The 72089-nt window shown below is 41.9% G+C and overlaps 1 protein-coding gene across 1 annotated transcript; it reads left to right on the plus strand.

Moving 5' to 3' along the window:
- The first annotated feature begins 6782 nt into the window (after nucleotides 1-6782).
- Nucleotides 6783-45405, plus strand: TRHR (thyrotropin releasing hormone receptor). Its single transcript, XM_061607466.1, has 3 exons — nucleotides 6783-7574; nucleotides 42614-43000; nucleotides 45046-45405. The coding sequence occupies exons 1-3, from the start codon at nucleotides 6783-6785 to the stop codon at nucleotides 45052-45054; spliced, it is 1188 nt and encodes a 395-aa protein (XP_061463450.1). The 3' UTR covers nucleotides 45055-45405.
- The last annotated feature ends 26684 nt before the right edge of the window (nucleotides 45406-72089 follow it).

Consider the following 72089-nt stretch of genomic DNA (forward strand, 5'->3'; position numbering starts at 1 on the left):
GCATCCACCCGAGAGTTCTCAAAAGAACTCAGATGTGAAATTGCTGATCTGCTAACTAAAATATGTAACTTGTCCCTCGGGTCTTCCTCCGTGCCTGAGGACTGGAAAGTGGCAAATGTAACGCCAATCTTCAAAAAGGGATCCAGAGGGGATCCCGGAAATTACAGGCCAGTTAGCTTAACTTCTGTCCCTGGAAAACTGGTAGAAAGTATTATTAAAGCTAGATTAACCAAGCACATAGAAGAACAAGCCTTGCTGAAGCAGAGCCAGCATGGCTTCTGCAAGGGAAAGTCCTGTCTCAGTAACCTATTAGAATTCTTTGAGAGTGTCAACAAGCATATAGATAGAGGTGATCCAGTGGACATAGTGTACTTAGACTTTCAAAAAGCGTTTGACAAGGTACCTCACCAAAGGCTTCTGAGGAAGCTTAGCAGTCATGGAATAAGAGGAGAGGTCCTCTTGTGGATAAGAAATTGGTTAAGAAGCAGAAAGCAGAGAGTAGGAATAAACGGACAGTTCTCCCAATGGAGGGCTGTAGAAAGTGGAGTCCCTCAAGGATCGGTATTGGGACCTGTACTTTTCAACTTGTTCATTAATGACCTCGAATTAGGAGTGAGCAGTGAAGTGGCCAAGTTTGCTGATGACACTAAATTGTTCAGGGTTGTTAAAACAAAAAGGGATTGCGAAGAGCTCCAAAAAGACCTCTCCAAACTGAGTGAATGGGCAGAAAAATGGCAAATGCAATTCAATATCAACAAGTGTAAAATTATGCATATTGGAGCAAAAAATCTTAATTTCACATATACGCTCATGGGGTCTGAACTGGCAGTGACCGACCAGAAGAGAGACCTCGGGGTTGTAGTGGACAGCATGATGAAAATGTCGACCCAGTGTGCGGCAGCTGTGAAAAAGGCAAATTCCATGCTAGCGATAATTAGGAAAGGTATTGAAAATAAAACAGCCGATATCATAATGCCGTTGTATAAATCTATGGTGCGGCCGCATTTGGAATATTGTGTACAGTTCTGGTCGCCTCATCTCAAAAAGGATATTATGGAGTTGGAAAAGGTTCAGAAGAGGGCAACCAGAATGATCAAGGGGATGGAGCGACTCCCTTACGAGGAAAGGTTGCAGCATTTGGGGCTTTTTAGTTTAGAGAAAAGGCGGGTCAGAGGAGACATGATAGAAGTGTATAAAATTATGCATGGCATTGAGAAAGTGGATAGAGAAAAGTTCTTCTCCCTCTCTCATAATACTAGAACTCATGGACATTCAAAGAAGCTGAATGTTGGAAGATTCAGGACAGACAAAAAGAAGTACTTCTTTACTCAGCGCATAGTTAAACTATGGAATTTGCTCCCACAGGATGCAGTAATGGTCACCAGCTTGGACGGCTTTAAAAGAAGATTAGACAAATTCATGGAGGACAGGGCTATCAATGGCTACTAGCCGTGATGGCTGTGCTCTGCCACCCTAGTCAGAGGCAGCATGCTTCTGAAAACCAGTTGCCGGAAGCCTCAGGAGGGGAGAGTGTTCTTGCACTCGGGTCCTGCTTGCGGGCTTCCCCCAGGCACCTGGTTGGCCACTGTGAGAACAGGATGCTGGACTAGATGGGCCACTGGCCTGATCCAGCAGGCTCTTCTTATGTTCTTATGTTCTTAATAGCCAGATCACATAGGGTCAACTATATATATATATATACTATCATGAGCTCAATGGAGTGGTCCCATAGTGATGAATAAGACAAGGTTGAAACTACAGAATAGGACCCAAGGGAGGGTCCTAGCAACTTGCAACCAGAAAGTATTGAGACAGTAGGCTTCTGTACTTTTGAAAGGGACAGCTTCCCCCCCTTAGCTCCCGTTACAACAGAGGGAATGCTGGCTGGTCATGTTTGTCCCTTCTTCTCTGCTCCAACCTCCTCTTCTCCCAAGTTGCTGCCATCACGCACACCTCCTCTAGAGAAGGAGGGTCTTGATGATGTGCCACCTCCCCCATCACCCCAAAACTGTAGGCAACTACAGCAGCAGGCTCAGATGGCCCCCACTTCTCCAACTCAGATGAGTGCTCACATGAGCATGCATTCCTGTTCTGTGATACCTTCCTCACGCAAGTTGAAAGAGCCCACCTGAAATTACTTAAGGATTGTAAGGGTGTCTAATTGCTTCAACAATGTCTTAGCTTTGAGTAGTTATGCCTAGTTATGCTGTGCAGAAATGCAGAATCTTGTATGACCTGTAAGCTAATCCATGAAGCACTCTGCACTGGAGTTTTTCATTAAACATACTGGAGAAAGATACACCAGTGAGTCTGAGTCTGATTCCAATGGGTTGGGCCAGGACTTATACACACCATCTGTAAAAAATGAACAATATATTATACTGACATTCCACTCCATGTCTCACCTAGGGCATAAACCATCTTTTCTCTACCCCTTATAATATCCCTTCTCTTATAATTACATACATACTCAAAAATGTGATGCAAACAGTATACCATGTCATAATTCTGGGCATTCATAAAATTTTCATTCCTGCTTATAGTGGTGCCACTCTAGAGATGTATGTGCCTGGCTGTTCTCATGTAAATTCTTTTTCATTTTTACAGGAAATTGAATGAAATGGCAGAGGTTCAGTTCATCTGTATCTTGCAATTAATTAAGATGAATGAAATTCATTGAGGTAGGATCAAAATCCTAGCATTCAGGCCAAGTACCTGGTGAGTTATGAACAGCTTTAAAAAGTACTGACAGCTCATCATTAGCTTGTACATGACAAACATGATTTATGTCCTGCTGCTTTCAAATTGAGACCAAGCAAGAAAGTTGCTAATCAGCATGGAAATAGCTGAGAACAAAGAGCATGGCCCAAATATTGAAGTACACAGTTGTGGTTGGTCATGTTTCCATTGGGCTCTAGGCATGGAGAATTATTTTAAAGATAAAACAAGTGTATTTATTTTTATTTAAACCCTATTTATTTATAATGCATATTAATATTAACAATATGAACAGGCCTTTTAAGTAGAGACCTTATCCCAGTCTGCGTCTGTGTTGGATGATGGCAACAACTGGAATTCACCTGGTACCTATTATGCTATTTCAGCAGAGTTCTGGATTTCAAAAAAGAGAGATGATCATTCTCATAAGAACATAGCAACTTAGGAAGCTCTCTTATATTATGGTGGAGTCAGACCAATGATCCATCTAGCTCAGTATTGTTTATACTGACTGGCAGTGTTTCTCTGTGGTTTCAGGCAAGGAACATTCCCAGCCTGGGATTGAACTTGAGGGCTTCTGCGTGCAAAACAAATGCTCAGCCACTGGGCAACAGCCCTTTCCCAAAGCTTATGTTTTTAATTATTGTGGTACATTAGCTCACAGTAAACTAAGCATTCGGAACAGCTTGTAGTGATGCCTTCCATAAAAATTAAGGTGAATAGTCCATGGGGGAGATTTTAATTAATTTCATATACCACTTTTCTTCAAACAAGTCCATGGTGACAAACAACGAGTCAAAACAATAACTGAACATTTAATTTCCGTAACAATAATCTACCAAAGCAGCCACACCACATGAAATGATCAGAATTAAAAGATAACAAGTACAAACTGCTATCAAAACTATTTTAACCAGAGAAGTTCTAGCCTTAAAAAGAACAATTCATAGCCCCAAAGCCTTTCTTTAAAAAGGAGGTTTTTAACTATTTTACAAAAGACTATTAAAGAGGGGCTGAGACCAGCATCCCTGAGGAGGGAGTTCCAGAGCCTGGGCATCACCACTGAAAAGGCCCCGTCCTTCATCCTGGCTGATACTAAGCATGTTTCTGAAGATCTTGGGAAACACAGGAGGGCCTATGGTGGTGATCTCAGTAGCTGGGCAGATTTATATGAGAGAAGGTGATCCTTTAGATGTCTTGGTCCCAAAATTGGGAAAGGTATTAAAGGTCACCCTCCAGTACTTTGAATTGGCCCAGAAACAAATGGAAACCAGTGCAGTAGTTTCCGTGCGGGAGTCACATGTTCCCAATATGCAGCCCCACTTAACAGCCTGGCTGCAGCATTCTAAACCAGTTGTGGTTTCTGAGTATTTCATAGGCAGCCTTATGTAGAGTACATTGTAGTAATTCAGACATGATGTTCCTAAAGAATGTGTCACTGTGGCCAGGTTTACCTGGCCATAGCCAGTGTCTGGATATCCAAGGTAAAACCCATGTCCAACTTCCCAAAAAAACTATGAACCTGTGTTATCAAGGGGAATGCTACCCTGCCACTGGCACTTGTCAAATCCCTATTTCAGGCTCAGCTCTACTGACCAGGAGCATCTCTGCCTTGTCTGGCTCTGATGTGCCCATTCATTTCCATTGCATGGTGCAAATGGGGCTGCGGATTTCCACCCACATTGCTACATGTACATTATTGCACATGACTGTGGGATGGATCCAGACTAAGTCAGTTGGAAATTGGTTCCTATTGAAATCAAAGAGATTTGGCATGCTTAATACGTCTGATTGATTTCAATGGGACCTCAGTTCAGGTACCTTAGTCTGGATCCAACCCTATATCTGGATTACCATTGGCAAGGTTCTCAATGGTTATTAGCCATTATTGTTACATTCTACCTCCACTGTCGGAGGCAGTATACCGGTTGCTAGATATCACAAATGGGCAGAGACCTGTTGCACTCATCCCTGCTTGTGACCTTCCCATCAGTATCTGGTTTGTAACTGTGAGAACCAGATGCTGGACCAGATGGGTCTTTGGCCTGATCCAGCAGGGTTCTTCTTATGTACCTGCTACACATGTGCAACACTGCACTGGTGCAAGAACCCTTGCAACTGATCTTGTCCTCTTTTCACTTTACAGGGCAGACCATAGTCACTGGTTATTTGTACATACTGATGGCATCCCGATATATTTCCTAACTTTTACACTGTATGCTTCCTGCATATTTCACCCATGCTATTGCTTTTTAATTTTTAGTTAGAATAAAACAGTTCTTTTGTGCACCCCCAAAATCCCTGTTTAAAACATGCTTCCTTTAACAACAGCCTCCTCGTCCCCAACCCTGTTATGAAATGCAATTTCCCCTCCTCCAGTCATACAATTTGTTATTTCCAGGACTGTTGCAATTGAAGCCAAAAAAACAAAAGTGATGTTCTGCACATTAGAAACAAAATTGGATTTCTAAAGTGGTGCCATCTGTTGCCTTTGAATGCCCAAACTGACAAAAAAGAGCATCAAAATAATATATAAATATAAAGGTGTCTGTGGCTCTTTAACAAAGCACTACAAAAAAAAAAATTGATTTGGAGGCTAGCCCCCTCCTCTTTCCTCAGTCTCTCTGAAGTGTGGAAATTCAGTTCAAGGAGAGAGAGAGAGAGAGAGTTACCGTGTCTACACTCCAGGTGTAGATTCATACATGATCATAGCAGCACATAGCTGTTTGGGTCCTTCATTAGCAGTCCTTAAAGAACAGATGTGGACAACTTGCCTTGTCTCTGAGTGTGTCTGTCTGTCTGTCTGTGAGTCTTTCTTTCTTTCTTTCTTTCTTTCTTTCTTTCTTTCTTTCTTTCTTTCTTTCTTTCTTTCTTTCTTTCTTTCTTTCTTTCTTTCTTTCTTTCTTTCTAAAAAATACTCCTCTTGGGTCAAACCTGTGTTACCAAATGAGGTTCTCTGCTTTTCATGGGGAAAACAGAGCTGTAAATCAATGAACACTTTGTGCCTCTCTTGCTCATTAATAGGCAGTTTGTGATTTGCTAGCTTTGAGATGATCAGCCTCTTCCCCGGAGGGCTTAGAGGGTGCTGGAGCTGTGACGCTTTAGCGGGCAGCCCCTGTGAACTGCAGCATGCTTGTGGAGTGAAGTGTGACAATCTGGGCTTTCTCTGGCCGTGCAAAGTTGGAACAGAGCTGATGCCAGCAACTCGGGTTGGATATGCACAGCTCTAAAACCCCTACAAAAGTGCTGAAGGTGAGTTTCATGTATCTTATTTCATACAAGGTTGGGGGTGGCATAGGGGATCATATTATATATACTCACCCTTCTATGTTTCCACAGTGATAGAATCGCCTTCATCTGACTAGTGCTGATCAGTGTATGCCAATGGTAGTGCCTACTAGTGGGATAGCAACAAGCAGTGTTTGATACAATCCCTATCTTTGAATCCCTCAGCATGACTCTTGGGGATTGCCTCCCACGAAGAATGCCTTAAGCTGCGAGAGCTGAGTCCAACCTTTCTTTCCAATTCAATCCTGTCTTAAGCTGCAAACAAATAAGACTTTAAAAAAGAGCTGAAAGTGATAGAACCAAGAAATTCAGCACCCTTGCTGTGGACACATACTTCTTTTTTGCCCTGTTGTGGTGTCCATTCAAGCAGATTTTTGAAACAGACTATTGTACTGTCTTAAACACGGGGGGGGGGGTGAGAGAGAGAGAGAGGGAGGGAGGGAGGGAGGGAGGGAGGGAGAAGTCCCTCTTCCATAGCTAGCAGTGTCTGGGTGATCACATCCTAGCATAATTGCTTTTAAAGACAAAAACACACCCGATGGAATGAAACAGATTGAGGATAGAAATACCTGTATTGTAGTTGAATGACTCTCTGTGTGTGGTGTGTGTTGGGGTCAACAAACACTTGGGAGCAAAGGAACTGGCAGCTCTGGGATATGAAACCCATACAAGGGATCTACATCTTATCCTGAGTTCACTGTGATCAACTTTTCCTAGGGAGACAAGGAGAAAAATGTGCTGAGCAGCAGCTAATGGGCAGAAGCGGCCAAGTGAAGATGGAGAATACCACAGGCAATGGACAGAACGGAACAGGATTCTTGCCAAAGCAGGAGGTGGCCACCATTGAATACCAAGTGGTCACCATCTTTTTGGTCCTCCTCATCTGCGGGTTAGGCATCATGGGCAACTTTATGGTGGTGCTGGTGGTACTCAGGACGAAGCACATGAGGACCCCTACAAATTGTTATCTGGTGAGCCTTGCAGTGGCAGACCTCATGGTGCTTGTGGCTGCCGGGCTTCCCAACATCACAGAGAGCATCTATGGGTCCTGGGTCTATGGCTACGTTGGATGCCTCTGCATTACTTACCTCCAATATCTCGGCATCAATGCTTCTTCTTGCTCTATAACTGCCTTCACCATTGAGAGGTACATAGCTATTTGCCACCCTATCAAAGCCCAGTTTCTATGCACTTTCTCAAGAGCCAAAAAGATCATTATTTTTGCCTGGGCTTTCACGTCCATCTACTGCATGCTCTGGTTTTTCTTGTTAGATCTCAACAAAGTAGTCTACAAAGATGCTACTGTAGTGTCCTGTGGGTACAAAGTGCCCAGGAGCTACTATTCTCCAATCTATTTGATGGACTTTGGGATATTCTATGTCATGCCAATGATCTTAGCAACTGTTCTCTATGGGTTGATTGCCCGGATATTATTCTTAAATCCCATCTCAGCTGGCCCCAAAGACCCAAAAGAAAACTCAAAGATGTGGAAGAATGATTTGGCTGCCCTGGACAAGAGCAAAGCAACCAACAAGGGTATCAATAGCGCTGTGGCTTCTAGAAGGCAGGTAGGAAAAATGCCTCTCCAGTGGCTTTTTTGAAACCTGTGGTTGTAGTTGCACTAGGGTTTTCCTGCTAATTTTGGATAGAATGGAACCTCCATATTTAGGGGCGCTGAACTTCTGATTGCAAAATGCTGAGGACATGCAATGGAGATGGGGAAGCTGTCAGGTTCATGTGTTGCTTGTGAGCTTCCAAGAGGTGTTTGGCCACTGCTGGAATGCTGGATCAGATAGATCATGGTCTGATCTAATGAGAAAATAAGACCCCATCTGCACTATACATTTAAAGCAGTATGATATCACCTTAGAGAAGAATCCCCAAGAATTCTGGGAACTGTAGTTTGCTAAGCCTCCTGGGAGTTATTAGGAGACCCCTATTCCCATCAAAGAGCTACAGTTTCCAGAGTTCCCTGGGAAGAGGGACTGATTGTTAAAGCACTCTGGGAATTGTGGTAAGGTGCAGATGGAGCCTTACTTTACTATGAAAAGTTCCAGTGACTGAACTAGAACATGCAGTGAGCCCTGTATCTTTCTGTAGCTTCAGTCATGGAATGGTGTGGTAACATCAGAGCATGCAGTAGCCAGAAGCTACATCTGGGCCAGATTCTCCTCTGTCTTTTCACTCCTGTTCAAACAGGAATGATATACAAGTTAGGTATGGGCAGTCTAAACCACAGGTGGGCAACCATTTTTCTGTGGAGGGCCTCCTTACCTTAAGGGTAATCTGTTGGGGACTATATGCTGGTGGTGGGCAGGGCCAAAGCTAGCAGTGGGCATGGTCATTCCTTTTCTCTCTCTTCTTGCCACCCCTTCCCTCTACCCTCTCCGCATCTAATGGGCTGCTTAGAGAGGAACAGATCACTCTTACCATGGATCTGAACTGATTGCTTGCAAAAGGCATTCAAAATTAGGCTTCAGGTCACAGGTTGCCACCCTCAGCCCTAAGCAGTTCAGACAGCCTGGAACAACAGCTTCTGAATAATGTATTCAGTTTGTACCCTCTCCTCATACACTTCCAAAGACACAGACAGACAGACAGACTGCATTCAATTTTTTGTTTAAGGTGAGTGGAAAAGGTGTCATTTCAGTTACAAATGGTGGAGACAAATTGGTGGCTCCAATGACGGGCGGGCAGTGAATCCACTGTAGGTTTTACTCTGATTTTTCAAGGAGCTGTCCAAGGTTCTGATACCTATTCCCAGAGCGAATTTATGGGCCCACTGACATCAAAGCCACCAGTCTCTGTTGCTAAAAATAAAGTAAAAATGGTTTGGGTTACAATCCCACACAGTTAAGCTGTGTCACACCCACACCCAGCTGCCCCTTGCCTTGAATGGGATCAAAGCAACCTGACGGTGTGCAGCACTGCAGCAGGGACAGCTCTACCATGATGCATAATGAGACAGCTGCCTCAGGCAACAGATGCTGGAGGGGTGGCACTAAGGTATTGGTGATCCACATAGCCTGTCAGGGGACCCCTAAGAGAGCCTGCTGCCACCCATTCTGGTGGAGGATGCTATCCTATTGTGTGCCTAGAAGGACATTACTCTCCCATTTAACCGCAGGCCAGTTGGCTTCTGACTGTTGAAACGGTGAGGGTGGGACATCTTGTTCTTTGTCTCAGTCGGCAAAATGGTCCAGTTCTGGCCTGTGGACTTTATATCTACTTATCCAGAGGACGAGGAAAGAATTCCGTAGCTCAATATTCCTATATTTCATGATCTGAATCTCCAGAACCCTCACGTTTTCATGGGGGTATAGATCTTAATCCCCCTCCCCCCATTCCACATGGTGGTGAACCCATTGTCCTCCAGGTGCTGCTGGCCTCTACCTCCCATCATCCCTGACCATTGGCCATGCTGGCTAAAGCTGATGGGAGCTAGAGTCCAACAACATCAAGGTAAATAGTGATGGAGGATCCAGGTATATTCTCTGATGGTCTGCTGAGGATAGCACAGGCTAAGGAGCATGCACAGAGACCTGTATTACTATTGCAATGACCCACAGTAAAACATTCTCTGTAACCCTCTATTATCATGTGTATTTTAAAAAGCCAACACAGTCTGCCGTCATGCATCCTAATACTACCCAGGAGACCCATGTTAGTCAGGATGGCCAGTTTGTCTTTTGTCCTGTGTCTGCTCTTAACCTTTATGATGGGAAGCATATATTGAACAATACAGCTTCAGGTGTCTTCCACATTATCTGTAGTTCCTTACCGAGTATACATAATGTGTAAAACCTTTATCTAGCCTTGCACATGTTGGTGCCAAAGCAATCTGAGAAATCAAATCCAAAAGGAAGAAACTTCAATTCTCTTTCAGCTCAGTCTGTGGTTCTAAGATGCCTGAGGGGAGCCTACAAGATGGTGATAGACATCCCCTAAGTTTTGTTCCATGGTTTGGTAATCAGGATTATTGCTTCAGAACATAGTGGTTCTGCTTCTAGCTAGAGAGGAAAGAATCCATTAGATCTGGTTTTCTCAGCTTCTCATTTTTCCAAGCTTAATTTCAGTTCTCCACATTCCTGCAGCAATTTGAGGGTTTTTTTTCAAGTCCTCATGAAGATTCTTCATCATTTTAGTGTGAATGTCTCCTAACACACACATTTTAGGATGCTGTTTTTATGAATGTTCACATTTTTGCAAGTAGTTTCTCCCAATATAATGTATTTTTGTATGTTATTTAAACTAATATATTCTTTTTTATGCACACTTTCCACTAATATATGCATATTTGCAGTCACTGTTTGGTTGGAGAACTGTATCACAAAATTCAGAGAAGAGCAAATTTCAAAGGATGGCTATGCATCCCTTCTCATATTGTTTTGGAAAGTGTGAATTTGATAGATTTGGCTTTAAGTGAAAACTGAGTTGAATTTCTCTCTTATTTTTATTTATTTACTATTGCATTTATATCCCACTTTTTTCTGCGAGGAGCTCAAAGTGGTGTATATGGTTCTTCCCTTCCCAATTTAATCCCCACAACAACCCTGTGGGGTAGGTTAGGCTGACAGGCAGTGACTGGCCCAAGGTTACCCAGTGTGCTTCATGGCTGAATGGGGATTTGAACCCCAGTCTCCCAGGTTCTAGTCCAACACTCTAACCCCTACACCACACTGGCTCTTCTAGCTAGTATTACAGCAAATGTTGTTATTTCTGGGATTTGTAGAATAGGCACTGGCTTGAGAGGCTTCATGTCATCATTATAATTTGACAATTCTGTAGTGTCCATTATAAAAGAGACACTGTACAACGGTGAGCTCAACACATCCTTGCCAGCAGGCTCACATTTTTATTGTGATACAGTACTTAAGGAAGTGAAAAAAGCTGGAAAGGAAAACAGGTAGATTTACCAAGCCTTGTGTGACAAAAAAACTATGTAAAAGAAACATTTGGTACTTGATCTCAGCAGCATATTGTGCGACTTCCAATGATGGTTCGTATTCAACATTCAGCATAGAATTAATAAGAAAAAAAAGTTTCAATAAATTTATGGTCTAGCTTTGAAGTTGCCCGTGCTTTCTGATGTATGCACTCATGCATGCCCATCTCATAACTTAAGTGACCATGTGAACAGCAGTCACACAGGATGTCTGATAACCTGTGAAGTGGCAGAGCGTGGACTGGTCCATGACACCCTTTATTAGAGTTACTCTGGTATACACTATTCTACTCTTCTAAGAACAGAATTCATGATCATCCAATAAAGATGACTGGCTGTAGATTCAGATTGGACACTGAAAGTATTCCTCCACATGTAACCTAATTAATGTATGGAATTCGCTGCCAAACCTATGGTCTGTTCATGGTTTCTGGGCTGCATTCATTGTAATGGGTCTAGAGATGGAAGGATCAGTCAGTTTTGGTTCTCTCAGTTTTGATTTTTTCCCAATCTCAGATTCAGTTCTCTACATTTCTGCAGCAATCTGTGGTTTTTTTTTAATCCTCATGAAAATCCTTTAGCATTTTAGTATGAATTTTTCCTAACACACACATTTTTGTATGCGGTTTTGACTAATGCACATATTTTTGCAAGTAATTTCTCCTAATATAATGCACATTTGTATGTTGTTTTCACAAACATTTTCATTTCAATGCACACTGTCCCCTAATATATGCATTTTTATAAACATTCTTTGGTTGAAGAACTGCATCACAAAATTTGGGTAAGAGTGAATTTTGAAGGATGGCTGTCTTTCAGTTCTCATGTTTCAGAAAGTGCAAATTTGATAGATTCAGCTTCAAATGCGGACTGAACTGAATTTCTCCCCCATCCCTAAGTGATATAGGTCTGGAAGAGAGAGTTAAGAGTATTACAGAAGGACAAAGAGACGTGGGTTCCTATCCCTATTCAGCTATGAAACCAAGGCTGCATATAAGCTGCTATATGTACTTACCTGGGTGTAAATCCCATTGCACTCAAAAGTGGTAGTATCTATCCCTTGGAACTCTCCCCTCCCCAATATCCAGGAAGCACTAACTGTAAGAAGCTTTAGATAAGCCTTTCCCAACCTTTAAGTCCCCAGATGCTGTTGGACTACAACTCCCATCAACCCCAGCCAACACGGCCAATGGTCAGGAATGATGGGAATTGGAGTCCAGCAACATCTGGGGACCCAAAGGTTGGGAGAGGTTGTGATGCCACCTGAAAATTTGTCTGTTTGTCGGAGCATTTTCCAACTTTTAATTCTGGATCTTACTGTTAGTTATTTGATATTATGGATATTTGTGCATATATTTTGTTTTAAAATGTATGTTGAAAGTTTGATATTTTTTTTATACTGTAAACCACTTTGAGATATTTGATACTAAGCAGTCTATGAGAAATAAATATATGATTAATGCATTTACCATATTAATATAATTAATAATAACTAAATAAATAAATTTTATACTGCTTCTTGTGATAACCAATGAGGCTTACTTCCAAGCAGTTATATTTTATAGCCTTCCTTTCATAGAAATCCCAGGGCAAGTAACAACAATATTAAAACAACCAACAATAAAACAGAATAAAAGAAATTAAACATCTAATAAAACCAATAAAACAATCAATGATAGGAATAGATAACAGCAGTCAATCAAGTCATAACCATTACACACTCATCACAGCAGTGATTAAACATAAATAAATGCCCAGGAATATCAATAAAGTTGATGCCAGGTTTGCCTATTTAGAAAAGGTATTCCAAAAAGTCAAGGTGCCACCACAGAGAAGACACTGTCTCTGTTCCCACCACAGGGGATGACTGGCAGTGAAACAAGGAGACACTGAGAACATAAACAGGCTGATACACAGAGAAGCGTTCCATCAGATACATGGACCCCACATTGCTTAGGGCTTTGTAAATCAATACTGGCACATTGAATTTGACCTGGAAACAGATCAGCAAGCAGTATAGATCTTTCAGGTCCAATGCTATGTGATCCTTTGCAGTTGCATTTGTACCAATTTCTGCATCTTTTTCAAGGACAATTTCACATAAAGCACATTACAATATGTTACTAATGAGAGGTTAGCAGAGCATGGGGTCACTGTGGCTAGGCTACCTCTGACCAGAAACAGCTATAGAGTGCACAACAGCCACAACTGTGAAGGGAACTTCAAGCCACTGAGGCCACCATGGACTCCAGTGACAGAGCTGGATCACGATTACACACTCAGGATGTGTGCAGCTCTAATCCAGAACAGGTTGTATTCCCAATTCTCATCTCTGTGATCCACCCACTCACAGTACCTTCATCTTGTCAGCATTCAGTCTTAGTTTATTGGCCTTCATCCAACTGACTACTGCCAGTAGGCATGCATAGAATTGTACTGTAAATGTGTGACTTTAGGAAGTCATTTTCTTGGGCCCTAACCCAACTGCATAGGATTGTTGTAAAGATAAAGTTAGTCCCTTGGGATTAAAGGTGATAGAAAAGCAATGTGCTTGCAGCTATGAAGAGCTTCTGGGTTCAAGTCCTCTGAACAGAGGTGTAGTTGTCCAGATTCTCGGGGGGTCTCAGACCCTTTATCTTTTTGGGAGCAGAGTCCCAGCAGGGTCCCTAAGTCTTCAGCTTCTTATGAGAAAATCAGCATGAAAGAAGAGTGTGTTAGCCACTGAGAAGTGTCTTCTAACATGTATCCTTGTCCTTTCCTGCTGATTGGAGCCAACCAAAGTGAAAGGAAGTGAGTCAGCCACTGAGAAGACTCTTCTCAGCAGCTAAAACTCTCCCCTTTCATACTTATTGGCTCCTAGGGATATCTGTTGTTGTGGGAAAAGGCATTAAGAAGGATCTAATTCTCAACCCAGCAAAAAAAAAAAAGGAGAGGGGGCGTGGCTGTGACTAACATGAAGAGATCCTGTACTTCTGAACTTGCCACTATACTATTGCCTCTGGGGTGCAAGGCAGTCTTGATGTTGACTGCACTTGCAAGACCAAGCTGTGCTTTCTGTTGTTTAAACAGTTGCTTCAATCCTCCTCTGTGTGTGTGTGCATGTGAAAATTCTTTCCAGGTGTCCTCATTATTATCTGTCTCAGTGCTGGCAGAAAGAGAGATGTTAACAGGGAGCATCCTTTCACCGCAGCTTTGGAAATCAACAGCTTTAGTCTTGCTGGAAAGAAGTCTTAATTAAAGCCTCATCATTGCAGCTCTCAGTTTTCCCAACTGAAATAGATTGTGGGGTTTCAAAAATATATATAAGGAAAATAAATTGGCTGTTCTTTTAGCTGGAATCTGTATAGATGCATGCAGGTGGGTGGCTAAGCTTTATCTAAGATCAAAGCTTCAAGGCTCCTGTGTATCCATTGTCCCCAGGTCAGGAAACTTAAACCTGGGATGATCGTTGCTGCTTCAGCAATGAAGTGGCTTTGACTGGGAGCTGATAAAGGAGCTGGAGGCTCCATCCCTTCCTGGCTGTCAATCAGGCCCTGATCCAAGCAGGTATTTCCATGTGATTCCCCCTCCTTCAGAGTAGCCTCACATGAAGCTAGCCAGGCAGTTTGATGGTGGCTCTGATGTTCCCGCCTGTCTTGCCTTCTCCTTTGCTCTTGTGGCCATGGGGGAGATGTTGTTGAGCTGAGCTCAGTTGTTGAGCTGAGACATCTAGATCTGATAGCTCCTCATAGTCATTGGCAATGTGCAGATCTGCTGGAGGGTCCTGCTTCCTTGGCTCCTCATCTGCAGCAGTGTCAGGTTCAATGCCTGGGAAGGGCTGAATCCTCACATTGGGCTTCCAGCTTTATAGAAACAGACATAAAGAGATATAGACCAGCAAAGAACTGAGGCAAGGAGCCTGCAAATATTGGTGCATTGTTCAGAAAAACAAGGAATTACTGAGTGACATTCTCATGAAGGAATAAGAAATCCATATTCTAGTTCCAAATCATCATATTTACAACTTGGATCTTGCAACAAGAACTTGCATTGTGGAGAGCTGCTGTGCAGGGGCCCATTCACACAGCAACTTACTGTGAGATTGATGCTACTTGCATCCCCATTTAATTTGCATGGTTCACATGACATTGCAAGCAAAGAGAAGTTAGGATGCAGTTTTTCCCTTTAAATCTTCATTAAACCAATCTTGGGATAGTGAGAAAAGTGAAGGAAAAACTGTCTCTGCTTCGCAGTGTTATTCCATGTAGGTGCTTTGCTTCGACGTTTTTTGCTGGGCAGGTGGATCCTCACTTTCAGATACTCCCCTTTCTCTGCCCACTAAACTCTCCATGAATTTCATTTTGTTTCCGGCAGCTTAACCAGCCACTTCCGCCTCCCCCTCCTACATCGGAGTTTGCTACAGCCTTCCTTCACTCCCACTCTAATCAGTATTGTGTCAATTGCACCCCCACAGTCAGGGCTTAAGCTGGGAGAAGCAGGCAATTGACAAGAAACACTGACAAAAAAAACCCTTCCCCTTCTCCATTAGTAATAGCAATATGCCGGAGGGAGCGAACATGTAAATTTGGGGGCAGGGGCACAAAACAGCAACACCCATCCTTCCCAGAAGAACGCTGTGAACAGAAAACAGCAGATTTGAAGGTAGGAAGTGTGAACCTTGCAAATCTATCACAATGGCAAAACCTGTATCTTTACTACATCTTCTAGCTCCTATATGAACAAGCCCCAGAAATCCAGCCAATCCACTCTATCCTCCTTGATCCTCAGAGGTACCAATTAGGATTACCCCAGTGGTGGGCTGGAGCCAGAGCCAAGGGCAGGCATAGAGCCAATGATATGTGGAGCTGACCAACTCATGTTTTGTCCCCATCCTCCTCCCTGCTGCATTCTGCAAGGGCCAGCAATGAGACTAAGGAGGAAGCTGACAGGCAGAGCCATCTCCTGGACTGGTTGTAAGCAGTAGTGTAGTGGCAAATTCAGATGTGCAGGGTCCCTGCATGTGAATCACAGCCATGCCCCCTCCCCAATGTTTGCTATGGGTTTGAGAATGAGATCCTTGATAATGCCTAGGAATCAATAAGCACAAAAGAAAATGTTAGCTACTGAGAAGAGTCTTCTCAGGGTTTGGCTCACCCCCTTTCACTCTGATTGGCTCCAATCAGGTGAGGGTCTCCAATCAGGAGGTCTGTTCCATACAACATAGGAGACAGATCTTTAGTGTGGCGGCACCTACCCTGTGGAATTCCCTCCCCTTAAATATTAGACAGGCGCCATCTCTGTTATCTTTTCGGCACCTATTGAAGACCTTCCTCTTTCAACAAGGCTTCCAGTAGGTCAAGGGTTGCAAACCTCTAATCCTCCCAATGTTGCTAGACTCCAACTCCCAAGAGCCCCTGAGATCCAGCATGGCCAGTGATGATGGGAGTTGGCCTCAGGATGCTCACCCCTGCAATAGGAGATCAGCTTTGACATCTAACAAGTTTATTCTAAGTTTGCACTGCAGAAGCATAGAGAAAAGTACATTTAAAAAAAAACTGGCCTGTTTAATTAAGGTAAGATTTGGAGCTATGAATGTCGCTTTTATACATTCTAATACTTCATTCTTAGCCTCTTTTCCAAAATTCCCTCTAGGCTAAAGTGTTTGTGCTGCTCTTAACTAAGTGTCAAACTTCATTGCAATCACACAATTAATGTCCTGTCCAATTTAGCCCAGAGTGTTTTCCCAAACCATCTGAGGGGTTCTGGCTTCGTTCCACTGTGTATTACTAGTAGATTGTGCAGTTAATACATAATAGCACTTTCTTCCCCAAATTGCTCTCAGGTTTTTAAGCACTAAACACTCATCTTACCTTGCCCAGCTGTATCCCTCCAGCCCAGCTATTTATCTGCACTTTTACGATTAATTTTCTATCTCCACTGTCTTTCTCTATATTTTAGCTGTTTTAGTTTGGCTGATAGTATTTTTACTTGCTGCTGTGATAATCATTTTAGGTGAGATGGTGTGCTTTAGATTAGGCACTTACTATTTTATGGTTTGTAATGTGGCTTTAAAGTATGTTTTAACATACTGACAGTTGCCTTGGGAGGGCCTAAATATTATAATTATTATGGTTGTTCCCCTGTTATTGTTTTTCCCTATTATTAGGCTTTCCATTCAGGCTACCATCTCTTCCTTCTTCCTCCACTCCTTTGATCAGGATTTTCAACATTCATATATATTTTTGGTCTTATTATACACATAATCTGCCTGCTCACCCATCTTCACAGCCAGACGGGGGTTAGTAGCTGATGGGGATTTATTTTATATACAAACAATAAGCAAAATATATTCTTTTATAAAGCTATAAAGGTTTATAATGTTTTAATAGTTTAGTAGCCAGCCAGAACCTTTTTCTTTTCAGAGCTGTCTTCCTTGTCCGTGCTGATATGGTAGAGCTTGTACTCTATAAGATAACACCAGACAGACACTGAACATCCTTGTACTCTCCAAAGACATAGGAAGGATTGCATTAACTGAAATGCTTAGCTTATAGCAAAAATGTACTGGTATGTGAAGTGCTGAACACTGCCAAATTGACTAGAACATAATGCAATGCCAATGCAATGTCTATGCAATGCCTATGCAATGTCTATGTAATGCCTATGTAATACTGATGTGATTCATTAATGTCCTGGAACGTATAAAAACCCAGGCAAGTGCCATGTTGCAGCTCTCCACCAACAACATGGGAGACTAACCATGCACACGTAACCAATAAAGGGCTAACTTTGCTGCAAGCCTGTGTCTTCAATTTCATATAGGACCCCTGGTCCAATGAATCCCAATCTCTAGGGTGGGAAAGGAAGCTTAGTCACATCCCTTGCTCAGGCAGAGGAGCCAGGCTTTATATGGCGTGGTTGATGGGGATGGACCCCTGGACTCAGCTGACACAGTGCTCAGACAGGCTGGTGCTGCAGCTTAGGAGGCAACTTCAAAGCACAGAACTGAGTCTGCCAGGCTTATCGTAAAAACAGGGCAGTGGTAGCACAGATGGTAAGGTCCTGGGAAGCACAGTCCTCTGACCTGCTTACACTGGATGAAAATGAAATGAAATGGACTGCTTTCAAGTCAATCCTGACTTACGGTGACCAGGGTTTTCATGGTAAGCGGTATACAGAGGTGGTTTACCATTGCCTTCCTCTGAGGCTGAGAGGCAGTGACTAGCCCAAGGTCACCCAGTGAGCTTCATGGCTGTGTGGGGATTCAAACCCTGGACTCCCAGGTTGTAGTCCAACACTCTAACCACTACACCACGCCAGTTGCAATATGTAACTGGTTCTGGTCTAGATGTGCAGTAGTTTTGTTTTTCCTTGGTTCATGACTTCGTCTTTTTGTATGTTTCATTGAGGGACCTCCTCTTTTGGTTTATCAACCAGTTCTGGCCTGGCATCTCAAGTAGAGATGTGAAGGCCCAGAAAAAAATGAGAGGGGGTGAATGAAATTATTTTTTCCAATTTCCCTAGTTCTTTTTTTAGTTTTTTAGGAAAAAATGGGAAGGGGGGCTTTTTTCCTGAATTTTTCCATTTTTCCCCCTGAGCCTTCACATCTCCAATCTCAAGATAGGCCACATCTGCACTATATATTTAAACAGCATCATGTCACTTTAAACAGTCATGGCTTCCGCCAAAGAATCCTGGAAACTGTAGTTTGTTATGCATGCTGAGGAGATTCCTATTCCCCTCTCAGAGCTACAATTCCCAGACTTGTTAACCACTCATAGAAAGCCAGCAAAGGGAGGGGGGCTATCCAATTATTTGTACAGAATGTCACATATACCTGCTGGTGTGTGTGCTTGGTGGTGCAATGAACTCCTGGCCCTAAAGGAACAAGTTTGTTCCTCTGATGAGGCCGAGGTAGCTGACCTGGAGAAACAGAGAGTAAGAGCACTTAGTGGATGAAGGCTTCAGGAAGGTGCATACTCTGAGGAAGACAGCTTCTCCACTGTTGCAGAGAGTGAGGATTCTGAAGAGAGTGGCACACTGAGGAAGAGGAAAATGATCCCTTAGGAGAGACACATTCCTTGAGGGCTGAACAGCTATCCTTTTGCAGAAAATATACTCCTCTGGGGGAGCACTTGATAATGGGCGATTCACATGTCATCTAGATAGCCTGACAGAGAGTGCTGGGGAGGAGCCAGTGATTCTGGTGCATAGTGGCACCAATGGCATGCCCTTCTGTTTTGACTTTTAAACACCTGCTAAAAACTTTTCTATGCCATCAAGCTTAAGCAGGCATTGACAAAATATCTTTCTGCAATAGTTAATGATTTCTGATTTCAAATTTTTACATGGTTTTATTGTCTGTTTAGTTGTGCTCATTGTAAACTGCTTTGATTTTTTTTATAGTGGTATATAAATATATTTATTAAATAAATAAATAATGTAGTCATGCAAAATTGAGGTTGTTGGGTAGGAGGTTAAAAGTCAGTATCCGCAAGGCAGTTTTCTGTGAAATAATACCCATTCCGCACACAGGGCCAGGTAGGGAAATTCAAGAGGATCAGATCTGGGAGGTTATTCAAAACCACAATAAACAGACACCTGGCTAGAATATATACACAGATCAGGAAATGTACCACCAAGGCCAACAGTATGCCAGCATAGTTAACAAGTAGAGTCAGGAAAGCTATTGGAGCAAGAAGAGTTCCTTCAGGAAATGGAAGTCTTGTCCAAAAAAGGAGAATGAAAAGGACACCAAACTTTGGCAAAAGGAGGAGGAGGAGTAGCCAACACATCATTAAAATATTAAGACCAACAGTATTTTTTAAATAAAACTTAGAAGCAGGAAATCAGCTAGGGAGGCAGTTGGAATTTTGGATGACAAGGGAATCAAAGGTGTGCTAAAGGAGGATAAGGAGATTGCAGAGAAACTGAATGAATTTTTTTCATCTGCCTTCACTGTGGAAGAACTAGGACAGATCCTTGTGCCTGAACTAACTTTCTCAGGGATGGAGTCTGAGAAACTGAAGCAAATAGTGGTGTCAAAAGATGAAGTTCTAGGTCTTATTGACAAATTAAAAACTAACAAATCAGAGTCCAGATGGTATCTACCCGAGAGTTCTTCAGCAATTTCACATTTGAGTTGTTTCTCTTCTAACAAAAATATGTAACATGTCCATAAGAACAGCCTCCATACCTAAAGACTGGAAAGTGGCCATTGTAATACCAATTTTTAAAAATGGATCTGGGAAATTATACACCAGTTAGCTTAGTGTCTGTTTCAGGAAAATTGGTGGAATGCATTAATAAAGTAGAATTACCAAGCACGTAGAAGAACAAATCTTGCTGAAACAGCACCAGTATGGCTTCTGTAAGGTGAGTCCTGCTGAACTAACGTTTTAGAGTTCTTTGCAGGTGTCAGTACACACAAGGATAGGGTGTGATCCAGTACACATTGTGTACTTCAAAAAGCGTTTGGTAAAGTCCTTCATCAAAGACTTGAATGGAATAAAAAGGAGAGGTCCTCTTATGGTTCAGTAACTGTTTAAAGAACAGTTTTCACAATGGAGAGATGTAAAAAGTAGGGTCCCCTAAGGATCTGTACCCCTCCGTCTTACCCCTTATACACCTAGTCGATCACTGTGCTCTGCAGGTGAAAGCCTCCTGCAGATACCATCTCATCAGGAGGTCTGTTCTGCACAACATAGGAAGCAGACCTTTAGTGTAATGGCACCTACCCTTTGGAATTATCTCCCCTTAAATATTAGACAGGAGCCATCTCTGTTATCTTTTTGGCGCCTACTGAAGACCTTCCTCTTTCAACAACCCTTTTAAGTAGAGACCTTATCCCAGTCTGCATCTGTGTTGGACTTGCTTTTTAATATGTTTTTTAAAGCTTTTTAAAAATGTTGTTAAAACTTTTTTTAAAAAATGTTTTTGAGGATGTTTTGTTTTAATATATTTTAAAGTCTGTTTTTATGATACTTTAGAGTGTTTTTAGTGCTTTTGTTTGCTGCCCTGGGCAGGGCCCATGAGATGGGGGTGCAGGGGGTACATCTTACCTGGGCCCGGGGTCAAAAAGGGGGCCTGGGAGCAAAAGGAGGGGAGCTCCCTTTTCCTCCCTTTGTTATGTCATTTCCTGCTGGCTCCCATTCTGCAAGCCTGCCACAAATGGTGGTTTTTTTTCTTTCCCCCCTAACTTGTGCAAAAAAGCATAACATTGTTCAAACAAATATTTGTATTTCTGTTGGATTCTGAAAATACAAATAATCAAACTTGAGAATTTTTTTCATTTTTTATGAAACTTACTCTGGAAGAAACTGAGCATGCTCAGTGGCCAAGGTAACAAGAGGAAGAGATACTTTGACCTTAAGAGGGTGTGGTCATTAGGAAGCTAGATTAACCCTTCCCTTTTAGTATGAAAGGAAAAATGCGGTTTGAGGGCTCATATAAGGTAAGCAGTGTGAACCTTTAAACCCTATCCCGATGAGAAAATCATCTCTCCAAAATGTATTCTCACAAATCAGGAGCCCAGAAAAGAAAAGACAAGAAAGAACAAGAGGAAAATGAAAAAAGGGGTCAACAAACACTCTTTCAATTTGGATTAAGTGTGGCTTCAAAAAATTTTTCATTGAACTCACCTACAGAATTGGAGCAAGAAGAAACTTTTGGAAACCTCATCCCCAAACAAGGAGCAGTTGATTTGGGTAATCATGCACAGTATTTTGATGAAGGGGCAGATGCAGAAAATGAAAATGGAAAACAGAAAGAAACAGACGCATGTGGAAGTGAATTTGGAAGATGAGAGGAGTAATCATAATGTAGGCCTTGACATTGGATGTATCACAACTGAGTTTCCATCTCAAAAGGAAATAGAAAAGTATGTTACGAATGGTCACATCCCTCTGCCTAAAACATTCCCAAAAGACACCTGCAATCAAGTGTTCCCAGAAAGCATACTGAAATTTCAAAGCACTAATGGAGAACTACATGTAAGAGACTGGGTTGTCTGGAGTCAACAGAAACAAGCTTTATATTGCTTTCCATGTTGGTTATTTTGGTACAAGACAGTCAAGACTAGCACTTCTGCGTCTAAGTCTGCACTGGTATCTGCTGAAGGCTGGGATTCTAATGGGAAGTGGCGGAAACTTTCCTACAGGATCCCAAAACATGAAAAAGGCAATAGTCACAGAGAATGTTACCTAGCTTGGCCAGAACTAGAAAGGCGCCTGCTGTCTGAGGCAGGAGTTGACATCATCCTAGAAGCGTCAATCAAAACTGAAGCTGTGAAATGGTACAACCTTTTAAAGCGCATCATCAATGTTGTCTCTTCTTGGGAGAACATGGTCTAGCATTTACTGGTTCATCCCATCGAATTGGTGATTCAAACAATGGAAACTTTTTAGGACTCATTGAGCTGCTCTCCAGGTGGGACCCCATCCTTCAGGAACATGTGCTAAGTGTAGAGGAGTCACAGAAAAGGAGTGAGCGGCTTCAAGTTCATTATCTGTCCCCTGACTCACAAAATGAATTTATTGCAGAATGCTCGAATCTTGTGAAACAACACATTTTGCTTGAGAGGCAATCTGCAAAGTACTTTGCAATAATAGTAGATTCCACACCAGATTCTTCCCATATTGAACAAACAACATTTCTTTTGAGATACGTACTTTTAAAAGAAACGCAGTATGAGATTCAAGAAAGATTTCTCAAGTTTGCAGATTGTAGCAACAAAAGAGGGGAAGAAATTGCTCAGTTGATAACTGATACATTGAAAGAACATGCTATTCCTCATAGTGATTGTAGAGCTCAAGGCTACGATAATGGGGCAAATATGGCCGGAAAATACAACGGCGCACAAGCAAAAATACAAGAACAATGCTCAACAGCAATTTTTTCACCTTGCGGTTGTCACACACTCAACTTATGTGGGAATGATGCTGCTGAATGCATACCTGAAGCAATAACCTTTTTGGAACAATTCAAATTGTGTACCACCTGTTCAGTTCCAGTGCTAAGCGGTGGGAATTAATACAAAACCGTATTGGTTGTTCTCTTCATGGTATGTCTGAAACAAGATGGTCAGATCGTGTTGAATGTGTAAAGCCTTTTGCAGCTCACTTGCCTGGCATTAAATTAACACTGGAAGTCCTCCTAGAACTAAATTTGACGGCCAAAACAAGAAATGAAGTCCATGGAGTTTTATTATATGTGACATCTTTTGCCTGTGTGTTAATGTCAGCCATGTGGTACAAAATATTAGCTGGCATAGATATTTGCAACAAGGTCATCCAAGCTAGAGATGCCACACTGGATGTTGAAGTAGCAAACATAGAAACTCTCCTCATAGAGCTGACAAAACTTTGAAAGAACTGGAAATGCATATGGAATGAAGCCAAATTGGTTGCGTCAAACCTAAATATAGAAATAAAACTCTCCCGTAGATGTGATGGAGTTAGGCGCAAGAGGGCAAGGCCGCATGACGACAGCACACCTGATGCTAACTTGGAAGAAATGAATGACACAGATGATACTCCAGAAGAGGCCTACTTCAGAAAGTGTGTGTTTTACATTTTGGTAGACAATGTTATAGCAGGATTAACTGTCCGCTTCAATGCTGTTAAGCAGTTGGCAGAATAAATTGATTTCTTGTGGAAATATCTCACCATGTCCGAAAGTGATGTGGAGAGAAAAGCTTTATCTTTATCAAAGCAATATCCTGCTGACCTTAATGGTGATGATTTTGGAAAAGAAATGTAACATTTACCCTCAGTACATAAAGCAAATTTTGTAAATGCACAGTTAAAGCCATTAGTTCTGTTGAACTTGTTAACAGAGTACAGACTTGGCGACCTGTTTCCAAATGTTTGTGTTAGCTTAAGAATACTATTAACAATTCCAGCAACAGTAGCTTCTGGAGAGAGGTCATTTAGCAAACTTAAGCTAATTAAGAATTATTTAAGGTCTACAATGTCTCAGGAACGTCTTGTGGATTTGGCCAGGCTAAGTATTGAATCAAACATTGCCAGAACAATTAATTTTCATGCTGTGATTCGAAATTTTTCACAAAAAAAGGCCAGGAAAGCTCTTTTTTTTAAAATAAATTGTAAGTTTATCTACCTTGTTTCAATGTGAATTCTTTCTCCTTATCTGTATTGTAGCATAAACAAAGATGTTCAAATCAAATGTGCTTTCTTATGTCTTATCCTCTTTTATTTTATTTATATTTATTTATATTTATCGTGGAGGGAGTATAAGAACATAAGGCCTTAAATGCAGAAAATTAAAAGAGTGCTCCACTCTCGTCTTCCATACCCTTTTTGACCTTACAGGCTACAGCTCATGGGTCTGAGGTCTCCCATTCCCCTTCCATCCTCTGTTGAGTCGTCTGAGGGAGGCATGACAATAGTTAAACTATGGAATTCACTCCCACAAGATGTAGCAACAGTTACAAGATGTAGCAACAGTCACCCGTTGGATGGCTTTAAAGGGGATTAGACAAATTCATAGGGGTAAAGCTATCAGTGGCTCCCAGTTATTTTTTTAAATTGATTTTAATTGCAAATTTATTAAAAACAGAAGAGGAAAAAGAAAAAAAGGGGGGGGGAAGGAAAAGAAAAAAACCATCAGCGTACATTGACAATACAGCAAACATCAGTATGCCCATCTTGATTTATACATACAGATCGATATATGCCATCCAAACGTCCAAATAGGTATCCAAATGAAATTGTAGAAAGTACATTCAAATATAGCAAGGCATTAAGGTCTTCAGACCATTGTGTAATAGATGGTGAGTATTTATCCTTCCAGGCTTGAAGTATAAATATCTTATAAGGATGTGTAAAATCCATTTGTGTTGTCCAGCTCTTAATCCCCACATTACAGGAATATAATTTAAAAGTACACAAATATCCACAAATATCCAGGATTTTGCCATTACAAGATTGATACAGATAACAACTTCAGACGGAAAAGAAAATGTCACTGGACAAGCCCTCATCATGTGCCTTAGTGAGGCATTTCCAGCATTATACCTCTAGCATCTCATCATAATGGCTGTGTACTACCTCCAGGAGCGGAAGTGATATGCTGCGGAGCACAAATTGGAAGAGAGCTGTCATGGTCAGGTCCTGTTTGTGGGCTTCCCACAGGCATCTGATTGGCAACCATGAGAAAAGGATGCTGGACTAGATGGGCCTTTGGCCTGACTCAGCAGGGCTCTTATGTTTTTATGTCCTTTTGCTGAGACGCCTGCCCTGACAGGTTGTTGTTGTTATGTGCCTCCAAGTCGACTGCGACTTATGGCGACCCTATGAATCAGCGACCTCCAAGAGCATCTGTCACGAACCACCCTGTTCAGATCTTGTAAGTTCAGGTCTGTGGCTTCCTTTATGGAATCAATCATTTTGTCTAAAGTAGAGAAAGATAACAAGAGGCAAGTTTCTTTGTGTATTTTGCTAAACATGTATACGCCATTAGCCCACAATTGAATGGAGACCATCCCTTCTCCCTAATTTTGCCCTTCTGACTTCAATCAATTGTCATTATTTCCTCAGATTAGGCCTGTTCAGTAGTGTTGCATTTAACATTTCAAATTGCAATGTTAGCTAAGGTTAAGATCAATGAGACTATAATACAGCATCCTGGTAAGCAGATCTTTTGAAGCTTGGAAGATCAAAGTCAAAATTGCCTTATTCAGAACTAAGGAAGCCAAGTTCAATGCAAATTCCATGTTGCAGCAGGTTTCACTGTAGTGGGATCATTCGGGGAAAGGCTGTACATGAAATTAAATGAGACGGTGTGGCTGCATCTTTTTATTTCTGTTGTCTTGCATCTCAAAGTTTTCACAGAATAGTAGAGTTGGAAGGGGCCTGTAAGGACATCGAGTCTAACCCCCTGCTCAATGCAGGAATCCAAGTTTTCTTGAGTATTGTTACAGCCAGCCTGTTTTGTTGTGTAAAATGAAGAAATCACTATCTCCTTATGCTTCTGTACAGCTTGAAGATTTTGCTGAATAGCCATTAATGGTCAGTCACTGTTCCTAGAAGCCAGAAGGACCATAACTGAGTGGCAGAGCACATGATTTACATGCAAAAAGATCCCACGTTTAATCTCTAGCATCTCCAGATAAAATGATCAGGTGAAAGACATCCTGAGCACCATATGTCCCCAGATCTTCCCCCACCAGAACCAGAAATGGTGGCACCCCTCTCCTCCTGATCTCTCACTGCCCAGGCACATGTCACCTCAACTAGGCTGATAGTCATAATCTCAAAATGCACTGTGCTACACCCTCCTTGCAATAGAAATGTTATCAAGTGAAGAAGTTAAAATAAAAACAGGAAATAGAAATGGACTGCCTTCAAGTCGATCCCAACCTATGACGACCCTATGAATAGGGATTTCATGGTAAGTGGTATTCAGAGGGGGTTTACCATTGCTTCCCTCTGAGGCTAGTCCTCCCCAGCTGGCTAGGGCCTGCTCAGCTTGCCACAGCTGCACAAGCCAGGCCCTTCCTTGTCCCAACTGTCGTCTGGGGGGCAACCGGACTCCTTGGGACTATGCAGCTTGCCCACGGCTGCACAGGTAGCAGGGCACATAACCCCTGAGCCACTCACTGTGAGGGTGATCTTTAGCTGACCCTTGATACCCATGAGACATGAGCGGGGATTTGAACTCACAGACTCTGGATTCCCAGCCAGGCTCTCCTCCTCACTGTGCTATACCCCCCCAAATAATCTATTCACCCCTCCAGAACCTAATCATTTTTCTCAGTTTTGTGCCAACAATCCATTTAGCAACAATGATAACAAAGCAGCTTTTTACTAAACTCCTTTGTGTTGGTTACCACAAATACAAAACAATGGCTCACACCTAGGGATGGGGGATGAATTTGATTCAGTTCACATTTAAAGCCAAAGCTATCAAATACACTTTCCAAAACAATATGAGAACTGAAACACAGCCACCCTTTGAAATTCACACTTTTCCAAATTTTGCAATGCAGTTGTCCAACCAAACAAGTTTACAAAAATACATGTATTAGGGAACATATTACTGAAAATCACGTTAGGATAAATTGCTTTCAAAAATGTGGACATTAGTCAAAACTGCATGCAAAATGTGTTTAGTAGGAGAAATTCGCACTAAAATGCTGAAGAATTTTCATGAGGATTTTTTTAAAAAAAATCTTAAATTTCTGCAGAAATGTGAACTGAATTTAAGATTGGAATAAATGAGAAATGGAGAAAATTGAAACTGACAGATCTCTCCATCCCTACTCACACCCTTTTCCTGCAGACCATCCCCACACTCTCACCCAGAGGCTTGGGTCCTCCTTACTAGCCTGACTCCTGCTCAGGAGCTCCTAACTTTCTGTCTGCAGTACTTGGGGGGGGGGTCAAGCCAACCCCCTCATGGCACCTGAAGGGATGTGCTTCTCCTACTCTTTGAGTTCCAGCAGCCCCTTCCTTTCTGCTGTCTTGCTTTTTAAGCAACTTTCTATGAATATAGGACACTGCACACCAGAGCGGCAGCTAAATCTACTGTGGAAAAAAGAGTGGAGGAACGATCTTGAATTTGACTGGAAGAGGAAAAACAAATGGCATGAACAGCGTTTTAGAAGTAACTTGTTACCTCACTTGCTCAGGACTACTTCTCTGTGTTTGAGGAGTAAGCTCTTCTGAAATATGAATGATGGGAGGTGGGAATTCCAGTGCTGTTCTAAGAGAAACATTTGCCACTACAACCTAGGGACGGGCAAGACAGTTCACATTTCAAGCCGAATCTATCAAGTTTGCCCTCCCCGAAACAACATGAGAGCCAAAACCCAGCCGTCCTTTGCAATGCAGTTCGCCAACCAACCGATGTTTACAAATGCATACGTTAGGGGAAAGTGTGCATAAAAATTAATATATTAGTGAAAATGGCATACAGAAATGTATTCTTTTTTTTATAATAATTTTTATTATTCAAATTTTTATAAAACAAATACAACAAAAACAATACAACAAAAATAATAAAAAAAGAACTTGACTTCCGATTTGTTACAGATCAGCTATAAGTATATAACATATATCAAACCTGTCCCCTAAAACATACGAAATTCACTTTTTTCCATAGTCTATCTTAATTAATCGTCAAATCCCATTATCATCATTTCATTTTTTTCTTTCAACAAAAAGTCCAAAAGAGGCTTCCATTCCTTAAGAAATGTATCTGTCGTTTTTTCTCTAAGAAGGCATGTCAATTTGTCCATCTCAACTAAGTCCATTAATTTCAATAGCCATTCTTCCATTGTTGGTACCGATTCCATTTTCCACTTTTGTGCATATAATAATCTTGCTGCCGTGATCATATATAATATTATTCTTCCATATTTCTTTTCCTTTTGTTTATCCATAAAACCCAATAAAAAAATTCTGGCTTTGACTGAATATTTATCTTTAAGATTTTTTGCATCATCCTACCTATCTGTGCCCAAAATAATTTTGCCTGTTTACACGACCACCACATATGATAAAAAGATCCTTCTTGTTGTTTACATTTCCAACATACATTAGAAACATTACTATACATTTTTGACAACTTTTCTGGAGTCATATACCAATGATACATCATTTTATAAAAATTTTCTTTAAGATTATAACATAATGTAAATTTCAAACCTTTTTTCCACATATTTTCCCATTGATCCATTTGTATATTATAACCAAAATTTTTTGCCCACTTAACCATACACTCTTTTACTTGTTCTTCTTCCATGTCCATTTTCAATAAAAATTTATACATTTTTGCAATTATACATTCATCATTTGTACACAAACCTATTTCAAAATCAGATTTATTTATTTCAAACCCATACATTTTCTTGTCCATTTTGTATCTTTCTAACAATTGTAAATAGGCAAACCATTGTGAACTATATCCTTCCTTTATTAGTTGTTCTCTCTCTTTCATTATATATTCTCCATGCACATTTTCTAATAGTTCTTGGTAAGTTAACCATTTCTCTTTTCCAGCCATTTCTCTTCTATAAAATGCTTCTTGACTTGAAACACATAGTGGTATTTTAAAAAAAAAACTTGTTTTGTATTTATTCCATATTTTCAACAAAGGACGTCTTATAAAATGATTATTAAAATCCACATTAACTTTTACTTTATCATACCATAGATATCCATGCCATCCCCACTTCAGGTTGTGACCCTCCAAATCCAATAATCTTTTATTCCTCAATACAATCCATTCCTTTATCCAGACTAAGCAACAAGCAGCAAAATAAAGTCTCAAATTTGGTAATCCCAGTCCTCCTCTTTCTTTGGCGTCTTGTAATAATTTAAATTTAACTCTTGGTTTTTTCCCCTGCCAAACAAATTTAGAAATATCTTTTTGCCATTGTTTAAAAGGTAAATCAGAGGATATGACAGGTATTGTTTGAAATAGAAACATCATTGTCGGCAATACATTCATTTTTATTACAGATATTCTACCCATTAATGACAACTGTAATTTATCCCATTTTAACAAATCTTTTTTAATCTCTGTCCATAGTTTTTCATAATTATTATGAAACAACTTTGAATTTTTATTTGTCATAATGATACCTAAATATTTCACCTTTTCTTCTATTTTAAAATCTATCTTCTCCATTAACTCTTTTTGATCTCTTAAAGATAATTTTTTCACCAACATCTTCGTTTTTTGGTTATTGATCTTAAATCCTGCTAATGGTCCAAATTCTTCTAGTTTATCCATCAATACTTTGATTCCTTCCAAGGGATTTTCTAATACAATTATCAAGTCGTCAGCAAATGCTCTCAATTTATATTCCTCTTTTTTTATCTTTATTCCCGAAATCCTTTTGTCTTGCCTTATGTCTCTAAGCAGCACTTCTAGAACCAGAATAAATAAAAGAGGGGACAATGGACATCCCTGTCTTGTACCCTTTTGTATTTCACATGAGTCCGTTAAATCCCCATTGACAATTATCTGTGCCTTCTGTGATGTATAAATCGATCTGATCCATTTTATAAAATTATCTCCAAAGTCCATTTGCTCTAGAACCTTAAACATAATTTCCAATTCAAATTATCAAATGCTTTCTCAGCATCTAAGAAAATCAAAGCTGCTTGTATGTCATTTTGTTGTTCTAGATATTCCAACACATTCAAAACATTCCTGACGTTATCACGTAATTGTCTTTTAGGTAAAAACCCCGCTTGATCTTCCTGAATAAATTGTTGCAATATTATTTTCATTCTTTCAGCCAAAATCATTGTAAAAATTTTGTAGTCATTATTCAATAAAGATATTGGCCGATAATTTTTTGTTTTGGTTAGATCCTGCTCCTCTTTAGGTATTAATGTTATATTGGCATTTTTCCAACTATCCGGTATCTTCCCCTCTTGTAAAATAGAATTCATTGTATACTGTAAAGGTAATAAAAGTTCCTCCTCCAAGAAATGTATTCTATGTATTCTATGATGAGAAATAACTTGCAAACATGTGCAGATTAGTCAAAACTGCCTACAAAAACGTGTTTAGTAGGAGAAATTCGCACTAAAATGCTGGTGAATTTTCATGAGGATTTCTACAGAAATGTGGAGAACTGAATTTAAGGTCGGAAAAATGAGAAAGGAGAGAACTGAAACGGACAGATCTTTCCATCCCTACTGCAACCTTGGATCCATTCTGGAGGACAGGCTACTGCCTGTCTGGTAGAGCTGGGCCAGAACCTGAAAGTCTTAACCAAAACACACAAGAGCTAAGCATGACCTTTTGATACAAAGTACCCATTACAGGACAGATAAAATGGCAGTGGAATCTTGCCCTCCAGTCACAAAATCCTAATACATGGGGATAACTGGAGTGGTTTTGCCTTGTCACTCATAATGCTTGTTTCCCATCAGTTCATACTGTATATTTGTAAACAGTTTATTCCAAAAGGTTCTGATCCTATGCATTCTTAATAGGGCTGTGCACCAGATTTGGCCAAGACCCAAGTCAAATCAGCTTCGGCCAAGTCAGGCTGAGACAGCTGTGGATTCCTAACGGTCAAATTGGATGACCCTAAGTGATCCAGGGCTGTATGCAGACAATTGCTGGAAAACTGTTTTTCCTTATGCAAATGATTTTGTCTTCTTTTAAAAATTGAAACCACTTATTTAAAGGATGTTTTTAAACCAAATTGGCTATAACAGCTGCAGTATAACAAGCCCTCTTGTGTGCATCAGTATCATAGTGGCAAATTCAGAAGTGCATGATCCCTTCATGGTAGTCACAGCTGCACCCCCTCACAGCCATGCCTCCTTCTCAGATTACAACATTATCTGGCCAGGCGTGAATACTGCTTTCTGCTTCTCTGCCGCTATCATCATTTGACTATCCTTTGTCACTGTCAGAGATATTGCTTGAATTACTGAATGCAGTGTCTACACATTTATTTCTTGCTGCTACCAAACTGCTTGGTGATGTAGGTGGGATGCTGTCTTCAGGATCCACTGTCTCTTCTGCAATTACAGAATTTTCACTCTCTACAACACTTTTTGCTGTTCATCTCAGTGGCCAACACACTCGCCTTTCATGTTGATTGGCTCGTAGAATGCTGGAGACATAGGGACTCTGCTGGGACCTGGCTCCCAAAAAAGTAAGGTGTCTAAGATCCCCTGAGACCCTGGATGACTATACCCTTGGAAGCTGAATGGATGCAGTGAAACATTTAGATCAGCATCTAAACTACTTTTCAGATGTGCAGGCATACTGGGGAGATACATTAATTAAACTTCTCCTAGTTTAAGAAATGGCTTGCCCGTATAGTCTGTGTGACTGGTGGCATGCTGTTATTCAGAAAAAGAATGATGAAGTGTTATCTCATGCAGAAATCTTGACTTGTGTTTTTCTGGACTGTGGCTAATACCTTTACCAACCCTCTCTCAGTTACAAAGTCAACCTTTATTTTCTGCTCCAGTTGAAACAAATACTGAAATACAAACACCCACTTAGCATTAACTAATGGAAGAAACAAATCTGTCTGTTCAGTGTGGGGAAAGCTCTGTTAACTTCCAAGGGCATCAAAGACCATAGAAGACAACTGCCAGGACCCTATCCCAGCATCAGTATCTGTGCTGACTGCAATCCTGGCTGCGTATCACGTATCATGTATACGTGCAATGTGCCTCATGTCAGCTGTGCAGTTTGGAAAGAGCACAGATGTCCTTACATTCACCTGAAGCTGTTCAAGAAGAAAAGAACTCTTTAGCACTAGAGGGCAAGGAAAGTATTAGTCTTTATCTTTCTCTCCAGCTGATGTATTAATAAACAAGTGGAACCTTAAACAAATTTAATTAATTAATTAATTAATTGGTCAAGTGTCTTCCTTGCTCTTTACCGTGAGGTCCAAAGGGTGTGTCACAACAACATAAAAACAGATCCATACATAAAAAAAAATCAAAAAAACAATTCCACATATAAAAACAATTCCACATGTAACAGCAGTTAAAAATAGTTCCAGTACAGATGCGACTGGGATAAAGATTGCAATGAGGAGTGCTCTGTTTCCCAGCCAGCCAGCCAGCCAACCAGCCATGCCCCTTTCCAAGATACTCTATTCCATTTCCCTCCTTCCAGTCTATCCTCCAGGACCATAAACAAACCCTCCCCAAATAACTAGTTAGAAGTGCTGCTTCAGATAATGGGCTATGTAGGAGCAAACCCCTTTGAGGACTAGCATGCTCTAAAGGCCTTTGCAGATCCTGTGTTTGGTGATTAATTGGGGAAAATACCTAGAAGTGCAATTCCAAACAAGAGCAGTATTCTTAAAACGATGGAGTGCTTTCCTAGTGCAGAGCTGTTTTATTAGTGAAGAATGGCTCAGCCTTCTTCTTAGCAGCCATAACAACTATGAAATTCAAAGGGCGCAGTAATTATAGCACTTTGCTAATTGGGAATATTGTACACAGGGCCGGCTCCACGCATGCGGGGGCCCTTGGGCATCAGCTTGCCCTGGCCCCCCAGTGGGTGAGTGGGTGTGCACGTGCACACGGCTCCCCTACATGCCCCCATGGCCCCCCTACTTGTCTAGTCTTTACCATTGCCTTTAATGAAGATGGTGGCCACAGTTTCCCTAAGAGGAATGAAGCCTCCGCTGCCATCTTTGATGATGGCACACGTGCGTGCTATGCATGCACATCTCTGCCATCAACTAAGATGGTGGCAGCGGCTTCAGTACCTTAGGGAAGCTGCGGCCACCATCTTCATTAAGGGCAATGCTAAAAAGCCGGCTGACAGGTAAGTGGGGTGTGTGTGGGGCGCAGATCATGGAAGGGGAGCGGAGGGCCCCTCAGGGGCCCCTCAGGGGCTCCTGCAGCTCTGGGGCATTCGGGCCAGTGCCCAACCTGGCTGCCCTTTAGAACCGGCCCTGATTGTGCACTTAGGGGCATATTCATATTTTAAAAGATCAACACTTGTAGCATAAGGGGGGGGTCACTTTTAAGGGAGAAAAAACAGAGAAATAAAGGTGCTCTATCTCTCAGTCCTAAATTAAAATATCAAGAGCCTTTTTAATAAGACCCATTCAAAATGTTTTCCATACAAAAATAACCCCTGATGATAGAATTTTTATGTGCTTTTAATGAAGACAGGAACTTGTTCAGAGGGAAGTGTCTTGCCATCCCTCACAGGGCATTAATGAAGGGTGGTAAAAGTGGATCAGTTCAAAACACTTCAATGATATATTTTTAATTATCTTTACTAATAATAAGTCATACTCTGGCCATGTTAAAATCCACAATGACTAATGTCTAAGGGATGATCAGTGTCTTGGTGATTTATGAGTTAGACTATTTTCAGTCCATGTGAAATCTGCATGTGCTCATTTACAAGTCCATTTCATTCTATGTCCGCATTGATCTGTTATATTTAAATATATATTTTATTACAAATAGTGCTTAAATATGCATTCTATCCTAATCAGTAGTGTCATGGCAAATTCAGAAGTACAGCATCCCTTCATGTTAGTCACAGCCACTCCGCCCCTTTTTTTGCTGCTGGGTTGAAAATAAGATCCTTGTAAATGCCTTCTCCCAAAACAACAGACATCCCTGGGAGCCAATGAGCATGAAAGGTGAGAATGTTAGCTGCTAAGAAGAGTCTTCTCAGTGGAATACTCAATGAGCCTGATTGGCTTATAGGATCTTTGAGACATAGGGATCCTGCTGGGACCCTGCTTCCAAAAAAGCAAGGAGTATAAGACCCCCAAGATCCTGGACAACTATACCGTTGATCCCAGTGTACACCTGGGGGTAGGGGAGAAATTTGATTCAGTTTGTATTTAAAGGAGAATCTAATTAATTCACACTTTCCAAAACATTACACAAACAGAAACACAGCCGTCTTTCAAAATTCACACTTCTCCAAATGTTGCAGTGCAGTTCTCCAGCCGAGTTAAGCGTTCAACATGCATATACTAAGGTAAACCTTGCATAAAAATGCATATATTAATGGAAAAAACAAAAGCAAAAGGAAAATGAATGCAGTATTAGGGAAATTGCAAAAATGTGTATATTAGGCAAAATTGACTACAAAAATGCAATTAAGAGAAATGCACACTAAAATCCAGATGAATTTCCATGGGGGCTTTAAAAAACAATTGCAGATTCATCTGGAAATATGGGGGGTTGGACTTCAGTCTGGAAAAAAGTACCAGGGAGAAAGCCAAGTTGACAGATTCACCCATCCCTACGTACACCTTTCTAAATAAGTTTTATCCTAAATATGCTATTTTTTAAAATGCATTTTGGAACTTTTCTGAGCTGAGAACTGTGTCACAAAATACAGAGATGTGCAAAATCCAAAGAATAAATATGCCCTGGTCCTTGTTTCAGTCTGGGAGGTGTAAATTAGGTGCAGACCAAATGGAATTTCCCTCCATCCCTCAGTGTCCACTAACATCCTGTAGCCCTGATAAAAAAAAGAAACAGATGCCATTAGACACTTTCCCCAACAAGCCTGCTTGGCTTTTGCCCCCACACCAAACACAGCCATAGAGAAGTTATGGAGCCCCAGATATGGCTATTTTGTTGTGTGGGCTACAATTTGTTCAAGTGAGCTTTAAAGAGCTTCATAAAATTTCCTGGACACAGAGGGTTAAATCCAACAGTCATTGTGCAAGCAAAACGACTTCCACTCACACAGTGCACCCTTTCCTTCCCCCTCATGCACCCCTAGCACCCCCAAAGTCCTTCAGAGAAGATTTCAGAGGGTATGGGGGTGTACGGGGGGGGAGAGAGGAAGTACTGTTGCATGAGCGAAAGTCATTGCAGTCATGCAGTGACTTCATTGGATACAACTGGGTTAGTCATTAAGTTAAAAGCACAGAGGAACATTAGGGCTCCAGCTCATTGCATGCATGAGAACTGATGTGCAAAAAGAGAGCACACATTTCTGCATTCAAGGAAATGTGGTGATAGATGTGCAGTGCAAGCCTATGCATTTTACTCAGAAGCAAGCCCATCTGTATTCAACAGGGCTTATGCCTGGGTAAGTATGCAGCGGCATCTGGTGGTTCCATGTCAGTGGAATCCCTTCCGGGTTTTAGTCCTAACTTTTAAGGAAGCACCTTGGACAGCTCCTTGAAAGTTTGCCCTAAAGCCCGGAGCAGATTCCACTGCACCACTAATATGGAGCCACCGGCCACTACTGTAAGTATATATAGGATCATATCCTTAGACAATCAAGAGCCAATCTGATGTAGTAGTTCGTGTGCTAGATTAGGACTGAGAAGACTCAGGTTCAAATCCCTGCTGAGCTACAAAGCTCATTAGGTGAACGAGTCATCATCGCTACCTCCTTTTCACACCCTGAGATCTTTGAAGGAAGGATAGGATAAAATATAATAAATAAGGTAGAATCCAATTGCAGCCCTTACAGTCACATTAGAGCTTAATGGACTAAGTTAGTCACATCTATTAACTTCAGTGGGTTTTCTCTGAGTAGGACTAGCATTGAATAGCATGTTCCTAATCAGCATTTGCGTGGCTGGCTCTATGTCAGCCATTGCCAACAGTGTGCCTCCAGATGTTGTTGGACCACAACTCCCATCAGCCTCAGCCAGCTTTGCCAATGGTCAGGAAAGATGGGAATTGTGGTCCAACAACATCTGGAGGCACACTGGTTGGGAAAGTCTGCTCTATGTAATCTGAATCTGCCCTTGAGAGCAACTGTATGGGAGCAAGCTCTTTAGTGCAGGTGAAATTGCTCCCTACTGTGCAATAAAGAAGCATAGGGCTGAACAACTCTGCATGTTGTAGGGCCAGAAAGCTGTGAATCAGGATAGAACTTGGTGTTCAAGTGTTAGGAGGCACAAAATCGCTCACTTCATGCTTGTGAGTATTTGATAGCTGACATTTATCAGCACTGATTTCTTCAAGCACAAGTTAAGACTTATATATAGCTATCTTGTACCAGGAAATGTTGGCTGGGAAATCCTTGCAATTCTGCAGGCCTTCTAAGGCTGTTCTGCATCCCCTCTGTGTTCCATTGGCATTTCACTCCCCTTTCTCTTTTCTCAAGGGGGTCCAAGCATTCCAATCCAGGGGCCCGTGTTTGCTTATGATATTGGCCATTCACACATACAACTGACGTATATGCACAAACATGTACCTGGAAGCACCACATTATGTAGCTGTAGATCCCTACCAGCAGGCTTCCGTTGTTGTTTGGGTGAGCATGACTTTGGGGATTTGCATTCCTCATAAAGACAGACTCATGTGACCAATATTTTGAGTGGAATTGCAGGGACAAGTGACTTGGGAGGCTGCACTGAAATCTAGAATCCTTCCAGTTCGGGATCCCTGCATTCTGTGGCTTGAGATGGATGTTGTCCAAGCAGAAGTGCTACTCTATTAACCAGCCCAAGATCCTAGTATATATACAGTGCCTGGCCAATCCAGGCCTATCAATCTTGACAGCCAATGTCACACACCTCTGTTCCCTTCTGTGCCTAGGGTTGGCCCAGGACACATTGCTGCCTGAGGCAAAGAACAAAATGGTGTCCTCCCATTCCATATACAGAAGCTGAATCTTACTTCAATACTTGAGATGGAACAATGTCCTCCACAGTGCGTGAGGGCAGGAGACTAGCTTAGGGGATGCAGGAAAAATCACTTGGCAAACATAGCACTGTCCTCCAACACCTCACTGCTCCTCCCCAGACTCTCTGTCTAATGGCTGGCCCCATCTGCATGCCTAATAATAGGGCTGGCTTTGTCTGTGCCTGAAGAGAGCTCTGAGTATAGAGTTCCCAGTCGTTTACCAGCCTCCATCTCTGAGATTCTCTAAGCTGCAGAGTTCCTAACTATAGTGGCTTTCAGAGATTTATTCCCTTGTGGAATCAATAGAAAAGTGCATTTCTCCAACCATTAACTTCAAAGCATTGTCATTAACTTCAGTTGGCTTCCTCTACAGTAAGTGCTTTGGAGGACAGCCTTTGGCCTGACCGCAATAGATGGTGCTCAGGTCTGTGCTCAGTTTATTTATTTATTATTTATTATTTATTTAGTTCATTTCTCTCTTTAAAATAATTCTCTCACTCTATGGCATGTAATAGTTCCATCTTGAAATTCCATCTGCTATTACTTTAGGGGCTAGCTCTGATAAAACGAAGCACTCTTAATTTAGTGCAGGGGGGAACATTGAGTTCAAGCTTGTAACTGCATCAGATTAAAATAATTTCTCTTATTCTCTGGAGAGTTCTCCAGCAGAGGATGTGCTACAATAAAAAAGATACTTAAATTACTTATGATTGGTTAGTATCACATGACCCCTGAAGTCTCAGACTAAGGCTTTTTGACTGCAAAAAAGTATTGTATAGGCAGTTATCCATCAACTCTTCTTTGAAAGTCTGAATCATTGTTACGTATTCACTAGATGGTTTGAGCTGGGTTATGATGATGAGAAAACTGATTATTCAAAAGCAGTGGAACACTTCCTTTTTTTTCAAAGAATTTGATTACATGCTATAGTGTTGTTATTATAGGTCTGCCCAAGTATAAACTAATTCAGATCTCTAAAAATCCACAAATATGTTGAAGCTGGGACTCAGGTTGGGGAAGAAATTAAATTCAGCTTGAGTCTGAAGTGAACCCACCTGATTTATACTTTCCGAAACAATACACAAATCAAAACACACACACCCTTTGAAATTTGCACATCTTTGAATTTTGCAGTGCAGTTTTCCAGCCAAGTAATGCATGTAAAAATGCATATATAAGGGTAAAATATGCATACTAATGCATATATAAGTGGAAATAACATACAAAACATACATATTAGGGGAAATTGCTTTGCCTAAATGTGTACATTAGGCAAAAATCGCATACAAAAATGTGTATATTAGGAGAAATTCACACTAAAATGCTGATGTATTTTCTTGAGGACTTTTTTCATGAGAGCAAGGCTACTAAAGAAAATTTATATCAGGGATGGAGAACCTTTTGCCCTCCAGATGTTATTATTTATCTGGAAGCCGCCGTGAGTTCCAGTGTTGGAAGGATGGCGGGATATAAATAAATAAATAAATAAATAAATAAATAAACAAATAAATAAATAATAAGACTCCGACTCCCATCAGCAACAATCACAATGGCAAATGGTCAAGAACAATGAGGACTGTAGTCCAACAACATCTGAAGGCCCACAGCTTCCCTGCCTTGGCCTTAAAAAAAGAACAATTGGGGAAAACACATGAGTTTACATTTGTGAATCTGGATGATCCTTGCTCTGAGCAAGCCTCTTTGTCTTTCTGAGAAAAGTCTCCAAACAGGCCTAGAGAAAGTGAGACCCTTTATTTTATGGCTGCAATGCAATCTAAGCACCACTGGAAACAGCTGATTGGAGTGGGTGGGGTTCAATCCTGCTGGAAGCTGCTTTGCCAGTGTGCTCCCTGTGGGACTGTGCTGGTGAAGCAGACTCTTGCAGAAGGCAGGACTGACGTCTCCGCAGCTGGTGAGTTCATTCCTTCTGGGTGCTGCTTTGGCAGCACATTCTCTAGCGGGAATGCATTGGCAAAGCAAATCCCTGCAGAGAGCAGCCGCCTGCAGGATTGAACCCCATCCCCACCAATCAGCTGTGTTCAGTGTGTTCAGTGCTGCTTCACCAGTGTGGCCCCTACACCCAGAAGGATTGAACCCCACTCCCACCAATCAGCTATGTGCAGTCCTTCTGGGTGCTACTAAGGAAAGAGAAAGAGCAGTGGTGTCACTAGGGGGTGCGGGGGTGTGTGGACCACACCAGGTGAGACCATCAGAGGGGGTGGTCCGGTTCTCGAGATATACATAAAAATGTCAGCTGCCCCGTTAAATCTTTTTTTAAAAGACTGTATAGCACTTCGTAGCTTTAACCCCGCCCATTCAGGATTGCAGTCAATCAGTGAAGTGTTTGTTTGACCTGTGGCAGTGTCTAGTAAACCTCATTGCAAGGCCAGAAAATGGTGGTTTTCCCCCCCCCCCCGTTTATCTGAAAATCTCATAAATTGGGTAAGTATATATATTTCAGTTTTTTCCCCTCGTGTGTGTAGGAGTCAGATCCTGGGCAGTGTTTTCAAAACCTTCCCAATACTTGCTTTTGTGGGGGTAAAAGCATTGCTAATCCCATATCTCCAGAGTAAATCCCATTGAATTCAATAGGATTTACTTTTGAGTAGACATGGTTATGAACGTGCTGAAAATCAATGGGACTTTGGAGTGAATGTAAAAAAGAATTGTGTTTGTGTTCTAACTCTTTCTGTCCCCTTCTAACAAGTAGGCAGGGCTTACTTAGGTATTACAGTTTTTATTCTGTAGGAAACGAATACTGATTTTTTAAAAACTAATACCGATTTTTCTGCAATGACCAACTGGTTTGACAATAAACTATTATATGGGCTGTATGTATTTATACATCTGCAGTGTGTGTGTGTGTAGTCTTTCCAACAACCCTGTGAGGTAGGGTTGGAAACCAGGGCAGCTCACAACAAGAAATAAAGCCATTTAAAATCCAATAACCATAAAGCAAGAATAAACAGTTGGAAAACAGCCTAAAGAGGCATGATTCTGAATTTGGGGTTGGGTGAATAAAGTTTATTTATTATTTGATTTATATCCCACCCTTCCTCCCAGTAGGAGCCCAGGGCGGCAAACAAAAGCACTAAAAGCACTTTAAAACATCATAAAAACAGACTTTAAAATATATCAAAACATCTTTGAAAATATTTTTTAAAAGCTTTAAAAAAACATTTTTTAAAAAACAAAGAAAAGGCTTAAAAACATATTAAAAAGCAATTCCAACACAGACTCAGACTTAGATAAGGTCTCAACTTAAAAGAACAAGTTGAAAGAACAAGTTCCTTATCATTTGAGGCTGTAGTTCTCTGCACACTTCCCAGTTTGAGTAAGCCCCATTGAATACATTGGGACTTGCTTCTGAGTAAACAAACATCAGATTGCACTATAAATACATTTAAAGATTGTGTAATTCATAAACATATTTGATAGTCATGTTTATATAAATATTTCTTCATACTGTGTCCCAATAAGTATTTGATTTCACACTATGGTTGTAGATGATTTTTTCCTCTACATTTTAAGTGTGCCCTTCTTCCTGGGGGTGGTCATGGTTCTCCGTTGTTTTCATCCTGAGGGGAGGATAGGCTGAGAGATGGTGAGTAGCACATTTAAGGTCTCTTCACCTCCCCCCCCTTTTTTAATTTGTATTTATTTTATATTTCTCCAATATCTTCCCATGGCTGTTTTTATGTATTTTAAATATTTTTTAGATTAAATAAATAGGAAATCATAATTGTGAACCTCCCTAAAAGCAATTTACCTATCCTTATGTTTTGGCAAAGTGATGGTGTGAAGGCATGCTGGTAGAACAAGAGACCATGTTTTAGGCATGTTATAAGGTGTTTGAGGACTTTGTCACACATTACTTTTTGAGACCTGTAGATTCATGTTGGAAAGAACACATGCACGTATTGAATGGTGGCTTGGGTGCTGTTTTTTCAGTCTACGCTGCATGCATAGGGAAGGTGATACATCATCTGGCAGCTAGCTTCATAACGTGAGAATGAAAAACATTTGGATCACCATTCACTTGTTTACTTTTCTCACTATTGAGACCACTTCATATATTACTTTTTCATACACAGAAATTTAATCTTTATATAGGAAAAAGTATTTTGTAAAATGTGAAGGACAGTGGCTGCCCAGTCAGTATAACCACTGTACAAGATCTACTCAGCCACTGTAATTACCTTTTTGTTTTGAGTGCCCTTTTGTCTGGGTCTTGGTTCAGGTGTGTATCCAACTTTGATGTGCTTATGGAAGGGGTGTGCAAGTAGTGCCCCCCCCAAGTGTGGAGGCTTGGACAAACATTGTGTTATGGAAAACCAACGTCTGTGTGAAAGTACATATTTGGGAATGCCATCGGTGTAATCCTAAACACACTTAATAAATAATGTCGAACTTGCACATCACAAAATATATTACGGTCATGTCCATAAGCACCAGGAGGGTAGTCGCCCAGGGGATCTTAGTTCCTCTGGTTTTTTGGGAGCAGGGTCCCTATGTCTCCAAGCATCCTACAGTCAGCATGAAAAGGGAGTGTGTTAGTCACGGAGAAGAGTCTTCTAATAGGCTTCCTTGCCTTTTCTGCAGATTGGAGCCAATCAGAGTGAAAGGAGGTGAGTCAGCCACTGAGAAGACTCTTCTCAGTTGCTAACGCTCTCCACTTTCATGCTGATTGGCTCCTAGAGATGTTTGTTGTTGTGAGAGAATGCATTAACAAAGATCTCATTCTTAATCCAGGAGCAAAAAAGGGTGTATGTGGCTGTAACTATCATGAAGGGACCCTGCAGCTCTGAATTTTCTACTAAACAACTGATAAATACCTATGTAACTTTGTGTCTGGAAACTTATTATTAAGAATCACTTTCCATAATTGTAAGGAGGTGTGTCCATACGCATGCATCCCAGGCACCTAAATGAGGGGTGAGAGCAGCATAGGGACATAAGCAGGTGTCTTATTCCAGGGGTTCCCAAACCTTTCCTCTACATAGACCACTTGAAAATTGCTGAGGGTCTGAAAGTATCTGAAAATTTACTATGGGCATATGCAAGATAATTAACTCCCATTAGTAATAAGAGCAAGAATTTGAGCTGTGCGTATGATATTGTAATTTAAAGGTGTAATTTTAATTTTGCTAGTTGTTTATGTCACTACTATTGCCATTACATTCAGTGATATACGGGAATTATGATTTATGAGTAACATTAGTACAAAAAACATTACTAAGGATTCTGTATGGTCTGATAAGGGAGGAGGTCCATGGGGGTGACACCATGAGTTACCGCACCAGGTGACACCAACCCTAGTGACGCCACTGAGAAAGAGGATAAATCCCATTAACAAAGTAAGAATAACACAATAACAGGAATGCAGTGTTGAAATCCTGCTAGTAATATGTGTTCTACTAGATTAGCCTTCCTTAACCTGTGGCCCTCCATATGTTTGGGAGTTGTGGTCCAAAGCATCTGGAGGACACCAGATTGTGCAAAGCTGCACTCGACCATGAAGCATTTGCTATATTACTTTCCTCCTCTCCCTTTGTATTGCTCATAGGTCATACCTTTTTGTTTCCCATAGGTTACCAAGATGCTGGCTGTGGTTGTGATCCTCTTTGCATTTTTGTGGATGCCCTATAGGACCCTGGTGGTCATCAACTCTTTCCTGTCTCATCCTTTCCAAGAAAATTGGTTCCTGCTGTTTTGCCGGATCTGCATCTACCTAAATAGCGCCATCAACCCTGTGATTTACAACCTGATGTCCCAGAAATTCAGAGCAGCCTTCAGGAAACTCTGCAAATGCCAGCAGAAACAGTTGGAGAAGCCCAGCAATTACAGTGTGGCCCTCAACTACAGTGTCATCAAGGAGTGTGATCATTTCAGCACCGAGCTAGAAGACATCACCGTCACTGATGCTTATCTTTCATCTGTGAAAGTATCTTTTGATGATACCTGTGTGTCCTCTGAGGTAAAGAACCAGTACAGAACTTTAAACATGCCTTTCATCCTGAGGTCCATGAAATGGGCAACTACAGAAAGTTATTGACAGAGGTAGAGTTGATCACTAGAAACAAATAGCCAGGCCAGCTATTGTGCCTTTAATACAGGGATAGGGAACCTTTGGCCCTCCAGATCTTGTTGGACTACAGCTCCCATCGTCCTTGACCATTGGCCATGCTGGCAGGGGCTGTTATTGGAGTCCAACAATAACTGGATGGTTACAGATTCCCCATATCCCTGCTTTCACAATACACATTTGCTAATTCATTTAACAGCAGCTTGATCCATAGATCACCTTTGCAACTTACTTTTCTTTGTGATGGAGCTCAGAGCAGTCTCCCATTTAGATGTCGGCTAGACTCAAATCTAATTAGCATCAGCTAAGTGGCTTTAAAGGGGGATTTGATAAAAGCATGGATAAAGCTGTGCATGACTACTAGACTTTAAGGACTGCCTGATTCCCTATGTTGCATCTCAATCACTGAAATCAGGGCCGGCTCCAGGAATGCCGGGGCCCTTGGGCATCAGCCTGCCCAGGGCCCCTCCGTTCTCCTTCCGTGATCCGTGGCACGAGCTGTGCCGCGGATCGCAAGACAAGAGCTTCTGAGCCACCCGCCGCCACCACCGCTGCCCGCCACCATCCCCGCCACCATCCCCCCACTTCACCTACCTTTCTCTGTTGTTCTTTGGGGCTGCGCGCACTGCGCACGCAGGGTTGCCATTAATCAAGATGGCGGCCGAGGTTTCCATAAGGGACTGAAGCCTCTGCCTCCATCTTGGTTGATGGCACACAGCGCGCGCATTGCTGCCATCAACCAAGATGGCGGCAGAGGCTTCAGTCCCTTACAGAAACCTCAGCTGCCATCTTGCTTGATGGCAACCCTGCATGCACAGTGCGTGCAGCTGCAAAGAACAGCAGAGAAAGGTAGGTGAAGCAGGGGGTGGTGGCGGGTGGCGGCGGCAGGTGGCTCAGAAGCTCTTGTCTTGCTATCTGTGGCGCGGCTCGGCCACGGATCGTGGAAGAGGAGCAGAGGGCCCCTCAGGGGCCCCCCAGGGGCTCCTGTAGCTGCGGGGCCCTCGGGCCAGTGCCCCACCTGGCTGCCCTTTGGGACCGGCCCTGACTGAAATCTTCTGATGGGGCACTTTTGGTGGTTCCCCATGCCCCTGATGTTCAGCTGGTCTCTACCAGGGACCGAGCCTTTAGTATGGCAGGCCTTGCCCTGTGGAACTCCTTACCAACAGAGTGTTAGCAGAAACCATCCCTCCTTTCTTTTAGGTGACTCTTGAAAACTGAACCTTTTAGACAGGCCTTTTAATATGATTTCCCCCCACTACCACCTCTTCAGTATTTATTGATGCTTTTATTATCTTTTTTTATGTTTTTATTTGTTTTTAAATTTTGTTGTGTCTTTGTATGTTGTAAACTGCCTTGGTGTGCTTCTATGAAAAGTGCAGCTTATAAATACTTTAAATAATAAATAGCCTTGATGGCTACATGCCACCTCTGGAATCAGAATATTAGTCACCGGGGAACAACAGCAAGAGAAGGTGATTGCCTTCACGTGCTGCTTGTGGACATTTCATAGGCATCTGGTTGGTCATTGAAGGATACAGGGTCCTGGACTAGATAGGCCTTGGGTGCGATCCAGCAGGGCTCTGCTTAATGTTCAGTGAGCTAGAGAGATTAATAGACGTAAATTGGAGACCCCACCATGTGTCAGTATAAGTGACTTCTGCTTGTGCAAGATGCTCTCTGGATCCCATTCATTGCCTATTATTTCCCTGGAGTATTTTGAAGAAATTATCTATATAGTAATTCACTACAGAGCAAATAACAACACCGCTTGGTTATCAATTCAGTATTCCTGGTCCTTTCTTTAAAAAAAACAAAACTGTGAAAGCTGGTCTCTCAAGAGGTAGGATATGTTGGGTTGCCCTTACATGACATCCCCCACCCCAGGCTTGCACATCTCTGACATTTCATGTGACTTGTTTTTCAATTTCTCATTTCAGGTGCTGTGAAGCTGGAGGAATCTGCATCTCTTCTGGCTTTGTTTCCCTTACTTTATTTCATCTCGCAGTAAAAAAACAACCCAGTTCTGAACCAGTCTGGATGTTTTGTAATTATATTTGATGTTACAAAGGTTGATTCTGTTCACACCACATGGAAGCTACTCCATTTCAATAAGACTGCTTGCTTTATGGAAACTAAGAGGCAAAAGGCAGAAGTATATGCATTACTACTCATTGATTTTTAAATCTAAATCATGTGCTATAAAGAGAGAGCTGGCCAATCATTTCTTTAGATTGTAGCCCTAATGTCACATTCTCAGGGTGGTATTTTACATTATGGGAAGAAATGACAAGGGGATAGACGAGTGACATATGTGCCCCTGGTTGCACATTTTCACAACCTGCGCACCTCTCTCCTGCAAGTTCCAGGCGCATTTGTGATTTAGGTTCCCTGCATACTTTACCTGCAATTTCATGGGAACACAGCTGCATGGCTGTCCCCACATGGCTGCTGCTCATGGCTGAAGGATGGCTGGCAAGCCTAACAGCTTATTATTTTTATTATTTATTTATTTATTTATTAAATTTTTATCCTGCGCTTCCTGGCAAAGGAGCCCAGGGTGGCAAACACCAAAATGTTAAAACAGTACAATTTAAAATCAAATAAAAGCATATCTAAAACAATTAGAGCAACCTTAGGTACTTCCTACGTCACAGTCACCTCCCGAATGGAGACAGCAATTCTTGCATGGAAAGTAATCACATTGTGGTTCCATTCTACTCAATCACCATCCTTCAGTATGACTGGCAGCATTGTGGAAGCAGCCATATCACAGTGGCTCACATGCCATCACTGGAAGCTGGACCCAACACATGTTGTCACAGGAAAATAGATAATTTCTTTAAGCTATTTAACCCTCTTCACATGTTACCGTAAAGCAGCCTTCCCCAACCTGGTGCTCTCCCAATGTTTCGGACTAGGATACTGAGGACTAATACCTTCATTAGTTCTTTTTCTCTTTTCAGAAATAGGAATCCAACACTAATGGCACTTTCCTGTGTGCCTCCCCTTATTTCTTTTTCACTGAAACAAATGCTACCTACTCCTAAGTAAATTTAAGTAGGATCACACTGTAAAGCTGAAATCCTAGGCCAGTAATGTGTGACCTATTTCTGGTTTTGCTTTGGGAAGAGGCACTGAAGAACTGCAACAGGGACTGTAGTGGTATATTAAGTTCTGGATGGAACAGTTGTGATGCTACTTTCATCTAACTGGAGAAAGCAAACCCTTGCTAGCTCTAAGGGGTCCCAACATGGGAAAAGACCTAAACGAGCAGAACTATTACTTACATAAGGCTGTGGCTAAGACATTTCTTCCTTTGTCGTCTAAACACAAAATGCTGAATGTTCCTTCCCTTCCATTAAGGGATGAGGGAGAATTTCAGTTTGGTTTGCATTTTGATGCAAGCCTACTTAATTTGCATTTCTCAAGCCAATCCGTGATTCAAAATACTGCTGTTTTTCAAGTTATGTGAATTTTGTGATGCAGTTCTTCAAACAAAAACTGCACATGATACATATGTATCTGTATAAATATAGATGGGAAAGTGCACACAAAAATGACTATATGAGTGAAAATAATGTACAAAATTGCATTATATTAGGGAATGTTGCTTGCAAAAATGCATACATTAGGTGAAGTACGCATGACAATATGTACAGCTTATCATGAAGACTTTAATTCCCTCACCCGCATCCAACAATGTGATGTAGAAATAAGGAGGACTGCAAAAATTAGAAATGGTGAGACACCAAAATTGATAGATTTGTCCATCCCTGCTTTGATTTCCCCCAACCCACAACTGCCTATCCTTTTGAGATCATAGATGTTGGTGAGCATTGTGTGATTTGCGCCTAATCTGTTCTGTACAACTGCATCCAATGTGAGATTAAATGTTATATATTTCTCTTTCAAAAATTGTCCATTTCTTAACACACCCACTTTTGAAGCCACTGCAGAACAGGCCCAGCGTCAGTGGGCCGCAAGGCTCGGCACTGGCCTAGTGACTAGCCAAGGGCCCCTGCAGCTCAGGCTGGGAGGGTGGAGCTTCCGCTCTTCGATCCCCACCAGTATCAGATTGCAGGCTGCGACCAAAAGGCGGCCTGGATTGAGGACCAGGAACTCCACTCTCCCAGCCAACATCACCCCTGCATGCATGCACAGTCAACACATGCTTAAATACTCCCAGTCACGCCATCTTGCATGTCAGCATGCATGCCTGCCATCACCCAAGATCGGGGAGGTGCCCAAGGGACTGTGGTGGGATGGTCCTGGCCCTGCTGCAAGATGGGACTATTGCTCGGTGGGTGGGTGTGTGATTCTCTTCAGACTGGGTTTTTTTTGTGAATGGAGGTGTATTCTGCACCATGTCATTAACACAATGATAGTGTATTAATCATTGATTTATACTGGAGCATCCACATGCCATTCTACTTTATTAATTGTTCTGCAATACTTCCCCATGATATGGCATTATTGCCATCTGGAGGGGCACTCTTGCACTATAGTGTAGCAAGAAGTGGGACAAAAAAATTAACTGGAACCTGTGTGGCATAAAACATTCCAGGATTTCACCAAGAAGTTACAGGACATGCACTGACTGGAAACAAAGTACTATGTCTGTCCTGAAACTTTTGCAGGTGCAAACAGTACTGAAAGTGGGATGGTTTATAACCACCCCGAAATCATCGTAAGCACAAATCATCTGGAAAGTACAATAAAAAGGATGTTTGGAGGGATGTACACATGCACGCACACCTGAGAAATTATATGGACATTTCACCAGAGTAAGTAACTCAGGGCGAGAAGCTCTGCGGAACGGGAGGAAAGAATGCATTTGACAGAGAAGCTTATCTTTACATTGTAGAGATAAGCTTCTCTTCCAGACCTAAAATGTATGCAACAGTATTGCCCTCCTGGATTTTAATATATAGTCTGGCATGCTACTACATTGTTCATAAAAAGGCAAAGGTGTCCCCGCACTTGTAGTGCGAGTCATTTCCAACTCTTAGGGTGACGTCTTGCGACGTTTACTAGGCAGACCATATATATGGGGTGGGATTGCCAGTTCCGTCCCCGGCCTTTCTTTACCCCCCAGCGTATGCTGGGTACTCATTTTACCGACCACAGATGGATGGAAGGCTGAGTGGACCTCGACCCCTTTTACCAGAGATTCGACTTCCTCCTTTCATTGGAATTGAACTCCGGCCGTGAGCAGAGCTTTTAAAATGTAATTACAGAGAGTCAGTGTGGTGTAGTGGTTAAGGTGTTGGACTACGACCTGGGAGACCAGGGTTCAAATCCCCACACAGCCATGAAGCTCGCTGGGTGACCTTGGGCCAGTCACTGCCTCTCACCCCCTCTGAATACCACTTACCATGAAAGCCCTATTCATAGGGTCACCATAAGTCGGGATTGACTTGAAGGCAGTCCATTTTCATTTTTTTATTTATAGAGAGGTCTCAAGAGCAGAACGAGATGAATAGATTTTAATTCCAAAACAGATGCTATGGTAAACGTTTATTTTCTGAGCAATGTTATACATGTATGTAAGTTTCCTCAGAAATATCAAGAGGGATCAGGGGGCTGTTGCCCCCTTAGCTCCCTTCATCCTAACCCAAATCAGTCACTTGCTCCATGAAATTCAGCCCCCATTCCTCTGTGGCCTCCTTGACCACTTTCACACCATACTTTTGTTGCATTCTTATTCCACTTTAAACAGTCATGGCTCTCCCCCAAAATCCTGGGAAAAGTAGTTTGTGAAGGATGCTGAGAGTTGTTAGGATACCCCCATCCCTTCGTAGAGCTGCAGTTTCCAGAGTTCTTTGGAAACAGGGACTGACTGTTAAACCACTCAGGGAATTGTAACTGTGAAGGGAATAGGACTCTTCTAACAATTCTCAGCATCCTTCACAAACTACGCTTCCCAGGATTCTTGGGGGGAAGTCATGACTGTTTAAAGTGGAATAAGAGTGGAATAAATGTATGGTGTGAATGTGACCCTTCTCATCTTGGCCCTCTGTCACACAGTTCTCTTCTTCCTAGCTTCTCTGCTTTGCCTTCCACCAAAAAAACCTCAAGCATCCTTGGGTTGAGATAATCTAACTCAGGTTCCAAATTTCAGGGTACCACTGTATTTCCTTGTCTTTCTTTTATATTGCTTCTCCAAGTAGTTCAGAGCAGTTCACAACATCATGAATAAAAGAGTGAAAAACACAGTATAGATATTTACATCAACAAATGCAACTGTAAATTACCTAAACAACCACAGAAAAGACTCAGGTCAGCCTGAAGGATAGCTTGCAAGATAACAGTTCTGAAACTTAATAAAGTGGCAACTTTTCTACCCTCCATCAGAAAGAAGATTCTCCATCATTCTTGAACCATGATTTTTTTTTTAAACTACAAATGTCCCCCTGCCAACCATTACTGTCCTAACCTGGTGCAAAGATGGAAAGGCCAATGGTGCTTGCAGGCTAGACCCCAATTGGTAGGTGGGCTCATATGAGGAGAGGCAATATGGCAGCAACTTGTCTTTGTTTTTATTATTATTATATTATATTTGAATATCTTGTCGCAGTTGCCAAACTATTTTGGGCCATCGTTGCTTTGCCATCCTTCCATCATCCACCCTGCCTCCTGGGCCTCTTATGTCTCTATTCTCCCATGTTCTGGGATGTGTTCCCATTCAACTTTCTCACTCTCAGTCTTTCTGATGCTAGAGTTATTGCCTCAGCTCTCTCTTTCTGCCAGTTGTACAGAGTCTTCTTATATATAAGTTCTATTTAGGAATATAGGAATTTAGGAAGCTGCCTAATACTGAGTCAGACCATTGGTTCATCTAACCCAGTGTTGTCTACGCTAACTTGCAGCAATCCTCCAGAGTTTCATACAAGGGTCTCTCACAGGACTTCCGGGAAGGGTGACTTAGCCTGTGCCTGCTTTTGAGACGGGCTCCTGCCTCAAAAGAAGCTTAGTCAGATATATCAGTCAGTTTTTTCTTTTTTTTTGACTGATTAAACTTCTCCCGGGTAGGGAGAAACGAAGAGATTAACCTCAAAGCCTATTTTTGTTGGGACGACCAGATCTCATTAATTTATGGGACGAGGTCCAGCCGACGAAGGTGGGACGGATTTTCAACAGCAAGCTCTATCTGTTAAAGCGAACGTTCATCTTATCTTCTAAGAGAGAACGCATTAACAGGCAAGCACCCTTCTTTCTATATTTTTCTTTTACTTGACTTAAATTGTTGCTGTTTAAAAGAGATTTGCCAGATTGATCGGTTTTTGACATCTCACTGGGGAGCCGTAACTTCTCTCTGCTACGCACTAATTAATAGCTTATCTCTGTTTTTGTTGCAAAAAGCTGTCCTGGATTTGCATTCTAAAGATACACACAGAAGAGGGATTTCTATTCCAGATTTTTATTTTGAAAAATATTATACTGTTTTGAGACTACTCTCTTTTTGGTCTATTTTATTTTGACGAATCTGTTTCTTGACGATTGCCATTAATTGTTTCGCCTGGGAACTGCATTTTGTTTACTTAACTATTGGAGAGATAAGGCTGTCTGCTCTGTTTATACTGTGATGTCACCAAGTTTGGAGTATTAACCCAATTGTTGCTGAAATAAGAAGTGGTTTTCCTATATTTTTCTTTTAAAATGGCAATTAAGAAAGTGGCTGAGAATCTGGAAATAACTATGTTTCAGAAAATAATGGATGAGATTGAGATAACGAAAATTGAATTGAGTAAAATGAAGCAGGAGATTAAAGATATAAGGGTCCCTGTGAGAGAGGTGACCCTGGAAGGGGTCCCTGTGAGAGAGGAGACCCCGGAGATTGGAACAGGGGTCCCTGTGAGAGAGGAGACCCTGGAGACTGGAATAGGGGTCCCTGTGAGAGAGGAGATCCCGGAGATTGGAACAAACGTGGAACAGGAACAAGATTTGGAGTCTATGGACTTTAGAAATAAAATCTATTGTTTGGAACTCAATGTTATCTCTGAAGAAATTAATGAAGATTCTAGAGATAAAGTTATCAATGGCATGGATTATCTTCTGGACTGGAATGATGTGATGGAGCCCAATATAGAGAAAATCTATGGAATTAACTGCAGCCATGTGACAATGGAAAAACTTTTAAGAGATGACCCAGTGTATTTTGAAAAAAAGAACAGAGATATGATTTTACAGCAGTATTTCAGCAACCTATTCAGAATGGATGGCAAGAAAATATTTGGGATAGAGGTAATTCCCATCAGACTCTTACTATATGACTATGGCTTTGACAGCAAGATTATTATGGAATACTGATAATGGAAGATTGGATATTGAAATTACTGGACTTAACAAGACTACTGAAGATGGAAGATGGAAAATGGAACTAATAGAGATAATAGAACAATGGCTACTGAAATTACTGAACCTAACAGATTCTGATGTGATGGATTAATTGAAATGTTTATTTTGACTATGGTTATGACAATAAGATTATCATAATTAGTAATGAGATGGATTAATCGATATGCTTATCTGGAAAAAAAAATTGATAGATATATTTCTTAAAGAATTGAAATCTCTCTTTGACTTTTTGTGGAAAGAATAAAGTAATGTTTATGAGATTTGATGATTAAGTAAGATAACTACTGGAGGAAAGTGATTTTATAATATGACTTAAGAGACAGGATTGCTATATATTATAGACTTATAACTGATTTGATCTTTGACAAATGGGAAGTCAATATTTTACTCTTTATTTTTTATTTTTGTTTTTTTTTTCTTTTTTTCTTTTTGTTTAACTATTTTTGATTTTGTTTTTTGTCTTTGAATGTTTTATGATTTTGTCTTGTATGTTTTATGAAAATTTGAATAAAAAAAAAATTATTGAAAAAAAAAAAACAAGGGTCTCTCACAGTCCTACCTGTTGAAGCCAAGGATTGCACCTGAGACCTTTTACATGCAAAGCATGTTTTCTATCACTGAGCTGCAGCCTTTTCCTATTTGATGCTTGTATCCCTGCAAAATGGACATGGCCTCTTTCTTCACTGCTCAGCAGTGTATTTGTAAACATTTTCTGCCAACACTCTTCATCATTTAGAATATTTGTGAATATTCCATATCATGCAGCTAATTAACCAATGTTTGATGGGAAGGTTTGCAGTGACAGTAGGCAGCCATTTTGAGCTGATGTCTTCTGCCATAAGCTTGCACGCCAAATCCTTTTCCCTATGCTTTTCGCTGGTCTTGTTTTCTCATTGTCATGTGCTCATAAAAGGTGGGGAAGCTATTGATTGCAGAACACTTGAGAGAGCAAGAATCGAAAAGTAGATTGAATCAGAAACTAGTTTGCACAGCCTCAAGAAAGATAATTTTTCAGGTCATTATCTTTAATACTATTTCATTATACTCCTTGTGACACAAAGTATAATTTTGCTTCCAATGAAACAGATAATGTGACAAGAAGGGCAGAGTTTCTAACAAAATGTTTTGTGCTGTTTCCCCAGACTGTGGGTCTCTGAGCAGCTTTCAAGATTAAAATTAAATGATACAAGCCATCCTTGACTTCCTCTCGAACCAGTTAAAATTAGCTAGCTACAAACACATCATTGCAAATTATGTGTTCTGTTAACTGCATGTGTTATGTTACAAAAAAAAAGATTGTGTAAAATCGGGCTCAAATGAGTCTGCAAGTGGAATGCCAACCCATTCCATGCTCAGTCTTCAAAAGCTGGTGAAATGAAATGGTCCTAAAAAAATAATAATGAAATGGTCCTAATATATTTTTGGGGCTAAATCACTCTAAAGTGTGTGGGGGAGATCATTATCTATCCCATCGTTTGCAGGCCACGTTTAACAGGTGGGTGGGGTCACCTGCCTGTCAATCACCTGGCATCATAATGACATCAGGTGACATTTTTGCCCTGCACATATCTTGTAGAGGGTTTTGCAAAGTCCTCCACAAGACCCTCTTGAGAAGGCCCTTTCAAAGCATTCGCAAAAAAGAGCTTTGAAAAGAGTTCCTCAAGACCCAGCTGTCAGCTGGTTGTCAGGTCTTGCTAAGACCCAACAAGCTCACCATCTTGGGAACTTATGTCTGGAAACTCAGTATATATATAAAATTAGTTACTATAAATAAATAAATAAATCTGAAAATGTGAGACTTTGCCATATAAAATTGCATGGTGGATATTTTGTTTGAATGTGGTTTGCATATAAGTGGGAATGGAATTAATTATGTATGCAAAACTGCAGATAATTTTGAATACGAATTTTACCATGATATCATGATTTATTGTTAGATATACAAAGCTCATTCCCAAGTACGAAGAAAACATTGTGCTTTGGTTTTGCTCAAACTGATGTGATTAAATAGAAAATGTATTTCAAACGTATGAATCCCATTTTCATATTTCAAGTATTGTGATAGTGTGTTAGAAAGATTATCTCAGCTTGCACTAAATATTTTGATTCCTTTGTGTTTCTGAAATTATGCTTTTTAATGTGCACAGAATTTTATAAGGTCTGAACAAACTCATTTTACTGTCCATGTTTTATTTATAATATTGTATGTTGAAGTGGCATAAGACAAAACATTATTTCCAGAAGGTTTTGTCTGTCTGGTTACTGGTATGGTACCTAATGCTAGAAAAAGTATTTTTAAGTGGTGACTTAGTGCTTATTGATCTATGTCAGGAGTATCCAACAAGGTGCCCTCAAGATGTTACCGGACTTGAAAGCAGGTTAAGAACAATATGGTGATACCTCTTGTCAGTTTGTTCAGTAACGCAAGTTGCATGATGTGATTTTACCTTTCATGGCAGCATGAATACAAAAATTAAAATAAACTTTCTGGTGTGGAAGCCCATCCAACGTTTCACTGATTGGTGTTATAAAAGACATTTCTACCTGCCTTGCCCTGCCTCCAGTCCTGGGAGCCTTCAAAAGGGAGCTTCTTCAAGAAGAATTTCTGGCCCTTTGGGTTGAGGCATAAGAGTCAGGGGGACAGAAGAGATTTTTATATCAGCTTGGGGGTTAGTTTGCAATATGTTTGCTTTAGTTTTTGAGCTTTATGCTAATTTACGCTTTGATGTATATTAACTTTTCTTTTAGCGTTGCAGTGATTATACTTTTTATTATGTACTGTTGTGCTACAGTATTGTACTGTTTGTTGTTTGTGTGAACCGCTTTGAGCACATATGTATTTGTGGGAAATGTGGTATCTAAATAAATTGAATAATCATAATAATACCCAAGGACCCCGTACACACCCAAAAATAATCCCACAATCACCTCTACTCCTTCTCTGGCAGTAAAAACACAAGAAGAAATCAAACAAACAATTCTCTGCCCTTTTGTGACATCCCATACCTGCTGCCTGTGGCAGCCACCACATTCTGACTAATGGTAGGGCTGGCCCTGGGCGTGTCATTAGAGGAAAGGGAGGGAAGCTCCTTGTGCTCATGGCATCCCAAGAACAGCTGAAGAGCTCCATGAGAGTGTTGCCTGTGACGCCCTTCCCTGGCTCTCCCTGTCAGGTTCCTACCTGCTTGTGGCTACTACCTTTCACTAGGCACCACCAGGGACTCCACCAGTCCGGACTGTCCTTTTTTATGGTTTCTGTCTCCGCTCTAGCACAGATCTCACTAGATCCCCCTGCTAGGCAGCACCACCAGTCACGTCCTATAACCAATGTTCCCAGAGACTTTGTCTGAGCCTCTCTCTGTCTGGTTACTTTTGTGACTCCGTGCTTATGCTGTTCCCAACCCCCTTGTATCAATGTAGATAACTCATATAACTCGGGGTTGCTCTGGATACTTATAATGTTATTATTCTCCTCTTCACCGCTGCCACCATTTGTTACTGTTGCCCTTCAGCCTTGGTGATTACCTTACCCTCCCTCCTGGTCTGTGAAACCCCAGCCAAGGATCAGGCCTTCGGTAAACCAAAATAGTATTTATTAAATAACAGAAATAACAAGATTACTTTTCTAATGGTACTTAAGCATATGGTTTCATCTATTCCTGTGATACTTGACTTATCATTAACTAGAACTCCCACTCCCTCTTTCTCCACACTCTCCTGACATCCACCTCCAAACACCACCAAAACAACCTACCAAAACTCCTCTCAAACACCTCCCAGATTCAACTGTCATTCTTCCATTTATACTCTCAGCCATTCAAATGCTCAGCCAATCATCCAGCATTCTACTGCTCATCTACTCCCCCCTCCTCTTTCATTCCACTTACCATGTATCTTCTATACAAACAGCACTTACCATATTTACATTAATACAGGAACATCACATTGCCCCACAGCTGCAATGCGGCCCTGCCAGTCCAGTAGCGCTGCAAAGGCATTCGGGATATCGGCCAGGGACTGGCAGCAAAGGTGGTGATGGTCGGGAAGAAAGCCAAAAACAGAGAAAACAAGTTGTGGTTTGGCTGGTTGTCTGCAAGAGAAAGCCTGTCTTATGCAACAAGCCATGACTAAAACAAGCCATGCATTGGTGAACATGGTCATTGTATGTAGGACTGCTATGCATGAAACAGCCACTATGGAATCAGCAGGTGTGTGGGAGACGTGATGATGGGTGTACCAACTAGGACTGCACAGAATATTCTCCTGCTCCTGTTTTTGAGCCAAAAATAGTACTTTCAAAAATATTTACTGGGGGAAAAAAACCTTTTAATTGTGAAAATATTTTCTCCTGTTCTGAACCTGTTAATTACCACTTTTTTCCACCTGGGTGATCCCAGACAATTGGTGGTCACATACTGAAAGCATAATGCTACAACTCTACATAGCCTGTCTGATTTGGCTACATCATGATATCACTGATAGCAAATAACCCAATTTATTGAAAGGGAATGGGGAGAGAGAAAGAGGGTTTCTGGATCAGCCACATAGGTGATCCCAGTCAATCAGGAATCCCACAAAGGACGGATAATGTCAAGGTGCTACATAGTCAATGAATGAATGAATGAATGAATGAATTGTTTATTTCGGTCATAGACCAGCAGAACATAGTCAATGTGATTTGGCTATATGATGATGTCACTCATATCAAACAAAACAATGGAGAGAGACTGTGAAAGAAAGAAAGTGAGCATTATTTGGGGTCATCCAGTCGGATAACGTCACAACACTACATAGCAAGTCTGATTTGAATGTATTCAGCAAAGTCCTACTCAGAATAGACCCATTGAAATTAATGAACCGAAGATAGTAATATCTATTAACTTCAATGGGTCTACTCTGAGTAGGATTAGCATTGACTTCCACGCAGTAGTTTCAGATAAGTCCTAATGCACATCTGTACTTATTAGGAATGCTTGCCACAAGCCCTCTTAACAGGAAGAGGGGCTTATAATTAACTGAAAAACAATTAAAGTGAAAGGTGAGTAATGGAGTACTCTGCCTCTATTTATTCTTATGTACTCCCATTACTGTGCATGGTGCATAAGACAGATGTCAGGAGAAAAAATAACAATCCTAAATTCCTCTAGTGCATTCTGAATAAGAAAAGTGCTGCTCATCAACATTCTTGCTCCAGTAAGAAAATACACAGAATGTTCTTTGATGGATGCCAGAATTATATCCCGTGTGTCAAGAAGATTTGTCACCACTCTAATTAAAAATCAATCAAATGATTCACTCAATATATCAGCCAGTGGTGACTGGTGGCTCAATGTCAGTGGGGCAGTGGAATCCACTCAGGTTTTAGTCCAAACCTTCAAGGAGCAAAGGTGTTCCTTGAAGGTGTTTCAACTTGGACAGCTCCTTGAAAGTTTAGACTAAAACCTGGAGCGGATTCCACTGCCCCACTGACGTAGAGCCACGAGCCGCCACTGATACCAGCACTGCAGAAATTTATGCATCTCTGCTGCAGAATGAAAAACTAAAGACTGTGGTGAGAACACAGGCAGAGTTACACAGCAGGGGCTCAGAAAGCAAGAGACAACATGTTCCAGCTCTTTTCCATATAGTTCTTTAAGCAGCAGAGGCTGGTCTATTATAGCAAATGGGGCAGTGCCTCACCAACCAGTCTGTCCTCAGCCAGCCCCCCCCCCCCCGCTCTGCTTTCTTACAGGCCAGAGGGTGGCCCTGCCTGTCGGGTTCTTCCTCCTTAGTCTCATGGCTGCACGTGTAAAATTCAGCCTGGAGGAGGATGGAGAAAAAACTAGAATTACTTGGTTCTCTCTGTCATTGGCTCTGGTTCCACCTACTGTTTGGGCTCCTTTGCTTTCCACCCCGCCAGTTCCAGTGGTCTCCAGCTGCTGCTGTCTTTAAGGCTACAGTTCTATACATGCGTATGTGGACACGAGGGCCATTGTCCCTGTGTGCTTTGCACGCCAACCCAACCTCACCCCTCAGCACCACCAAACACAAACACATAGACCCAGACACCCCAAAACACATACACACACATCCAAACACACACACCCAGGCACTCCTAAACACCTCCCAGGCAACCCGCTCCCCTTGCCAACTCTCCCCCTCAAATCCTCCAGGCGCTGGCATGCACGGAAGCTTCCTCTTCTCTCCCTCCAAATAGGCTGTGAAGCTTTCTTCTCTTCTCCCCCAAACCATGCAGACCTCGTGGTTGCACTCCTTTCCGCTGTGGCACTCTCCTCCTCCCCAATGGGCTTCCAAGCTCCTCTCCATACCCCACACAGGCCTCCAAGCTCCCCCACATACCTCACATGGATTTCCAAGCTCTCCCCACTCCACACAGGTCTTCAAGCTCCTCCCCCCACCCCCATAAGGCTTCAACATCCTCCCCTTACCCCACATGGGTCTCCAAGCTCCCATCTCACACCCCAAAGGGGTCTCCAAACTGCCCCCACACTCCAAATGGGTCTCCGAGCTCCATCCCTTACACTCCACACAAGTCTGCATGCACCCCCCCCACCCCACATGCGTCTCTAAGCTCCTCCCATCCCCCAAACTGTTCCCCAAGCTCCCCCACTCCACATGGCTCTCCAAGCTTCTCCCACAACCCCTATGGGTTTCTAAAATCCCCCCCACCCTAAACAGGTCTTCAAGCTCCCCACACACCCCAAACAGGTGGCTAAGCTCCCTACCTACCCCACATGGGTCACCACGCTACCTGGTTTGGTGAGGCCTTGTTGCCCAGGTCAGCGGCCAGCACTTCCTGCTCACTCATTCTCCCACCCTCCACCACCTAGGTCATCATGCTGTAGGTAGCAGCGCCATCTGGCTGTTGCGATGTGAACTGCAGCATGATGTTTACAAAAAATTGTATGGTAGACCAGGGGCTCCGCCCCGCTTTCTTCATTTGCCAACCCCGTCTACCATTGCCCAAACACCCCCCCTTTGCCCCTGGGTTGCACAAGCCCCTTCCCCCACACAGGTCACCAAAGCTCCCCCTGCTCCCTGCTGAAGTTCCCCCCACATCCCCACGGATTACCAAAGCTCCTCTTCACCCCCCACATGTCTCCAAACCTCCCCCCACCTCCCCCTCAGGTAGCTGAAGCTTCCCATCATGGCTCCAAAGCTCCCCTGCATGTCGCCGAAGCTCCTCCTGCCCCTGCATGTCACCAAACCTTCCCCCCTCATGGATCACCAAAGCTTCCCCCACAGCTTCCCCCACTCGCCTCCATGGGTCGCCTGGCCTTTGCATTGCTGCTGCTGCTGCCATTGCCACCACTGACCTCCTGCCCAGCCTCCTTGTGAGCCTCTGAAGCTCCCCCCCCCCACGGGTTACCAAATCTCCCAGGCCTGGACTATCCCCCAGCCTCCTGTTCAGGCTGTGATGGCATGACAGCGTGAGGGCTTACATTTTTATAGATATTTGAATATGAGGTGCTTTATAATGAGCCACACCATTAGATCATCTAGCTAGTATTAGATCATCTAGATGGCATTATCACTACTGACAGGCAGTGGATTTCCAGGGTTTCAGGCAGTAATCCTTTCCTTTCCTATTAGGAGATGCCAGGGACTGAACCTGGAACCATTCTGCATGAAATAAGTCTGACTGAGCTGATGAGGATTTTAAGTAAATGTGCAAATGGGAAGGACCATAGCTCAGTGGTGGAATGTCTGATTTGTATGCAGAAGGTTCCAGGTTCATTCCCGGCATCTCCACTAGGGCTGGGAAAGTACCTTGTCTGAAATCCTGGGGAGCCGCTGCCAGTCAGTGTAGACAAAACTGAACTGACTTGGTCTGACTTGGTTTAAGGCAGCTTCCTATGTTCTAATTGGATTAGACTGCATAGCATTTAAACTACTCTTGTAGGACCATGACAGCCTGGTTCAGCTGAGCATGTTTGTGTCAGTAGTATATGTCAGAAGACTGCACCATCAAGGGATGACTTGCATCTCTTAATTTGTTTGTTTGTTTGAACATATTTTTAAACCACTATTTGTATAAAATATCATTGTTAATAGGGTTTAAAACACCAATAAATATTAAATAAAATCAGACCATAAACTCAAAAATATATAATTAGTGACAGGAAAACATCGACAGTAAAGAAATGATCTAAGGCGGAAGCAACAGGAACAGAAACAACAACAAATAACCAGTGGAAGCCAATTAATTAGAAATAACCAGTGGAAGCCAATTAATAACAAATAACCAGTGGAAGCCAATTTTCAAAGAGCAACTGGAACAGTCACATTTTTTACCAGCCTTCAAAGCCCAGTGAGGAAGACACTGGACAAACTTTTCTCAGAACACTTTCACAATATTGGGGTTAATATGGAAAGGGCCCTGCTCCTGATAGAGGCTAATCTGAGCCATCAGTAAAATGGAATCCAGAACAGGGTCTCCTCTGAAGATTGTATGTGCTGCGGATGCTCATATACATGAGAGATTCACCGAAATAGTCAGGACCCAAGCCATTTAGGGTATGGTTTGGAACTCTAGGTGGCATACCTGGTTCTCTCCCTCTCCACTTTATTCTCACAACAATCCTATGAGGTAGGTTAGGCTGAGAGACAGTGACTGGATCAAGGTTACCTAGTGAGCTTCATGGCTGAGTGGGGATTTGAACTCTGGCCTCCCAGGTCCACAACTCTAACCACCACACCACACTGGCTAGCTGAAGGCAAACTATCATCTTGTTGGTCATTCCCCCCACCCCCACTTCATTTTGCAAGCATCTGTTTAATAACGTTTCATCCATGTTAAAAAAAAATCCCTACTTTGCACGTGGATGGCATTATCGAGATAATCATAAAGACTGTGAGATATATAGGACACAACAGTGTACAAAAGAGATGCTTAGAGAAACGTGCCATTTCAGTGTTCTGATGCTGTCATTCACTCAAATGTTACTTGTGTATTCTCTGTGTTTCTGTGTTCATTAGCAAATCTACAAAACATCAGTGCCTCTCATATTACAGAAAGTTTCTAAATTTGTCATGGGTCTTATGGGCACAGATGTTTCATAATGCTTTAATGAAAGCTTTAGCCTTCAAAGGCACAAATTTGCATTACAAATAATTAATTTTAACATGAAGAGAATGTCCTCTTTTTCTGTCAGAATGAGCTACTTTGAGGTACTATTCCTTTCAAAGAAAAGGCTATGGGAGTCATCCACCTCCTACTGAAGTCAATGGCACAACTCCCATTGTTTTTAATGATCCTGGATTGCATCCTGTGGGTAATAGTTATGGTGGATGTATGAGATTATACAATGGACAGATTCCTGAACCAATTGAGTCCAGCCTTTCCTTGCATTTAAACTAATAAGGGTCATATCTACACCACACATTTAAAGCACGTGGTTTCCCTCAAAGAGTCCTGGGAACTGTAGTTTAACCCTCACAGAGCTCCCAGCATCCTTAACAAACTGCAATTCCCATGATTCTTTAAGGAAAGACGTGATTTAAATGTACTTTAAATGTTTGTCAAATGTGCTTTAAATGTAAGGTGTGGATATGACCTTAGCTTCCCCCCAAAAAGAACAAATATTTTGGTGAATTGACAGTGATTTAGGATTTAAAAATTAAACACTGCTTCCTCATGCACTGCAGACTTTTGAGAAGATATATACTGAGACCCATAGGAGGAGAGGAAGGCAAGAGATGGATTGATTCCATAAAGAAAGCCACAGACCTGAACTTACAAGATCTGAACAGGGTGGTTCACGACAGATGCTCTTGGAGGTCACTGATTCATAGGGTCTCCATAAGTCGTAATCGAAGGCACATAACAACAACAACAAAGCCTAGCCTACTTCACGGGACTGTTGTGAGGGGAGAAATGGCTGGTTACAAACGGTTTCCTGATACTCTGGAGCAGACTTTTTTTGCCGGGGGGGGGGAGGAGAAGCAAAGATCTTCAGAGAGAAGGAGGAATCAAGCAGTAAAATCAGTCTTTCCCCATTCACAAAGAGTCAGAGCAGAGGGGCACCATTTGATACAACCCAGTAAGTTTTTACTTATGGGGCAAACAGCAGCTTAGGGGCAGGCACTGAATCTCCAGAAGTAACATCCATACAGCTGCTGTTTGCAAAATGTAGAACAGTCAGAGACGCATCCACACATCTCTGACTGAAAGATGAAGGTAGTGAGCATTCAGGACGTGGAAGAAGATGACAGCCTTTCACAGATACTGCCTGCATAGTAGTTATATATTTGCAACCATGATGGCTAGTAAACAGCTCTTTGTTTTAAATATAGGCTTCGATGCTAATACAATCTTAAAAGCCAGAGTCTGTACTACTATCTGTGTGCATACAAACCAGAGGAGATGGGGGGGGGCTCTAATTCAGGTGGATAGTACTGGAACGTTTCAGCAGGATGTGAATACTGAATATTCTATCAAATGTTGATGGTTATTTTGTATAGGTTTTTAATTGTCAGAATCAATTTTTTTGGCTTAAAGGAATAATAAGAAAAGTATTGCTTTCATGAGAGACCACCGACTCATTTGGCATTTATTGCTACATTTTGTGGTTCATTATAACTGGCCTGCAGGAATCTCAAAGGAAAAGAACAACCATTGCAATGTAATGAAACTAGGAAGCCTCAAAGTATAGCTCAGAATGTGTGATTCATAAAGAAGAATCCTGATGTTAGTTCATTCTCCAGACTGGAAACAGATGAATCAATAGCATGTTGCAGATAAAAAGAAAATTAATCCAGACTACCATTGTGTCTGAGATGAATTCAACATGGTTTACCTTTTCACTAGATATGCACATATTCAGTCATGGAAATTGTTCCAAGCGTGGTCTGATTGCGAATCTTCTGGTACAAGCTGGGATGCTGATTATCAGCTTTAATATGGGGTTCTACAAATCCATGAAGGTTTGTGAATGGCTATTAGACATGATAAGAGGTGTCAGTAATGAAAACAGGAGTGGAAATTGCCCCCATTCGCATGTTCATTGGAAATCAGGAGCGGAAATCACACAAGTAAATACAAGCAATCATATTTACTTTTTGTTTGTTTAGTCCTCAAATGTTATGGAAATGTATGCATTATTTTCTGCATTGCTTTTAACATTTCCCTTCCAGTGAAATGCATTGAAATTAATTATGTAATTAATTATATTAGTTTCAGTATAGTGGACAGCAAGATGAATAAGGTAGGTTTTAGCAGAAGCCAAACTATAGTGGATAGAAAACAATGGGGATTGTGATAAACACAGGACAGGATGAAAATCACTGCCTTGCATCCCTAGCCATGGCAGCTATATGGAACCTCCATGTGTAAGGGCACTGAGCACTAATTCCTGGGTAACATCAGTGGGAAAAGTCTGTTTCCTTCAAGTTCTGTTTGTGGGCATCTTAGATGCATTGGGATAGACACCGTGGGAAGCACAAAGCAGAATAAGTTGGATCCAGCAGGGCTCCCTTCATGTTTGTTCCCAAATCACCAGTTCTTGCAACTCATACCTTTTACTCTCACTTAAAACACTGACAATATGATTTAGGGATAGAAATCTTGACCATGTGTTATGGGAGCACTTCATAACTAGTACAGCCCTCATTAGGGATGGGAGAGAAATTCGATTCAGGTCACATTTAAAAGTGAATCTACCAAATTTGCACTTCCTGAAACAATATGCAAACTGAAATACAGCTATCTTTCAGAATTCTCACTTATCCAAATTTTATGATGCAATTCTCTAATCAACCAGTGTTTATAAAAATGTATTATGTTAAGGGACATTGCTTGCAAAAATGTGTATATTAGACAAAAACTGCATACAAAAACATGTTTTATTAGGAGAAACTTGCATTACAATGCTGATGAATTTTCATGGGGATAATAATCAGAAGTTGCTGCAGAAATGAGAAGAACTGAATTTAAGACTGGAAAAATGGGAAATGGAAAGAACCAGACTTGGCAGATCCTTCCATCCCTAACCCTCATCCCTCTTTTGTAAGTGGTTCCAAAGAAAAGGAACTGTTATTATTCTAAGCATCTAGCCAACAGGGTGCTCTCTAGATTTTGCTGGACTACAATTCCCATCTCCTAGATATTGGCCATGTTAGCTGGGTGTATTTCAAAATATTATACAAGATTCAAGAATATTGTATTTTGAGGAGCTAGATGGAGTCCAGCAATTGCACCTTTAATGCCCTATCTGGAGCCTATGTAGGCATCTGAATCTGCTTAATGATATGCTTTAAATATCATGTAGCTGTATCTTGTAAAGAGTTAAATTCTTTATCAGAATGAATGATGTCACACAATGCCATAACCACATAAGGTAGTGTAATTAGAACAGAATGGGACAGGCTAGGAGCTCCAGGTCATAAGGTCACAGGAACCAAGTTTTGGCAGAGTTCCAGTGCTATCTGCCTGCCAAGACTTTGATCAATGGGAAAGGTTGTGCTTATCTCCTTTGGCTGTCTGCCAAGCAATTAAGTGCAGGTCTTATCAGTAGGACAGAAGTGCTTGTCTCCTTTGGCTGCCTGCCAAGTAATTACTCATTTTACTTGGCAAGACTATACAGGCATTGTTAGAACCAATGATCATAAGAGTCAGGAGTACTACTCCTCAGAATTCAGCACAGGCCAGCCAGCATGGCGCTATGCTTCAGCTAGCTCCAGCTACCAGGGATTCATCCATTGCTATACAATGGATGTACAAGGAAGGCTTCTCCAGCAACTGGAGGGACATGAGCATTATATTTGATTGATTGCAGGGTTTATTTCAGATATTTTTGAATAAACCCTTTGACTTTCACCTCATTTGTGTGCTTATTGCCTCTGAATGGTAAATTAACCTTTGCCCTTTGGCAAAACATTGGGGCAGATGGGAGTTGTAAACGAGCAATCTGGGTTAGCTACCACAGACCTAGACTTTGCTGTTAGGGGCCACCTGAATCCACAAACAGGAAAAGCCACTACTCTCAGTTTATACACAGGTGGGATTCTGGATTATCCTTTAGTAAGCACAGAAAGAGCACTATCCCTGTCCCATTCTGAGCCTGAACAATGATAGCAGAAGGGGTTGAGGCAGCAGACTCTTTGGCAAGCAAAGTTCTAGATTCTCACTGATATACATTCATTCATACTGTTCCCTTTGGTACCCTTCCCTTGGTCTGCTTGCTAGGTCTTCAGAGTTTCCAGCACTGAGGCACAGAGGAAGTGCTTGGGAGATGTATGATGATCCTTGGCAATCCAGGGAAGGCTGGTACTATAGGATGGAGAACGTAAGGAAGCAAGAAGAGTCCTGCTAGCTCATACCAAAGATTGATCCAGTCAAGTTTCCTGTTTCTCACAGTGGCCAAGCAGATACCTATGCCAAAGCTGCCAAGTAGGACATGAAGGTGATAGCTCTCCTGTGCTGTTGCTATCCAGCAAATGGTATTCAGTAGCAAGCAGCTTATGAATCTGGAGGAAGCAGGGATAGCCATAATGGAGGCTCAGGAGAGGCATGAAAGTGGCAGCTGGTGGGTCAGGGGAAGGGCTTGTGTATACCCTAGTTCAGTGGCAGAGCATCTGCCTTGCATGCTGGTTCAACCCCAGGCATCTCCAGGTAGAAATGTCAATGTACCCAGTCTGAACCCCTGGACAGCTGCTGCCAGTCAGTGTATAGACAATACTGTGCTAGATGGACCAATGGTCTGATTCAGCGCAAGGTAGCTTCCTATGTCCTTATGGCTTTGTGGTGGAACCTAATGGGCAAGGGAGCAGAGCTAACAGCAAACACTCATATCGAGCCAAACAGAACATAGTTTGCCTCTGGTTTGGGCCCAGGGTGCAAAAACCTCGAGGCTTCACCTTTAAAAAGCAAAACCAAATCTGACAATGCTCCTTTTTCCTTTCTCCAGGCCTGCAACAAGGCTCCTTCCGTTTGTCTGAAACCAGCAGCTGATGCTGATGACAGGCAGTGCCAGGGCTACACTCTGCACGCTTAAGCTGCCTCTGGGAAACGTGGGGTGCTGCGCCATCATTTGCTCTGGGGACTTTTAATAGAAGAGCAAGCTATTGGGTAGTAGTAGAAGAAGCAGTAAAACGGCAAACTTGTTCAATGATATCATGCATATAATGCAGGGTCAGGGAACCTTTTTCCGCTCAACAGCTGCATTCCCTTCTGAACAACCTTCTGGGGACTGCATGTCTGTGGTGGGCGGGGGGATGATAAGAGAGAAAAGTGAGTGGGGCAAGGAATGCCAGTTTTACCTTAGTACAGCTGGCTAGTTTAATTAATTAATATGGTGGGGAAGCTATGACTGGAAGCTGAGGAATCTTTGGGGTGGGGGTGTTTTTTGATCAGGAAAGTGGGGGGGGGAGATGTCCTGAGATGAATAATTATAGGGAATCAATACAGGGGTCATTAGTGGGTTTATGACTGGAAGCTGGAAGAGGGAATATTTTGGGGGGGATGTTCTGAGAAGAATAATGAAGGCTGTCATGAGAAAAGTATTGGGGGATGTCATTATTGTTTTTATTGATGTATTTTTATATTCGTGTTTATTTTTTATAAGCCGCCTTGAGGGCCTTTTAGCGAAAAGGCGGGGTAGAAATAAACAACAACAACAATAATCGCTTCTACATGCGCGTTCGCACACACATCGCTGTTCCTATGCTACCTCCATGCAAGCAAGAAGCATGATTAGAGTTCAAGGGTGCATTCCAGCCAGGCAAAAGCACGCAAGGGAGGTGTTAAGTCGGGCTGCTGCGGGCCATTGCCTGGGGAATGGTGGGTGGCTGTAGAGGCAATGTGGCACGGGGATGGTCTCAAGTGTTTTGTCTCAAGTCTGAAGAGGCCTGGGGGGTTGCAGGTGGCCCATGGGCCTCCCCAGGCTGAGGTTCCCCACTGCTGATGTAATAGTTTAAGCTCCTGCTTTTGAATCTTACTGATGATTTTTTTGTACAGTGCTGGTTTCGTTCCCCTCCCTCCCCCACCTTCTCTTTACTTGAGTTGTGATTGCATTCCCATGATAAATTTTGCAGCTATGTAATAATCTGAAATTGCAAATGATAAATCGAGTTTTGTATTCCTTTTGTCAGCTTGCCTCGGCTGAACAATGCATCTTGCCCGGAACTGGGTCGAGAAAAATGGTCAAAAGGCATGAAAATAAAACAGGTTATTTCCTGCAGATTATTGCAGAGCTGTGGACTTTATCAAGGTTCTGGGTTTACATAAACACAGAAGAGGTGCCCAAATAGCATTGTTAAAGCAAAATATACTTTGCGAGTGGGCGTAAGCTATACAGGAAAACATGAGATTGTTCATATTCTTCCTGTGTTAAATGTATTTCCTTACTCAGACAAATAACTACAGAAGATGTTGTCCTAAAATACAATGGAAAGGTGAAGTACCCATTGATAAATTGCTGAAAGGAGAGCTAAAGTTTGTTTAAACAGTGTAATCATGAACTCCTATAATTGCACTTCTTTAGAGCCAGAGCAGAAAGTGCTCACTGAATGCAGCCTCCTGAGAAATCTTTCCCAATGTGTCAAAAATCTATTACTCTTGTTTGAATAACCAATGCTACCTGTCTGTTGTAATGAGAGACAAGCAACAGTAATGATTACCTTTACAAGCATTGATCTAAATGCCTAGAGAATAACATTAACAGCATGTGTATTTTTCTTATGCCAGTACATCATAAACTCCTACATCTTTGGCTCTACTCCTATGCCCACTAGGGATGTTGGAGAATTCTGACCAAAATAGAAATGGGAATGGAAATTTCCAATAATCGCTTATTCATCCCATGTCCAGAATGGAAATCAATCCAATGAAAGCAATAGGTATTTGCTGGTGGTGTTGCTTTCACTATGAACACAATGTGTAATGGATTGTGTTTTCCTTAGTTTACATTGTGTTTCCTTTGAACTTAAATGAACATAGGTTATGCAACACAGATTACATAATTTCAACACAGCAGACAGCAAGATGTATCACATCGTTTTTGATGGAAGATGATCTGCAGTGGAACAGAAACAGTGCTGCATGTGATGAACAGAAAATGATTCTTACATCCTTAATACACATTTACCTATGACTAAGTCCCACTGATTACAGTGGGACTTGTTGCTAAATAAAGATGGATAGGACTGCACTGTAAATTTCAGCTTCCAGGTCTTTAGAAAATACGCTGTGTTATACATGAATCAGAGTTGTATCCAACTGTCACTTAGCTGAGGACAAGGCTTCTGGTAGCAGTATGGAGTGGAAAGCCATTTTTAGTTATTCCACGTGCAGCCCTGCCTCCCGCTACATCTGTTCAGGAGTTCCTCCCCCAATCCTCTGGAGTAGATTTAGGGAGGGTGAGAAGAGATGCAGGGGGAGTTGGAATCACCCAAAATTGCTTCCTTCCCCATTCCATTGAAAGTCTTACTGGCAGAGAAATACACTCTTGGTACAATCCGTAATAATTATATACACTCAAATCTGTTTTAACAGTGTGAGTGCTGATGTTTCACTATTGTCACTGGTGGAGCTGGAAGCCAACTACTCTTGTGAACTACTCTTGGTGCCAGACCAAAAGAAACATGAGTGCGATCTCACATTTGCAATTCCTAAGTTCATAGTATGCAATCTTAAGTGTGAAAAATTCCACTGAAACTGATAGGAAAAAAGGATAACAGGAATTTATACGGAGTCGGCCTACTCTTGTCTACACCAAGCAGCAGTGGCTCTCCAGGAATTCAGGCTGGGAGTCTCTCCCAGTCTTACCCTGAGATGCTGGGAATTGAACCTGGAACCTTCTGCATGCCAGCAGTTGCTCGACCACTAAGCTACAGCCCCTCCCCATAGGCAAGGGGAAGGAACAATCCAAGCCTTCCTGTAAGGCATGTGCATGGAAAGGGACCTCTGCAGCAAATCCGTAGAGCTTCTGCTGCTTGTCCATCATACAATGCAATGGATCACTCTCCTTAAAAAGGTGGTCCAGTCATCTATATTGCAATTTTTTTCAGCTCCAGGTTAAGACATTTCTGTTCTCCCAGGCGTTTTAATTTGAATAATGCCTTAATTTCCAGTACTTTTTGAGCTGCTATCTCATATAGTTGCTAATGGAATTGATTTATTATATTGTATTGGTTTATTATATTGTAGTGTTCAATCTTGTTCACTGTCCTGAGATCCTACTGGACGAAGGGTAGTAAGCAGATATTTTAAATAAATGAATAATAGTGTGTGCCCGGCTATTACTGGGCATGAGAGGATCTTCTATCCCTTGCAGAGGGAATCTTTTACACCTGGTTTTTCTGAACACCACTACAGGTGCAGGAAGAGCAAAGAAATGATGAAATTTTAAAAGGGGTAGGCCTAGAAGTAGGCATTGTGAGAGCAGGGGCACAGGATATCAATTCAGAAGAGCAAAATTACCACAGGCCTAACCACAAGTGCCAAAGACACTTGAAGAGAGACACTGCTTACAAGTGCCTGTACGCTAATGCTAGGAGCCTGCGAACCAAGATGGGAGAACTGGAGTGCTTGGTCTTAGAGGAGAGCATTGATATAGTGAGCATAACGGAGACTTGGTGGAATGGAGAAAACCAGTGGGATACGGTTATCCCTGGATATAAACTATATCAGAAGGACAGGGAAGGACGTATTGGTGGCGGAGTCGCTCTATACGTGAAAGAAGGCATTGAATCCAGCAAGCTCGAAACCCCAAAAGAGGCAGTCTCCTCCACAGAATCGTTGTGGGTGGTGATACCATGCCCCAGGAGGGACTTAATACTGGGAACGATCTATCGTCCCCCTGATCAAAATGCTCAGGGAGACCTGGAGATGAGATATGAAATTGAGGAAGCATCCAAACTAGGAAATGTGGTAGTAATGGGTGACTTCAACTACCCGGACATAGACTGGCTGCATATGTGTTCCAGTCATGACAAAGAAGCAAAGTTTCTAGATATTCTAAATGACTATTCCCTAGACCAGTTGGTCATGGAACCGACCAGAGGGACGGCAACCCTGGACTTAATCCTCAGTGGGGACCGGGACCTGGTGCGAGATGTAAGTGTTGTTGAACCGATTGGGAGCAGTGACCACAGTGCTATTAAATTAAACATACATGTAACTGGCCAATTGCCAAGAAAATCCAACATGGTCACATTTGACTTCAAAAGAGGAAACTTCACAAAAATGAGGGGATTGGTAAAAAGAAAGCTGAAAAACAGGGCCAAGAAGATGCCAGCATGGTTAACGAGCAAAGTCAAGGAAGCTCTTAGAGGCAAAAAGTCTTCCTTCAAAAAATGGAAGTCTTGTCCGAATGAAGAAAATAAAAAAGAACACAAACTCTGGCAAAAGAAATGCAAGAAGACAATAAGGGATGCTAAAAAAGAATTTGAGGAGCACATTGCTAAGAACATAAAAACCAACAACAAAAAATTCTATAAATACATTCAAAGCAGGAGACCATCTAGGGAGGCGATTGTGTCGTGCTGTGCGGAATTCAGCCAGACCCACTGCTCAGCATAAAGCACCAGCCTGAGACTTGGATGTCAGAAACAAGACAGGTTCAGACGCAAAAAGTATTAAGAGTCTTTATTGCACCTAGTCTGTGCATTACACGGTTTTCCAGCTCCCTCCAGACTTCTCTCAATCCAACTCTCACCGAGTTCTACTGCACCCCCACAGTTTGCTTTCGGTTTTCCGCAGCATTATATCACTAACAGTGCCCTTGGCAGCCTCATCTGCTGTCTGACCTTGGCACGTCTTCATCGCCAGCCTAACTGGCTTTAACTCCATAATTGCTGGTTTCTCTACTGTCTTTGTGGAAACACTCACTAAACTCCTGAGTGGCCAACAGCTCCCACCTCCAGAAAGACAGTTACATTTCATTTTCATTTCTGTTAAACATTATCACCTTTCAATACATTTCATTACAGAGTATTTTACATTTTCAGCATCATTTACATTTACATTGTTCCAGTTTCTTTATTTATACACAAGAGGTTTCATACATGTTAGGTACAGAGTTTCACCATCTGTTTCTTTGTCTGTGCATGTGTCTTGGCTTTTGACATTGCCCACTCTGAAACGATCTGGAGGCTGTCCCAAATTAGCCCTTTCAGAGCGTCTTAACGGTATAGTAGGCACTGCTTCCCCTGTGCCACTACTACCAGGCATTTCATCTCTCACCTCTTGTGGTGTGTGTGTGTTTTGTGAACCACTCAATTCAACACTTCTGTTTTGTTCCCATTCCTGTTCTGGAACCTTTATGCCTTTACTACGCACTACCTGCCTTTGCTCAGGCACCCACACTCTGTAATATGCGTTTTGCATTCCAAGCACATTTCCCCTTTGTGCCCTTGGAGCCAGTTTCCCTGTCCTTTTACCTTTAGGAACGTGCACCCAGCACCTTGCCCCAAACTGTACAATGTGAGTCAATCGTGGCTTCTTTCCTGTCAACTTCTCATAAGGTGACATACCGAGGGCCCTATGCAACAACCTGTTCTGTATATATGCTGCGTACAGGATGCATTTCCTCCAAAAAGCATTTGTCAATTCTGAGTCACTAAGCATGGCCCTCGTAGCCTCTTGCAGTGACAGACTTCTCATCTTTGAGGTCCCATTCTGAACCGGTGTACCTGGGGCAGTCAATTGTTGCTCAATGCCTTTACTCTCCAGGTATTCACGCAATGCCTTGCCTGTGAATTCACCCCCCTGATCAGAACGTATTCGCTTTATTGTAACTCCATGTTGCACTTTCACTTTCTCAATAAACAAACGCAGTTTCTTCTCTGCCTCGTCTTTGCTCTTAAGCAAATAAACAGTGCTAAACCTCTTGAAATCATTAACTATGACCATAAAGTACTTTGCACCTCCTTTTGAACTTTGCAATGGTCCTGACAAATCAATGTGAATTAATTGATATGGTGCTTCTGTAGTACATTCTGCCTCTTTGTTTATAGGCGCTACTGTGGCTTTGGCTTTATTGCATGCATCACATTCCAGAAACTGCCCACACTCCTTTAACTTCATATCCTCACTATGTTTTGGAGTTTTCAATACAGTTTCCACATTAACATGTCCTAGATTCCTGTGCCATTTATGCACGCAGCTTTCATGTGTCTGTCTGTTTGCGTTTAGTGTAGCACACCCTGCATGTTTGCTTTGAATGACAAATAGAGCGTCTTTCAGGCACCCCTGCATATAGACCTCTTCACCCTTTTTCACAGTACACTTCCCATTTTCAAACGTAACAGTGTATCCCATGTCATTCAATTTCTTCACTGACAGAATATTACATTCTAACTGTGGCACATACAATACATCAGTAATAATGGTTTGCAGCTTACATATTTTCACAGTTCCACGTCCCAGAACGTCCTGTTTTGATCCATCCGCTAAAATCACAGTCTCTGTCACAGGTGTCGAAGTGTTAAAGAAGCTTAAGTCTCTTACCAGACAATGCGTTGCTCCACTATCTATAACCCAATCTGAACAAACAGATTTATGAGACCCTGCACTCACTAATCTCACGCTTGATTGCTGCCAGCCTCGTCCTCTCCACTTGGCTGCACAGTCTCTCTGCAAGTGTGTTGTCTCACCACAGGAATAACAGGCTTTGAGTCCATT

The sequence above is a fragment of the Rhineura floridana genome, chromosome 1 (genome assembly GCF_030035675.1).
Source record: "Rhineura floridana isolate rRhiFlo1 chromosome 1, rRhiFlo1.hap2, whole genome shotgun sequence".
NCBI lineage: Eukaryota > Metazoa > Chordata > Lepidosauria > Squamata > Rhineuridae > Rhineura > Rhineura floridana.

Bases quoted from the DNA above. Each gene is read 5' to 3' on its own strand.
- TRHR (XM_061607466.1), top strand. From the start codon at position 6,783: ATGGAGAATACCACAGGCAATGGACAGAACGGAACAGGATTCTTGCCA. The intron at 7,575-42,613 runs GTAGGAAAAATG...TGTTTCCCATAG, and splicing joins CTGTGGCTTCTAGAAGGCAG to GTTACCAAGATGCTGGCTGT.